This window comes from Gadus macrocephalus, chromosome 2 (genome assembly GCF_031168955.1).
Source record: "Gadus macrocephalus chromosome 2, ASM3116895v1".
NCBI lineage: Eukaryota > Metazoa > Chordata > Actinopteri > Gadiformes > Gadidae > Gadus > Gadus macrocephalus.
In genome coordinates, this window is record NC_082383.1 from 8,068,994 (window position 1) to 8,126,493 (window position 57,500).

General features: G+C 42.6%; 5 protein-coding genes across 9 annotated transcripts; 3 read left to right on the plus strand and 2 right to left on the minus strand.

Moving 5' to 3' along the window:
- The first annotated feature begins 8,455 nt into the window (after positions 1 to 8,455).
- Positions 8,456 to 10,766, plus strand: ccdc43 (coiled-coil domain containing 43). Its single transcript, XM_060039021.1, has 5 exons — positions 8,456 to 8,670; positions 9,148 to 9,238; positions 9,403 to 9,538; positions 9,784 to 9,839; positions 9,958 to 10,766. Exons 1-5 carry the CDS (start codon positions 8,497 to 8,499, stop codon positions 10,143 to 10,145), a joined length of 645 nt encoding a protein of 214 aa, XP_059895004.1. The 5' UTR covers positions 8,456 to 8,496; the 3' UTR covers positions 10,146 to 10,766.
- On the minus strand, positions 9,958 to 17,650 carry moto (minamoto). Of its 2 annotated transcripts, none has more exons than XM_060038911.1 (8): positions 17,479 to 17,650; positions 17,256 to 17,372; positions 14,950 to 15,101; positions 14,566 to 14,673; positions 12,801 to 14,406; positions 12,586 to 12,717; positions 12,111 to 12,276; positions 9,958 to 12,006 (listed from the first exon to the last, which is right to left on the minus strand). In XM_060038911.1, the coding sequence occupies exons 2-8, from the start codon at positions 17,319 to 17,321 to the stop codon at positions 11,828 to 11,830; spliced, it is 2,409 nt and encodes an 802-aa protein (XP_059894894.1). In that variant the 5' UTR covers positions 17,322 to 17,372; positions 17,479 to 17,650; the 3' UTR covers positions 9,958 to 11,827. The 2 variants fall into 2 exon arrangements, with proteins under 2 accessions (XP_059894894.1, XP_059894886.1); XM_060038903.1 differs by having other exon boundaries at positions 17,466 to 17,650.
- Positions 17,651 to 19,449: 1,799 nt separating this feature from the next.
- On the plus strand, positions 19,450 to 22,006 carry fzd2 (frizzled class receptor 2). Its single transcript, XM_060038973.1, has one exon. The coding sequence runs from the start codon at positions 19,682 to 19,684 to the stop codon at positions 21,308 to 21,310; it is 1,629 nt and encodes a 542-aa protein (XP_059894956.1). The 5' UTR covers positions 19,450 to 19,681; the 3' UTR covers positions 21,311 to 22,006.
- An 8,895-nt stretch (positions 22,007 to 30,901) lies between these two features.
- On the plus strand, positions 30,902 to 44,126 carry mylk5 (myosin, light chain kinase 5). Of its 2 annotated transcripts, XM_060038845.1 has the most exons (17): positions 30,905 to 31,511; positions 33,573 to 33,749; positions 34,143 to 34,295; positions 34,464 to 34,640; positions 35,615 to 35,650; positions 37,823 to 37,950; positions 38,268 to 38,424; positions 38,995 to 39,315; positions 39,440 to 39,545; positions 40,207 to 40,410; positions 40,868 to 41,085; positions 41,204 to 41,327; positions 41,573 to 41,725; positions 42,173 to 42,302; positions 42,420 to 42,507; positions 42,893 to 43,033; positions 43,451 to 44,126. In XM_060038845.1, exons 1-17 carry the CDS (start codon positions 31,343 to 31,345, stop codon positions 43,654 to 43,656), a joined length of 2,688 nt encoding a protein of 895 aa, XP_059894828.1. In that variant the 5' UTR covers positions 30,905 to 31,342; the 3' UTR covers positions 43,657 to 44,126. The 2 variants fall into 2 exon arrangements, with proteins under 2 accessions (XP_059894831.1, XP_059894828.1); XM_060038848.1 differs by lacking the exon at positions 35,615 to 35,650 and having other exon boundaries at positions 30,902 to 31,511.
- LOC132447942 (complement C1q-like protein 2) lies at positions 44,103 to 49,238 on the minus strand. 3 transcript variants are annotated; one of them, XM_060038992.1, is made up of 3 exons: positions 48,862 to 49,111; positions 44,871 to 45,011; positions 44,103 to 44,481 (listed from the first exon to the last, which is right to left on the minus strand). In XM_060038992.1, the coding sequence occupies exons 1-3, from the start codon at positions 49,049 to 49,051 to the stop codon at positions 44,201 to 44,203; spliced, it is 612 nt and encodes a 203-aa protein (XP_059894975.1). In that variant the 5' UTR covers positions 49,052 to 49,111; the 3' UTR covers positions 44,103 to 44,200. The 3 variants fall into 3 exon arrangements, with proteins under 3 accessions (XP_059894975.1, XP_059894992.1, XP_059894983.1); XM_060039009.1 differs by lacking the exon at positions 48,862 to 49,111 and adding an exon at positions 45,089 to 45,361; XM_060039000.1 differs by lacking the exons at positions 44,103 to 44,481; positions 44,871 to 45,011 and adding exons at positions 48,143 to 48,521; positions 48,648 to 48,788 and having other exon boundaries at positions 48,862 to 49,238.
- Positions 49,239 to 57,500: the final 8,262 nt, after the last annotated feature.

Below are 57,500 nucleotides of genomic sequence, written 5' to 3' on the forward strand. Positions count from 1 at the left end.
CACCAACACCAGGGACACTATAAATACTCATTATGTCACTTTACTCAAATCACAAGAACCGATCAGATCGGACGTATCTCTCCGATCTCTCCGCTCACTGTGGTCGGAGTGCGATGCACTAATGGCTGGCTGGACGTCGATACTGGTCGGTATTTCAAATTCCGCCTGGAGGGTATTGTGGCGCGGGGGGGGGGGGGGGGGGGGGGGGGTTGGGCATTTATTGGGAGCACAAGTATGTATTCCTTGAGAAGCGTCGTCGTGGCTGCCTAACTCGATGTCACTAATAAGCGAGCATGAGATGGTGGCTGTGGTCATCGACGTCCATAGTGTCAAACTCCCCACCTCGTGCGAGAACACGAGGGCTGCATGTCCCAAAGGTAATAAAGTCAGCGTTTCGCAAATTGCGTTGACAGGAAAATACGCAGCACAATAACTCTCGAAGTCAAGAGACGGAGAAGGGTTTGGTTTGGGATCTGTTTGCCCCAAAGAGTCAGGAGTCATTGAAGAGCGAAGAGTAAACAGGAAGAAGACGTTGGTGGATGGCCATGGAGATAGACAGAGAGGATCAAGGATCGGAATAGCACACAACCACAGTGGCGCTTAAGCGGGCTGCCTTCTTTAAAAGAAGTAGATTTCTCTTTTTAGAACCGACAAACTTGCTTTATACCCGCTGCGGTTTTGGTTCGGTCCCTGAACGTTTCATTGGTGGAGATCAGTGGGGTCTCCATGGAGATGGCGAAACCCAGGCGGGGAATAAAAAAAAAGGACATAATAAGATACAATTAAAAAATGTAAAGAAAGACAGAAGGAATGGAAGAAAAGCAAGAAAGAAGAAATATGCATTTATCGCTTTATGGATCAAACGCCCACCCCCATAATCCCCATAAATTAACTAAACTCCACACACACTCCATACAGTGTGGCACCATAGTGAACTCCGATGACTTCCCTCCCACACTACTTTAGATCACTTTACCAAGACCTTTTCAAACAAGTATCAATTTCCTCCCCTCCCATCCTTTACCGGGGAACTGCCTGCCCGCATTCATCTTTGATGCCCCGTGCCACGCCGGGTCTTCAATTTAATTCCCCATCTGTAGCGGAGCTTGAAATATTATCCAAGAAATGAGATCCGTGACCCTGAATACAAAGTGGTGGGGAGCACCAGAGGGGTGCAGGGGGGGGGGGGGGGGACAGGGGTCTGCTCCAGTCAGGCAGAGGCATGGCCAGGCATAGGGAGCAGGGTCTGCAACCCGCGTTGGCCTAGCAAAATATTTGCCCTCCTCCACTCTGCTGTCTAGACGTGTCCACTCAGGGCTCCCTCTCTTCCTTCATTCCTCACCCCCCCCCCCCCCCCCCCTCCACCCCACCTCTTCATCACTCCTCCACCCCCCATCTTCATCACTCCTCCACCTCAATCGTTTGGTGGCAGAGCGGGCAAAGAATTTGGGACGGTTGGCGGTGCGCCGAGAGGACGACGACTGAAATTATAAATAAATAAATGCTTCTTTCACTGCCAGAGGTCGTGAAGGATCGCCAACTTTGAAGGGAAAAGGGTTTTGCGGTTTTACCACCTAGGTCTGGGCGGCTGTTGTTGTTGTCAGGAGAGACACAGAGAGAGAGAGAGAGAGAGAGAGAGAGAGAGAGAGAGAGAGAGAGAGAGAGAGAGAGAGAGAGAGAGAGAGAGAGAGAGTATGGAAACACAATCCTGTCAATAGATCTCTGTGCCTGGCGATGATTTTGAGATGATTTGCCTACCGGAGCAGCCTACAGAGACTGTGCTCTCTCTCGAACTGTTCCATATTCATTACCGCGTTTCACTTATCTAATTACTTATCATGCCAGCAGAAAAAAGTGGATTTGGTAATTGGAAATTGTATGTGTGTTTGCGTGCAACATTGTGTGCCACTTCATAGATTTGACACTTTGTACTCTTGGGTTTTATTGTCCAGAGGTTCTTTAGATCCATATCATATTGGTATTGGTAACACATATTTTGCCAATGTTTTAAGTATGAAAAGTTTGACGACAGTTTCAATATTGGTTGGGGATTATTATTGCTCATAATGAATGAGCAAGTGAATCAGGAATGGCTGAAAGAAGTAATTATATCAAGTATAACAAAGGTTAGTGTAGGCCTATATGGAGCATTGTAGTAGTTGTATAGTGTTTGTAGCATAGAAGGAGTTATTGTTACTTAGCATAGCAGGCATCATTGTACTTAGAATAGCATGATTTATTGTTCTTAGCAAAGCAGGTATTATTTAAAAAAAAAAAACTTCAACTTAAATAGAGCACATTTTACATCTTAATAATGCATATGATGGTAGATTTAAGTGTTTAGGAATAATACACCCAACTGCTTGATTTTGACATAACCGGATTGCCGTTGCTGGGCTTCCTTCTTAAACACAGAGTCATGTAATGAGGAAAAGAAGCATACAGTGTGCTCCACACAGGGTTCTTCATGGCTGCTTCACTAACTAGTAGTAGTTCTGTGGGCGCTGGTTACATTCTGTCACATTGACGTTGGCGCGTATGGGACATGTTGACAGCGAGAGGACATTGCACATTGCGGCTGTGGGCCTTTTTCTCTTGCTGGTGGCATTAGGACATGGAGTGTGTGTATGTGTGTGTGTTGCTTGCTCGAGTTGCATGACAATGTTTGCGAGGAAATACTGTGTGTGTTAGAGTGTGTGTGTGTCTGTGTCTGTGTCTGTGTCTGTGTGTGTGTGTGTGTGTGTGTGTGTGTGTGTGTGTGTGTGTGTGTGTGTGTGTGTGTGTGTGTGTGTGTGTGTGTGTGTGCAGGGAGTGTAGCCCGTGGAGCTGAGCATGTGGATCCCCAACCCACTCACCAGCCTCCAGGCCCCTCGTCATTTCGCATCAATCCACAGCCCCTCAATGGAAACAGGACAGCCATCCTCAAGCTACGTAGCGGCACAAGTATCCATCGACCCTGTGTGCTTTAGCTCGGCAATAAGACCATGTAATGCTATTGTCATAGCATCCGTCACTGTAAGACCGATTTCGTATTATGTATCATTCTCTCCGGGGAAAAACCCAAACCCTCGTATGACTCCCCCCTTGCCGCACCATATTTTGCTTGAGACACACTAACAAAGTGTGTTCAGCAAAAAAATTATAATAAGAATCCCAAGATTAAATGTGAGTGGCAGCCACAACTTGGTGTCACTCTGGATTGACAATAGTTGAATGGTGTTTGACAACAGTTGGCTTGGGCCTGCAGAATCTATAAAGCATGGCAAACAGAGGCAGCTACAGTACGCTGAAATAGAGAGTGCAGTTCCACATGGCAGCTTCCCCATGGCAGCAAGAAAAGCTTTTCACTTCATTACCAGCAGGAAAGAGACGTGAGAGACCATTATGCAAGGGGCAGGGAAGAGACGCTCAAAAGGGAAGGCGGATAGAAGAGAAGAGGGGCGGGGGCAACAAGTGATTAGCCTGGCATCGCCAGACGAATTGCCGTTTGCAATTCGTCTGGGACCTCTCCATTCTTATTCGATATCCAAAGGGCATCATCCACGGGCGTGGACCAAAGTGCCTCTGGACGCAAGGTGTTCATGGCAAATGCACCAGAAACAACATAACAATGAAGTACTGTCATCCCTGTTGACAGTAGTCAGCATCGCAAATTCAGCCAAAATCAACTCGGCTTGAAATAAACATAGCAGAGCACGTTGTCGTCGCATACAAGCGTCAACTAATTCCATTTCATTGTTACTAGGGACAGAGAACATAAGGTCCGGATTAGAAACACAATAATTGTTACCGGTAGTTAGTTAGTTAGTTTGACATATATGCTGTATAGAACAAAAAAAAATAAAAAATTTAGAACTTCAAATTATAACATTTAAGAGCATTTATGTTACAGCACTTACAAAAGGACCGGACTGGCATGGGCTTTTGAGCGATCAGACTGACGTGGTTTTTCGAGCGATCAGAATGCTGTGGGTTTTCGAGGCAATCACCTCAGGTGGAGTTTTCGGCCCTTGTCCCATATTGGGTTTTCGATCACTGGGGTTCTCAAGCCAATCAGATTGCCTGTGGTTTTCCAGCCAATCAGATTGGCCGGGGTTTTCGGATCATCACATATCATTGTGCATTTTGGTGTATTCTAGCAAAGTGATTGGAAGGTGCTCTTCAATGGTCACTCATTTGGGGGTCATTTCTAGTTGTCGTTTTTTTTTTTTTTATCCCTGCTTAATTTTAGTTATTAAGTTATTTTATCAATGCTTTAAGTTGTTAGTCTGTCAATGCTCTTTCAAAGCAAATTGTTTTGTCCATGTTCCAGGTGAAGGAGTTTAACTCCATCTTCCGCCTGGACCAGTGGCACACCACCCTGTGGCGGCACATCAGGAAGAACATCTAGGATGACGAGGGATGCTCAAGTAGGAGGGGGGAAAAGGTGCGAAAGTGAGTGAGAGGAAGAGATGGAAAGCAGGAGAGAAGATTGAAACAGTGTAGAAAAATGCATTATGGAAGAATCGTCCATCAAGGCACGATATCCCCCCCCCCCCCTAGCCCATACCCCTGCCCCCCCCCCCTCTATCACTCCTTATTCTAAAGAACTTCTCACACTCACACATACAAACCCTACTCAAAATGTCACCCAGGTTAACCCCATAAAAACAATGTCCCGTACTGCTGTCATCCATCAGGCATTACTGAAGGATCGTATTCTGTTGAAGATATTTAAAGGCTTTGCTTCTCATTATTCAGGGGGTTCATCCTTCTGTCCCACCACACCCGGTAGCCATGTCTGTTTTTAGAGGAGAGGTTGCACGGCCTCTTTCAGACCCAGGGGATATCTGTATTTAGGGAAAACGGCTTGAAGGTGCATCGGAAGTTGGTATTGGGAGAAGCCAAAAGTCAAGTATTATTTGTTGGTATTTTCTTTTTCTTATTTTGTATTTTAAAGGGAAACAATCTTGTCATTTATTTATACTATGTGTTGTATAAATGAATGTTTAGAATCTTGGTAATTACAGAATGTAGTGAAGTGGTCAAGGGAAATCCTGCTATTATTATTGCAACTCAAGTCATTCCTTCCATGCTCACATTACATTTTTATTTTATATAATTCACAAATGGGATGATGAAGTGCAACGATAATTATGTGCGGACTGTTAAAAGTACCAGATGGATGCTTTGTTTTTCCATATATCCTGCTTATTTCAACTTTGTTTTGTTTTGTATACATTGTGGAATTGTAACGATGACAACAAAGAGTTTGGGTGGAATAAAAATGGTATCGTTAGAGGCTTCTTCTTGTGTGGTAGATTAAGCGAAGGCCTCTGTCATGCACCTTCCAAGCGAACCATGTGATTATCGAATGACATTGTGTATTTTGGTGTGGAGGACTGCTAATGTTAAACCATTCTAACTTCAAATTAAAAAATATATATTGAAAATATGAATAATAGATTGTGGAACTTTTCAATGTTCAGCAACCGACTCGAACCATTAAGATCAAAACGAGAACACAAATTAGGTCTAATCAGGTCTTAAACTCTTTTGTTAAACATGCCCTCAGACCGTTCGCAGACCGCCCCTCCTCTTCACTATCATCATATTTATCCCACCTCATATTAGATAAACGGTTGTGATTGGTCAGTCTATCTCGTACCGGGAAATATTTTATTTTTGTATGGGAGGGGAGACAGACCTTATCTGCAGAGCAAATGAAACATGAGCTTGCAAGATTAGGCTGCTTGACAGGCAAATAAGTGATACCAATAACAAAACAAACGTGCACTAGCAAGTCATCTGCCAGATAGAGATTTTTTTTCAGATTTCTACAGATGGAAGGCCTGTTGGCTGTGGCTTTTGCTTTATTTATTGTTCTCGTCAACATGCTTTTGACACACTGGTACTGATAACCCAAGACATTCGCAAAGCGACCAACCAGCTTAAGGCCCTGCCGACCAAAACTACGTCAAAGTACTAGCCGTGACGAAAGCCGTCTGTTGCGTTGCCTCGCATTACCCGTGTCTTGGTAAAAAGGTTGCACTTGATCACGCCACAAAGGCTACAGTCAACGGGCAACCAGCATCTCTGCACCTGCATGAGAGGAAATAACTCTCTGTACAGGCAGGCAGCGGCAGTCTGTATTCCTATTTCAAACAGGGACACCGGAAGACCTAGGACTGCAGATATATCCAGACATGAAACAAAGCAGTGTTTGCCTGCCACCGATTCAACATGCTGAATTGGCCGAAAAAGCGCAGACAAGGTGAGACTAGTGCCAATGTGGCAGGACTCACCTTAGAAACTAGGGCCACAGAAGCTCAACGACGGCCCAACGTTGTCCGACAGCCAACCGTAGGCCAGGTGTTTTAGGGCCATTATGATGTGAAGCTTGGATGCAACCTATTTTCCATTCCAAAAAACAAATTCCTTAATTTCATCGGGAAAAATAGTTGTTTCTTATATAGGTAAAGTGGAGATGAGTGAAGATATTGAAATCAGGAAGGATATAGGGTCAGGGTGTGTCTTAAGGATGGCTTTCTCTACAAGACGAAGGTGTTCGATCCCCAATGACCACAGTCTACGTGTAAGTATTTTTTGAGCAAGATGGCTGACCCGTCCCATACCTGCTTCTAAAAATAGACATGTATCTGTTGCTTTCGATAAAGGTACTGTACCTGCTAAATGACCTAATAATAATACCAATACTAAACCTATCATAGTTGAATGCTCGCCGTATGTGCCCATGAAGGGCTATGGTGGAGGGCTGATAGAGTGGTGGGGGGGGTGGGGGGTGGTCTTTACTAGATTGGTTTGGGCAGGTTGATTTATCTTACTCTGGCCATAGTCTCATGAGATAATTGAATTGGTCAGAAGAGACTGATCCTACGAAGTGAGCGGACAGGAGGTAATTTGATACAGAAATAAGCCTAATGGAGTCTTCGTGAACTATTTTTCTTCTGTTGTATTCATATACATATTTGAGGTTGGATATAACATATTTCTTTCCTTTTAGTATATTTTTTGGGGGATAAGGGGTGAGTAGCCACAAGCACACTGACCACAAAGTTTTGGCAGAATGGGCCCTTGAATTTATTCACCACTGTCTTTGAGACCAACATAATCATTTATTTGGTTTGTTTACAATTTCTGCTTTGGTGTGTTGTTTTTTTCACGTTTTCAGATGCTGAGTCTTAGTTTTAATCGGAACAATGGAAACAATAGCTATTTGAATACCTGTCAAAAGACAGAAAGTGTCCAACTTTAAAGGGAGTAATTGCCAAAAAATATATTACAATGATCCTGGCCAGCTTACAATTGCTTCTTGAAATGTGAGCAAAAAATTTCAAGAAAAAACAATTATCGTTCAGAAATCTACATTTTAATTATACTATCAAGGACGGTGACGGCATAATCAAGCTGTCTTTTTTTAATCAGGATCTATTGGAGTCATGCCACTGATGCCGATCCCTATTAATGCTAATGTGACTCAGCAGATGTGGACGTTAGCAGCAACTGGCTGTAGCATATCGTTTCCAAAATTAGGATTCAATGATTTCAGATGAATAACACAAAGAATTGGAACTAAAAATCTACTTAAAAAAGAAAAAATACATATCTACAAAATAACAAATCTTTTTTTGAAGCATTCATTGTAGTTGCTGACCTTCTACAGTCCTGCCATCTTTATTTTAAGTAATTGTTCAAAAAGAAATTCCATGCCAAGACCCTGGGCCCAGACCCCACTTCCCAACATTCTCGAGAGGTAGGCCTAGCCTATTCATGTGCTTGGGAATCGAACCCATGGTCCCAGCAAACAACCACTGTTTTGTCAGCCAAAAGCTGTTGTTCCAAGAAGTTGATTACCATCAGCATCACCCCCCAGTGCCAGGCAACGCTTATGAAACCAGGCGGGGCTTTGGCGCTGATGTTGATCCCTGCCCTCCTGCTCTTTTGGCAATGTGACTTGAATGTCTACCAGGCCCACAGAACAAACGTAATAAAGTATCCCTATATCAAAATGTTAGGGTTTATCAATAACCTTCCTTTCTTGATAACGAACCATAATAATTCCTTTTCAGGATCTGGCTTGCAACAGTTTCAAGCATAGCCTGGCAATGTTGAAGCGCCAAGGACAAATTAAGACTTAGACAGGCATATGCTATATCCTACAAAAACCTAGGGACTTACAACTCCTAATATGTTCAAAACAGTTATCATTACCATTAGAAGCATACCGGTGTCTGGGTATGTTCGCGTGAAGAACTTTGTCGCCCTCTAGTGGGCATTCAACACCGTAAACATTCCGGAATCTGGTCAACTTACTGTTAATTTCCGAAAGTAAAATATATTGGTCATCTTTTTATTTTGAATACACATATTAGTGTCAGAGTAAATAATCGAACAACTGTTTACGACAACATAGCATGCTGCATACCACGTTTGATTGAAACTCACAGGCAATCAACAGGCCAACAGCGTCGTGTCCAAGGACCCCAATCGGCCAACATGGCTGCGCCCGTGGCAGACGCCGGCGAGTTTGAAAAATGGTTAAATGATCGCCTAGATTCGTTGGAAATTGATCGTGAGGTGTACGGAGCATATCTATTAGGAGTCTTGCAAGAAGTGGAATGCGAAGAAGAGAAATTAGAAACGCTTCAAGGAATACTCTCTGCATTCTTGGTAAACCCTTACAGCAGCATGTCAACTACCGCTACGTCTTAAGTTGCAATATAGTTACTTTCTACTCGGATTTATTGTCAGTACTAGTTATATATTATCTCTTAAATTGACCGTCACGGAATAAAGTGTTATAATAGCGGATTAATGAACTCCGTTCATTGGGTCAATGGTGTTTGGTATATTAAGGAAGGTGTGGCAGACAGCCCACCAAGTCTATAAATAGCGTTTAATTAAGTCTTACCATTTAAGGATTGCGCATAAATAATAAATGTTAGTTTGTTGAGCAGTCCTAACATTCCAAAATCTAATTTGAGTTTAATGCAGACTCCAGATTGACTCGCCAATCATGGTGTTGTAATCAATATATATAGGTATATGGTTGTAATAGTTGCCAATACTGTGCTCCATACCAAATACTTGTAGGTTACAATTGCAAAGAACTTAATTTTTTTAATTGTTTTTGCTGTTTGTTGGTAGGAGGGTGACACGCTCGAAGACGTCTGCGAACAGATTATCAATCAGTGGACGGAACACTGTAATCGATCAACTAAGTGCGACGATGATGATGGCAAGTATCTTACTATACAGTAAACCCATGATACAAACCGATGACGATTGTGAGAAAATGCGTTTATGCCAAATGAATATTGACAGCAATCTGGAATCTTGTAAAATCAAAATTTATTTACATAAATTGCACATTAAAACATAATTTTCTTGTTTACCATGTAGCTGATGTTCAAGCCATTGCCAGTCTGATGGAGAAGCAGGCCCAGATCGTGGTGAAACCGAAAGAGGTTTCCGGAGACTCCAAGACAAATAAAGAGGCTGTCCTGGCTCAATATGCCAATATCACAGACGAAGAAGAATATCCTTGATTTTACAGCGCAGTCCAAATCGCAGTTCATCCATTGCTTATGTTGACTTGATGGTTGTGTGGTGATAGATTGGGTGATATATTATACACAATTACAATGACACTTTTGGCTTTGCTCTATGAATATTGATTCACGCTAACCATGTATTTTCCCAACAAAATAGCAAAATAATTTGGACTGAGCCATTGATCCTATGTCAATTTATATTGTTATGTAAATTCCTTAATGCAAGCACTGAAGGTATAGAAGAGGAGGCCACAAGTAATGCCCATTTTTCAGGAGGCGAGAAGTGTATCCTTTTCATGCGTCATATTGTCGTGGAGTCTGATCTTATGTGTACCTGAACTTAATTTATAGTCAACTGGCACAGCAGAGCTTTCTCCTCAGTTTCCTTCACTGATAACCGCAGCCTTGTTCAAGAACACTAATGTGGAGCAGGTATTGAACAGGCAGAAGGAGAAGCGGGATCAGGCCCGGGAGGACTCTCAGAAGAAAAAGGAAACGGACAAGATGCAACGGGAGAAGGATAAACTGGCCAAGGTGGACAGGAAAGACAAGGAGAAAAAGCGCACACAGAAAGGTGAACGGAAAAGATAAAAAAATACAAAAGAGCACTTCAAGGATGTTACTAAGTAAAATCTAAAATAATTCCAGCACTGTTGATGTCTATCCTATTCGTGGTCTGGTTAATGCCTACATTTAATTTGACCCAATTTGCTATCTTTTGGTGTAGATACGTTTACCAACTGCCTATTTCTGTGCTGATCCTTGAAGATCTACCAGTAAACAAATTATCAGTTCAGATGATCACATCTGTCAGTATTATTTGTGTCATTAAGATTTAGATTTTCCCGATGTTAGGATCCAGCTCATACTAAATGTGTAGTACACTCACTGTGCATCGAATGAAATAAATACGATTCAAGGAGAAGTGGGTTTGTAAATGATGTACCAAACCTTAAACATTGGTTGCTTAGTGCCGATAGCTTGTGAAGATCCAATGCGAATATCAGAGTTTGCATGAAGCCAACTGGTGACATGTTGAGTATTCATAACCACTTGCATTAGAGTTTCAGTCTATGCACATCTGTATGAGAATAAGAACACGACTACTACTCAATTACCTCAAACATTCTGTAATATGGTTAAATGTTTTAACTTTATTTTAACAATGAGTTATTTCACCAACATTTTAAATAAAATAACATTTTCAACAGATTAACAGCTTCAGTTTTGTTGAGTTGATGATGGATCTAGTTAAATGGTAAATGTAACGACAACAAAAACTTAGAAATGAGAGAACTATGGAAATTAAAAGTATAACGGAGCAGTGATAACATCGTGCTAGGTGTATGACCTAGACAATCAACCTTAAAATGTACTAGCAAAGGACAGGTTCAAACACCTATCCAAACAAATATTTGTCAATGATAGTCTATAGGCAAACATCATCATTTGTTACTAATTCTAAAAAGCTTTATAACTTTTCACAACATGCAAGGTATATTTTGGTCCATGTTCTGAACTTCTGATCAAATTGGTTTGACTAATGTTATTTGTTGCGTTAATTTCAAATGATTATCGTTCCGGGCTATCGGGTTTCGGTAACACTTTATAATAAAGGTGCCGTAATAAATAGCAAACTAGTCATTACCTAACCCTTTATAAATATTTGTTAACTATTACTGAAAATATCTATTTGGCACAAGTTAATCGTATTTTTTCCCTGACCAGTGTCGCGGTTAGGGTTGTGGGTTAGGGCCGTGTGTTAGGGTTAGGGTCGGGTTAGGGTTATGCAAACTAATTAATTGATGAAAAAACTTAACTTGTGCCAAATAGATATTTTAGTAACAATTAACAAATATTAACAAAGGGTTAGGTAATGACTAGTTAGCTATTTATTGTGGCACCTTATAAAGGGTTAACCGGGTTTCTTTTAAATAAATAACAAATTAAAACTAAATAAATAGTGCACATACTTATTATATTGATTACAGGATATGGGTTGACAAATAACATTTTACGAACAAAAGCTATCCAACCAGAAGATCCTGAATGCTTTGGGATAGTCTAGTGCCTCAGGCACCAGACTATCTCAAGTTCTCATTTCATGGTAGTCTTGTTGACCTTGATTTCATTACCACGCCACTTAAATCCTAGGAATGATTTGGGATACAATTGTAGCAGGTTTTTTTTAACACAAACGAGGCTTGACATGTCTTTGGCAAACCTCTCAAACCAAATGTTTCAAGCCGTTGCTGATGAATCCCTGTTAAGAACTACAACCTTCTTGCTGGGATGCTTTCCTCTGTGACCGCGGGGGTCTCAACATCACCATGGATATCCAGTACGCCGGCAGACATGGGGACGGTGGCCTGGAGGGTGCACCACAGGGCTGTGCGTGTTTTCCTGGTTGCGCTGCATAAGTCTTTCAACGCCATGGCCAACGGCATGATGTCTGTCAAAAAATAAAGGGCATATCTGGTTAAAAGAAAATCCATGATTTTAGTCAATAGTCCCAACGCTGCGGCGTTGCTGCTGGTCTACCTGTGTGGTCCCTACCTTGAGTGCTTCCCTGCTTCTGCTGGCTGGTTAAGTTGATACACTCCTCCCTGCGTCTGGTTTGGGTAGAAATGATGGCCTTATAATGACGGTCAAGAGTTGAGTGGATGTAGCCCTGGAAGGGTAAGCTGCTCAGGGGGTCCAATTGATCCAGAAGGCTCAACACCTGTAGCACATAGAAACCAGAGATTGATCACCTACACTTTTCTGATAGAATTACTGAAAATTAAGCAGATTATTTTATGGGAAGCAACCCACATGAATTCAGATTAATGTTGGGTACAGATAAATGTTGTGCATCTTGCTCAAGGGTTCCTATAAGTAAACTGTGGACCTTGGGGATGGAACCCAAGTACCTCTTGCTGGGTTGGTTGGGGTTGAAAAACCTGGTCCGTAAACTTAACTTTTATATCTTTTAATGTTTTGTAAAAGAAAAGAATGGAAGAAAACACTACTTGGGATTCTGGGATCTCACCCTGCTATGTTCACGGATCTGGTCAACAATGAGACGGTCCACTCTGGAGGGGTTGGGTGGCATTTTCGGCAGAAGACTGCTGGTTGCGACGTTAGCCCGTCTCCCAGCAAATGTTTTGTTAAGGATCACAAACTAAAAATACAAATCGCATGAGGTTATAAGCTTGAGATTATCGTGCATAACTAAGTTAGTTATTTAGGATCATTAGTCTGTACCTTCTTCCTCTCTTTCTCCAAGCATGCTAACTGATCACAGCATTCCTCCAGATAATAGTGGAGCTGACTCATAGGTCCTCCTCGGTTCTTGGTCATCGGTTGAGGTGACTTAGTTGAAGCCATATCAGGATACATACCCCCCCCTGCACTCTGGGCCATCTGGAAAGCGATGTCGGGTTTTAGGGCTGCAAATTCTCCTTCTGGCCTTCTGTCACATAAGTCCCGGCAGGGCGGCCCACTTCCATAGGGCTGAGAGGGTCTGGAGCTCAGGTTAGAGTTGGAGTTAACACCCATTTTGAAGGAGCTCGGCCTTGGATCACTCACAGGGTATGTAAGGGGCACAAACTGTGGCAGCTTCCCAGTATCTGCTGTGCTGTTGCCAACACCAAATCTCTGAGAGCCATATGTGTTTCCTGATTGGGGGAAGTAGAAGTTGTTTCTTTGTGGGAGACCATGTCGGGGGACTCTTGTGTTGCACTCTGTGCGCTGAGTGGAGAGGAAGCCATCTTGAACAAAAGCACCAGCAGTACTATGCAGCCTGCTCTTCTCTCCCCGGAGCCCCGCGTCAACATCTGCCTTTCTTAAGGGTTCTGTACTCATGCCCATCTGGCTCTGTCCCGGTACATGGTGGACATTTCTTCCATCCCCTCTGCTTAAGTCCTGCTTGTAAAATGGGCTTCTCTGATTTGGGGGAAATGTGCCAGGTCCAAACTCTGAGACTGGTTGATGTTGGTTGAAGGGCAGATAACCTCTGTCCCTAGAAGCCATGTTTGTCAGCTGGCTTTGCTGCATCTGATCCTGGGAGTACTGGTTAAGAACCTGGTTCACATTAGGCGTTGCGGTTAGGCTTTGGGTTATTATGTTACTTTGGTATGACTTTATGGGGTTACATGGAGCAGAATTGGAAGTTGATTGCTGAATGTGCTTTGTGTCATGACCTTGGAAACGATAATTGTCTTGGAATGCATGTAGCATGAAGCCCTCATTTGGATTTCTCTGCACTGGACCTATATCTCCCCCCAGACCCCTTTTTACTGGCGTTCTCAATGCACTGTCTGGAGACATTGCAGAATTGGTCAATTTAAAATGGTTATTCTCTTCAACCATTCTTTTCTTAGTGGCCATTAGATCTATAAAAGGACTGACCAATTTGTTGACATCCTGCGGTGAACTTTGCTGGTATTGTTCGGGGCTGCTTTGGATATATTTGTCATTATAATCATTAACTAAACGGCTGTCCATTTCGCCTTGGTGACCAAAGGCATTTTTCTGGATTGGGAAATTTTTCCCAATAAGTTGACTTCCCCTCATTGCAGACAGGAAACCGTTCTCCATGCTGGGCATTGGTAGACATTGGGGCTTAGTTGGTTTCAGAGAGTGGGGCTTGTAGCCATCCATGTCGCCATTGGATGACTTAGAAAGCCTTTGGTTGCTGGTGTTGAAGCCATAGAACTGCTGAAAACTGTTATTAATTTCTTTAGAAATGACCGGCCCTTGAACTTGGTCGAAGTCTGGGTTTGCTTCTGTTGATGCGGACTGAGAGTAATGTGGCAAATCATTGCCTATCGTCTGGGGAGACCAGATTGATGTGAATTTAGATGAATTCCTGAAAGAAGTGAGATTTTATTCAATAAATCCATCATCAACTAACATAAAATACTACACAGGCTACACCTTTTGAAAATGTTTTTCCCTAGTTAATTAGTGTGATGCATAATTAACTTGTTTTTTTCTTGAGTAACCATTATTAGAGCAAAAGACACACCTTTCGGTGTGGCTGAGGGGGTCAGATGAATCGCCATCTTCCAAAATGTTTGAAACAAGGCCATCTAAATCAGCAACACTATCACAATCAGTTGCATCGGACAGGTTTCTTGAAAAGGAAGACATGAGAACATCATTCAGCATCCTTCATAAAAGTCATCACAACACATTGGTTGGAGCATTGGTTCAAATCTACTTAAGACTCATCATCTCCTCATTCTATGTTGTGTCACAGAAGGTTTGTGAAGGGCTCTCACCTCTCACTCTCGTGTTTTAGCTACTTTATTACTTAATCATTCTTAACATTTATAAACTTGCGAATCATATACATTGTCCTTAAACTTATTCTACATAATTTAATATTTTGACGTGTTATTATTAATACCTGGTACTGTTTTGGGAACACCGCAGAAGTTGAAAGGGATCTTCAGCATTGTTTGGCCACGGTTTGTGGTTTTCTGGCAGGTTGAAGCTAGGACTAGGGATGGGAGGCTGTCCCAGACTCCCATATCCCCCATCATCTTGTGTTTGGGATGCCTTTAAAGCAAAAAGGAGGAGCTGTAAGACAATATTAGCTAGACCTAGCTTGATGAAAGTGATTATTTCAAGAATCTGCATATATAAAGTTAATTATCATAAGAAATCCTTGCAAGTCAAATGGTATTTGTAATGATACATGAGCATTGTCAGAGAGCTACAAACATACCTCAATATAATTAAAGATTATCTGAGTTAACCTATTGATGCATGTTACACAAGTAGACATCTCTAAGTGCAAAATCCTGGGTAAATTGTATATCAGAAATCCATGTCCCATATAAGCACACACTGCACATGTGGATCTCATTTTCATTTAATAACTCATACCTCACTATAAAGAGGGGTGGAAATATGAATGAAAGGCTGAGTTTATGTCAGAATTTGTCCCTTTGGTTTACTGGAATGTGTTTATTTGAGAAATAGTAAGATGCCGTGGGCTGGTAAGCAACAGGTTGGAAACACATGGGCATCAAGTTACGTATACAGTAGGTGGATGTGTAACTTTAGCCTAACCCTAATCCTAACCCGCCCACACATTTCACTTGGACAACAGCCCCCACTATGCTCTTCTACAGTGCCAAATATTCCTTTAAGCTCAATTTCCACAGCATTGCCACTGCACAAAGCTAGAATATACAATTCTCACTTATAGTAAAGTAAGTGAAGTTAGGTGCAATTTTAAAGAACCTTTTAAGTTTCAATAAAGTTATTGGTTTACTATCAGATTTCACTGAGCAGAATGATGAATAGCAAGTTTTGGCATACGCCCATTGGCATTAATAAATGTAATAATATAATCATTAGTGTGGTTGCAAAGCAAGCCACACTATTATAGTTTTTTCTTCTTCCACCTGATTTTGGTAATTATCTGCTACCACAATGTTGCAAGTATTAAAACCAAGCCCATTGCAAAGAATTGCACACATACATTTTATTTATAACACACTTTACGTCAACTCAATGACCTCAAAGTGCTACAATGCACCTTAAAATATAACATAGAAGACTAGCTAAATTAAAAAGAAAAACAGAAAAAATAATAATTTACAATAGCAGTTAAGCAGTGCACTGCTCCATTCCTGCGACTTTTCGAAACGTGTACATTTATTTTGTATTTACAAAAATAATTATTGAATATTGAAAGTGAATGAGGAAAAAAACAAATATTAAAAAATAACGTCAACAAAAATAACGTCAACAACTGATACGTCAACACCCGAGTTTAGAAACAGCGCATTGGCAGGTCTCCAAAAAAGTACCGCTAAAACGCAATCGGACAAAATCAGCCAGTTTGAAGCCCGCTTCCAAGCGGACCAGAGCCTTGAATCCAAGCCCCGAGGAGCAGTGCATACTCCCGCAATCCACCAGTGCTCAGCGGCATAGCCTCGTATTGCAGCAAGGGGCCCAGAAGTAGATATCTCCGTTCATTCCAATACAAGTGGGGAACAGGAATTTGACTCCGCAAAAAATATCTTGATAACAATCAAAGGCTCATAATTATCTTTATACCATGTACTAATAAAATGCAAGTCCTCTCTTTCCAAAACGCCACCTCAAGCGTTTTAGGGCAAATGAAAGGAGTCGTAGTGAAGTAAATGTTTCGGCCCGGCATCCGAGAGGGCTCAGTCGTCAGTGTACGGCTCAGTTAACATCGTGTCCGAGGTTTTTCCTTTTACTTAATATGAATGACGTTGATGTATTTAGGCACTGTGTTTACTTTTGATCAGTTAAAGTCGCCGAGGGATGTGTAGATAGACCTCTTGCTTATGATGCTACAGTAACAATGCTAGAACACGAGAATATTTCTGCATCCAGCACGTCCTGGACAAGGGCGTGGCTGGCTCCCGTGATCCGGAAGCAAATCTCCCCCTGATGTTGCCCCGCGCAGTTTTCATAGGAATGAATGGGCGCCATTTTTTAATCCGCTGTCCGATCTTTAATATGTTCATGATAGAAACTTGGCCTGCTTACTTATGAGCCTTTCTGGTATAACAATGTTAGCATGCTCACGGAATATGGAGCACACGATGAGGTGGCTCACCCAACCACACGCAAAATGCACATGCTGCGACACGTCTAGTTGTCGATGATTTCCATCGCATCATCTGATATCTCCTAAATCACGTAGGCCTTTGTCGTACTTTGGCTTACCTTGTACTTGTTCGTAGAAACGTTCGGAATTGACTCATATGTATTCCGAAAGCCTTGATATGCCATATTAATTTTCAGTAACTTACTGATTTCAGTCTTCTTCAACACATTATTGACCTAGAGAAAGCCATACAAATACGTCATTAGAATATCGGGCATTTTTAACCTAACGTTTGTAATAGATAAAAAATAATAAGTTAGGCAACTTACCTTAGTACATAACGTAAGTACATAACGTAAGTTAATGTTTTGGGTAATTAATGAGGTTTTCACGATTTCATTATCATAGATTTTTAAAGAGATAAGAGTACAACAGGCAAACTGCTTGAGAAAGTCGTTTTAACATGATCCGCGCGCACAACCGACGAACTTCTCATTCTCAACTGTGCCGTGCGCTCGTGGCTGTATCGACATATTAAGATCAGTCATCCAATCAACGTAAGTGGGGGAAGGACAAAGACGAACTGCATGGCAACCATCCAGTCACGCCTCTTCCAGTAGAGCCCATGGGACCGAGATCGAAAAATATGAATATGTTTCAATGGAGAAAGTAATTGTCTTCTGGTCCCAGTCTTTATATGCCCCGGATTACACACATATGTTGTTTGTGGATTTAAATGATAACTTTTCATGTCAAGAGCGGTCAAACATGCTTTTCATGTTTGACCGTTTATTGTGCAATTGTTCAGTTAAAGGCTGTAGAGAAAACACAATCGCTGGTTTCGAAATCGTTCCCTATTCACTCACTCACTATTCCCTATATAGTGTTTATGATATAGTGCACTATATAGAGTACGAACAAACGAGAATTCGGACACTACGTTGAACATTTCTAAATGTCATTTGTGTCAGTAAATGGCCGGGTATTCGTGTGAAGCAGACAAATGCGCCCACATCAAGTAAACAAACCGGCCCCTCACGTTTTTTAAAAAAAAATCATTTCGAATGTTACATTTTCTATGTTAAATCCCAAATAAATGTTGGACATTTCTAAACGAAAGCCGGAGACTCCATTATTAAATGTATTCATTTTCGCGGTTATTCAGCTTCTTCTCCGGAAAAACACGACCGCATTGCATTGTGGTATACGGGAGTAACATGTAAGGAGCATCGTCATTCAAATTTTGTGTAATTTAAGTCCACTATATAGTGCATGAAACTAACCACTGAGAATGCACCAGTCTTTATATGGCCTGGTTTACACATATGTTTTTTGTGGGTTTAAATAAAAAAAATCATGCAAAGAAAACAAAAAAAAATTGCGAGGAATTATGATAATGTTAAGTTTTGCTTTGTGAACTACAGCCCCTCGCTGCTCTCGACGCGAATGATAGACGTCACCACCACTTTTGTACGGACAGCGATCTCTGCTCCACTTCAGAGCTTTTTCCCAAGGGGAGGATAACAGCATTGAAAGAGGTGAAAACCATTATCGGGGCATGTGTAGATTTTCAGAAACGTGACGTCACATACGAGACGTGTCTTTCGCATTGTGTTTTCTCTACAGCCTTTCACTGAACAATTGCACAATAAACGATCAAACTCTTGACATGAAAAATTATAATTAAAATCCACAAACAACATATGTGTAATCCAGGGCAGATAAAGACTGGGACCAGAAAATAATCACTTTATCTCCATTTAACAATCTCATAGGTCCCGTGGGGGTCTACCGGAAGGTGCGGATTTACGAGCTCTATGGCAACTCTCGATAGATGTATAAAAAAGTTTTCTATACGTTTGTTTATATACAGACATAGCCAGACAGATATAGACATATATCAGATATCTGTCTGTCTGTCTGTCTGTCTGTCTGTCTGTCTGTCTGTCTGTCTGTCTGTCTGTCTGTCTGTCTGTCTGTCTGTATATATACAGACAAAGTCAGACAGAGACATATCTATATCTATCTATCTATCTGTCTGTCTGTCTGTCTGTCTGTCTGTCTGTCTGTCTGTCTGTCTGTCTGTCTGTCTGTCTGTCTGTCTGTCTGTCTACGGACAGACAGACAGACAGACAGACAAAACTCTCTATATTGTTGATATTGATTTATATATATATATATTGATCGATACATATATATTGATCGATATATATATATATTGATAGATATACATATATAATGTGTTGTCGGTCGCTGTAGAGGAGGTGGTGATGTTGGGCGGGGGCAAGACCATTGCCTGCCTTTACTTTGAGTTCAAGGGGAACTTAAAACAGTCTCAGTGCTTCGGCTGTGTCGCGTCAACCAATGAAGTCAAAGAGCAACGCGGAGCAGGGTAGCGTTGAGGAAAAGATAGTGGCGGTCCACGAGTTCTTCTAAAAATAAGAGTTTGTCTTCAAATGCTATTCGCACAGGGCGACGAATGTTCCCTCTCCGGGATTTACTCTAATTTGAACTAACTGAACAACCGTAAGTACGCGGCACGAAAATGTTGTTTCATATTAGTTGGGTTATTCTGCTCACGACAGCTACATATTCCGCCGCGGACAACGGAATAGCTCCACCAGAGCATGGATTTTGCCAGCCTATTTCAATACCATTGTGCACGGACATTGCATATAACCAAACGATTATGCCCAATTTGGTGGGTCATTATAATCAAGAAGACGCCGGACTAGAGGTTCACCAATTCTATCCTCTGGTAAAGGTACAGTGTTCACCAGAGTTGAAATTCTTTTTATGCTCTATGTATGCGCCTGTGTGTACTGTTCTGGAAAAAGCCATCCCACCATGTCGCTCTATATGTGAAAGGGCAAAGCTGGGCTGCGAGGCGCTCATGAACAAGTTTGGCTTTCAATGGCCAGAACGTCTCCGTTGCGAAAACTTTCCTGTTTTGGGAAACGGGAACATTTGCGTTGGGCAAAACGACTCCACGACTCCAGTGCCCCCGGTTTTCGTGCCAGTGGCAGGAACAACAAATGTTAACGTCCATCCAGATACGTTAACGAAAAAGTTTCGTTGTCCTTCCGTTCTCCAAGTCCCCACATATCTAAATTATAAATTTCTAGGCGAAGTGGATTGCGCCGCTCCATGTGAAAACACACGGAGTGCAGGATATATGTTTTTCGGTGAACAGGAGATCAAATTCGCACGCATATGGATTTTATTCTGGTCAGTGCTTTGCTGTGTATCCACATTATTCACAGTCACCACATACTTGGTCGACATGCAGCGTTTCAAATACCCAGAGAGACCTATTATCTTCCTATCTGGTTGCTACTCGATGCTGTCCATAGCCTACATAGTGGGCTATTTCCTGGGGGACAAGGTGGTGTGCAATGACAGTTTCACGCCAGAGGGCTACAAAACCATTGTCCAAGGCACAAAAAAGGAGGGATGTACGATACTCTTCATGATGGTCTATTTCTTCAGCATGGCCAGCTCCATCTGGTGGGTCATCCTGTCTCTCACCTGGTTCCTGGCCGCGGGCATGAAGTGGGGTCACGAGGCCATCGAGTCCCACTCCCAGTACTTCCACCTGGCCGCCTGGGCCTTGCCGGCTGTCAAGACCATCAGCATCCTGGCTATGGGACAGATCCAGGGGGACGTCCTCAGTGGTGTGTGTTTCGTCAGCATGAACAACCTGGACTCCATACGTGGCTTCGTGCTGGCACCCCTCTTTGTCTACCTCCTCACGGGCACCTCCTTCCTACTGGCCGGGTTCGTGTCCCTGTTCCGCATCCGCACCATCATGAAGCACGACGGCACCAAGACGGAGAAGCTGGAGCGGCTGATGGTACGCATCGGCGTCTTCAGCGTGCTGTACACGGTGCCCGCCACCATTGTCATCGCCTGCTTCTTCTACGAGCAGGCCTTCCGCCCCCACTGGGAGCGTAGCTGGGTGCGCCACAGCTGCAAGGGCCTGGCCATCCCGTGCCCGGCGCAGGTTGGACCCCACATGAGCCCGGACTTCACGGTGTACATGATCAAGTACCTGATGACCCTCATCGTGGGCATTACTTCTGGGTTCTGGATCTGGTCCGGCAAGACACTGCACTCCTGGCGCAAGTTCTACACCAGGCTGGTAAACAGCCAGCAAGGAGAGACAACAGTGTAGGAGTGTTTTTGCTATGTGCCAGCACACCAAATAGGAGAACCAACATGGGTTTTATACAAAAACGTGTGTAACCCACAGCCACTGTTGTCAAAAGGTAGAATGGAGGTTCACCAAGAAAGTGAATGAGCCTTTATTGAGTTACTGGTTTTGATGGTTCCTCGCTGTTAACATGAAATTGTAAATAATGGTTGTGTGAACCTTATTATTTTCTAAGTTCATTGTTTCTTTGTCTGTCGATGTTTGCGTTACCTTGAATAGTGATGCAAAAAATACCAATGGTTCCGTTTTGTTTACACTTTTTAGTGAAATAAATTAGAGTAGCACTCAGATTGAGGATATACTTAACATTTAGAACTCAAAATTGGAATAGACTGTACGACAATGGTATTATCGCTACCTTATCACTTGAATTATGCATGAACTCTTTTCCCCACACACAAACTGTTGTACTATACGGGATCCTTCTTACATTGATTATTTTCTTTTTTATATCTATTTTTTGTATTGTTTTGAGTTACAGTCAGTCTCTTTAATCATGTAAAGTCGATGTAAGTTGTGTATCGCAACATTCATGTACGGCCTATAATTATTTTTATTAATTACTACAGTGAAGTTTTTTGTATTTGCTGTTTTGACAGTTGAGTACCTCTGTGCCTATTGGTAGGCAGCTGCCAATAAAATGCTGCTTATTACACAGCTTCTGGTGTTCTGTTTTGGAGAGTACTAACGTTCAATGCATTTATAGAATGCTGGAGAAAAGATTAAGCATGACTATTTTAAGGTATAAGTAAGGTATTAGGTAACAGTCTCATCAGCGTGTTGGTTCCTGGAGTGATACAAGCGGGCTTATTTTTATATGGTTTAAATTATTCTCCTATTCAGTGTTGACTCCAGCCATTTAGATTGCTATGTTGGTGTATAGAATTCTTAAGTTTTTGTTATTCGTTGTACCCTGTGATATTGTCTGTGCTCTCAGTTTAGCTCAGGGATCATTCATACATTGCATATCCAAACAACAGTGAAAGCCAAAAGTAAGTTGCAGATTCAAACCCACAATATCTATGTTTATAAACGGACCAAAACAAATAGTTAAATCCCTAGCTGGAAAGCTCCAAGGTATACAAGTCCAACCTTTATAAAGTCTACTAAACAGTATGCAATTTCTTATATTAAGCTGCCATAAGGTTTTTACAACATGTATTTAGAGTAGAATATTCGACCACCTAGTGAGTATTTTTTTATTGTGACGTGAGAGCTTAAGCCATTATATAAGATACAATATAATGAACACGTATGCCATGTATTCCACTGATGGGGGGGGGGGGGGGGGGGTGTAGTAACAGACGGGTCAAAACAGGTGATGATCAGTGATCAAAGTTAACTGAAGACCCATGTTTAGAAAGAATATAAATCTAGCCAACCCCCTTCTTCTCCACTCACTCCTCTCCTTCATCTGCCTCACCCTCTCTGCTCAGTGGATCACTGTGGGGAGAATGTGAGAGGGGTAAATAGGAACAGCACTCGGGCCCCTGCCTCAGTGACAGACAGTCTCCTGTGCGCTTATCACTTCAAAGTGCCGCTGAAACCCGACTAGCTCTGTAAACAGCGCTGCCGTGCCTGAAGGCCCGCTTCCTGTGTTTAACTCTACTTAATGGCCAGCCTTCTTGGCTTAACGCTGAACCAGAGAAGGGAAGATAAAGTAAGGGAGAGAGAGAGAGTGAAGGGATTGCAGGAGTCGATTTGTGGGGGTGCAATGGAAAAAAAATAGGGTTTTATGGGAAGTTGTTGCATTGTTTAAGTGTACAGAAACCTTGATTGCATTGGGATAAACTTAATCGACAGGTGAACACAAACAAAGCATCTGTCTTGACAACTACATGATGTCATACGTCATGATTTAGTCTTTCGTGTTGGACTTCTGCCAAAACTCTCTCTTATGGGGTGTGCTATCAAGAGAAATGTGGTGCATGTCTGCAATTATTTGTTCAACGTGATGGGCTGGAGGTTTATTGCATGCAAAGGAATGTTGACCGTCCTCTTGGAAACACTGAGACATATATATAATCACATCACGCGCTGCTGGTTGTGCCAGCCCACTGGAGATATATAAACATTGGAGTTGGTATATGATCCTTCCCTAATTTTATTTTCAGATAGGACATGGAATGACTATAGATAAGAGCATGTTGTCTAATGATTGGCAATGTTGTTGATGGAATGAAGCAATACAAACAAGAACAATAACAAGGCATTCACAAAAAATAGAAATCAGGAAAGGGGAAAAGAAAAGATTGGAGGGAGGTGGAGTTTCATCTACATTTTTAATGCAATGTTTCGTCTGAGACTCCTATGGCAATGGCTTCACTCATTGTTGATGTCAGAACTTCGACTGAGTATGCGGGTTGCCTGCCATAACATTTAGCTTGGGGGCTAGAATGGACAGGCCAATGGAATGGGGATGAGTCAGGAGGAATTCTGATACGGATGATACGGCGTGGCTCTGGAGGAGGTCAGGCCTCGTGTCAAATGCAAAGGCACAGGATTACATGGAGGCACTATTACCAAAAATAATAGGAAGCTAAATGTGTTAGACATGTAGCAGAGTTGGCAGGGGATAGTGTGTTTTTTTTAAGCGCTTTTTCAGACTAATGCTGTTAACTGGTCTCTAGCCAAAGGGGATCTGGAGGCTTTTTTTTTTTTTTTTCTGTTAGAGCTGCTTCATGTTTTTATAGCACCAGCATTTCTCTTTATCTAGGCTCCTTCACCCTCTTTCTCAAGTATTTTCAAACCATTTGTCGTGACTTTTATTACTCAAAAGTACACAGACACAGTTAATGGCTGGCATTTGCCGGGTAACATAAACAAAGAGGGCCACCCACTCGCAAACAAACAAACACCCACAGACAAACAAACATACACCTTAAATTTGCACTACAGCTTCTATAATGGTAGTGGTTGTCATTTTCAACTGGGATCCCACCAGCTCGTTGATATCTTCTTAACAGTCTGCAGCATGATGGGATGCAAGAGGATTGGGGGGAGAGTTAAAGTAATGATACAAGTTAAAACACTTTGGCATCGGTATAAAACGTTTACTGGTGATGTACTTTGCACCTAAGGTCCTATTTTACCATTTTGTGTAATATTACATTTTTCCCACGGCTTTACTCAATTTATGTAGCTGCTACAACGTCACACGGAGACAGTGCTGCAGCTGTAGTAGTTAGAATGGAGTTTAATAGGAGAGTAGGTTATGACTTCAAATCGCTGTAGCACCAACCACATTTATTTCACATGGGGCTCTGTCTCAGAATCACTGTATGTTTTATTTTGTAACGGGTTTGGGCATGGCCATGATGTCCGGGCAGCTGAGGCATGGCCTTATTTAAAGTGGAAACGCCTGGTTGTCACTGTAAACCCAGTCAATTTGGTCTGTTCTGACAGCAGGGAGCCAAGATATGGCGATTCATTGAAAATCTATTTTTTTCTTTGAGCTTAAACTTGCTAGCCTCAGTATTGGCTACAACTTTATTTTACTTTCAATTTGGGACGGATTCTTTCCCCAAAAGCTCTAGTTTGTATTCAAAAATATTATTAAAGCCTGTTAAACATTTTTATAAACGTCTGATTTATTTATTCATAGGTTTAAAGAATATTGGTTCCTCCGAGAAATTCCGGGTAACGTGAAATGTTGTAGTAGATAGCGGAAAAATGACAGCCAGTGAAAAATAGAAAAATAAAGAAATAAAGAATATTTCACAAAAAATAAAAAGTCTTTGGACTTACAACAATAAACTTTTTACAAAAAGTGTTTAAGGCTATATTAAGTTCACAATTTGACACGTATACTGTACTCAATAAATGCAAGGGCTATTTCCATAGAACACGTATTTTCATAGCATTTTAGCTGGGCCTGTTCCACATCATCATCATCATCACCATGCATCCAATCCGGGAATGTTGTGATTATTGTTGGTCACAGTTTTGTCTGGTGTTGGTCTTGTTTTGACTGGTTTTAGAGCCAGCACACTGTGTGGCAGATGGGAGGAATTAACATATGTTTGACAGCTGCAATAACACAACCAAATGCTGCATTGGCTTTAGATGTGTTGTACATTTCATGTTATGTTCTAACTACTGCTGCCTATAATTTTCACTCACTTCCAACCTTTATTTACACTGACGTGCCTTGCAAACGGAGCTTCAGCACATACAATAAAGGTTCTTGTTATGTGCACGTCCAAGGTCAAGCACTGGATTTCCCACTGATACAGCTTATGGGAAGGAGATGGGGGAGGTTAACTGAAAGGCAAAACGTTGAACAAGGTAAATTATGTTTCCACTGTAGCCACCGTGGGGTAGTCAGCGCAGGAAACAAAACTGTGCTTGTAGCCGCAGGGGGGCCCTATAACGCACGGACTCTGTTAGGCCCCTCGGGCTCAGAGTGATGACTTACTGACTGGGCTCCTCTACGATGCGTTGCAGCCACCCACCTCACAGTTTCAAGGAATTTACAAGCTTGGCCGTCTAGTCTGTCAGTACTCCCGTCCAGCACACTGCAGCATTGTCCCCGCACAGACATTAGGGGAAATGTTCTGCTTCAGGCAAGGGAGTGTGTGCATGTGTGTGCGTCCGTTTGTGTGTGTATGTGTGCGCGTGTGTTTTTGTGCGTATGTGTACATGGGTGTGTACTTGCTCTTACACATGCGTGTGAGTGTAGTGGTGTATGAGTACATATGCAAGTGAATGGGAAGCGGTTATAGCACAGGCAAGAGTTCCCGTGGTTTCACTCTCTGTAATTTCCCTTCCCTGTTTGGGGTAATTACTTCCACATGGGCCCAGCCCAATCGAGATAGACAGGGCGGGAGGCCTCATAATGGCTCAATATTGGAGTTTAACAAACACATGGATGAACTTTTACTAGTGGATTGGTCATTCTTCTATCAAGAGTCATCGTAATGCATAGCAATTAATCCAAAAGTGCACCAACCGGGACCTTTGGTCTTAAAAAAACAGCTTTAGTCATTTATTAGAGGCCCCTTTTGGATTATCTTTTGTTGAAGACATGAGGGCACAGTGTTGACAAAATGTCCAACATAAAGCAGTTGATATTCACAACAGGAGAAATCTGGAGTCTAATATTACATGAATACTAATGTCACTTGTTGATCTTTATATTTTCAATTTGAAGAACCATAGTTAAGAAATATGCTTCAATGCTGTGCATGTGTACAAAATCAACAAAGCTAATTCATTTAGTTGAAATATACTATCCTTCATTTTCTTGATGGAACTCAAATTAATCTTATTTATGCTGCAAGAAAGAGTGACATTTATCTGTGTCCATTTGTTCAACCTGGTCTCAATCGTATAGTGGTGTAATGGAGAGGGAATGAATATAGAAAAAATAATATGAAATGCATGTTACATATTTAACCTCTAGGTGGTGCCATTGATATCAAATTTAATTTCACTAACACTGAAAAAAAAGCGAATTTACGGAAGAGGATTCGGGCCACATGAGATTTCAGACTTCTGAGATTAATGTCAGAATAGAGTGGCGAAGTCACGCCCCTTCCGGTAGGGCTCATGGGACCTATGAGATCGAAAAATATGAATGGGTGTCAATGGAGAGAAAATAATTATTTTCTGGTCCCAGTCTTTATATGCCCTGGATTACACATATGTTGTTTGTGGATTTAAATGATAATTTTTCATGCAAAGAAAACTAAAAATGTTCGTGAAGAAGTTTGATAATTTTAGGTTTTATGTGAGGCCGCTTTGTCGCCACTCTATAGAGTGGTAGGTCCCATGAGCCCTACCGGAAGGGGCGTGACTTCGCCACTCTATAGAGTGGCGAAGTCACGCCCCTTCCGGGGCTCATGGGACCTATGAGATCGAAAAATATGAATGGGTGTCAATGGAGAGAAAATAATTATTTTCTGGTCCCGGTCTTTATATGCCCTGGATTACACATATGTTGTTTGTGGATTTAAAGGATAATTTTTCATGCAAAGAATTCAACCGTTTATTGTGCAATTGTTCAGATAAAGGCTGTAGAGAAAACACAACGAGAAAGACTACACGGCTCGTATGTGACGTCACGCTCCCTGCGACTGGCGTGGAGAAGACCGACAATCTTCCCATCGGCATAACTGAAACTCTGCACGTGCCCCGACTTATAATGGTTTTCACCTCTTTCGATGCTTTTATCCTCCCCTTGGAAAAAGCGGTGAAGTGGGGCAGAGAGATCGCCATCTCTGTGCCGAGTTCCAAGGGCGGGTGTGGTGACGTATATCATATGCGTCGAGAGCAGCGAAGAGCTGTAGTTCACAAAGCGGCCTCACATAAAACCTAAAATTATCAAACTTCTTCACTTCTTCATTTTTAGTTTTCTTTGGATGAAAAAATTATTTTCTCTCCATTGACACCCATTCATATTTTTCGATCTCATAGGTCCCATGAGCCCTACCGGAAGGGGCGTGACTTCGCCACTCTATACTGAGAATAATGTCAGAATTCCGAGAATAAAGTCAGATATCTGAGAATAAAGAATTCTGAATTTCAGGTTTGTAGTGGTTGATCTTGCCCCATTCCCTTTTAATATTAAACACATGTAGCTGCTCAGAATGAGATGACGATAAGACCTTTTGAATATTATATATAGACTTTAAAACAAATAAGTACAAATATAGGCACAGTCTGTACCTGTATAATAGCTATACTTGCATTTACAATGCTTGAGTGGTGCATTTCAGAGATATTTTTAACATTAGGCCAGACTTGGCAGTTGCTGATGGTGCTCATTGTCTCTTTGGCCCATTTGTATATCAATTGGTTCATATCTGTCTGTTGTAGCTGTCGCAGTATGGGCTGAAAGGAAGTGAAATGATCTGTGCCTGAAATCATCTAATAAATTTGAAGACACCATAGAGAATTGCCTTTCTTCACAACAATAAAAGGAGCGGAACTGGCACACCATGTAGCCCATGCAACAATTTTTTTTTTAATTGCGTAAAAGTGTAAAAAGCTACCCAAAGGGCATTCAAAACGTTCCAATCAGACCATCCTCAGTGCAAAAACATACAAAGGTAAAATACTTCCTCATATAGACTACCCCTAGTTGGTGGCAGACATGTCAATCAAAAGGTCAGGTAGGTTGACGTGTTGACTAGACATTTTAAAAGGCACCGCTCACCTATTTTCACTTTTCTTGACAACATACATGGCCGAGCTGAAGCCTGAACTCTATCAGGCCTGTAGCAAGTGTGACAAAGCAGGAAGTGAATGAGATTGGGGCCCACTTCCTTAATACACAGCATTGTTTTTATTTAGCCGATAAACATTTAACCTTAACCTTAACCTTAACCTTGGTGACAAGGGGCAGACGTAATATGATTTTTCTAATCGCCGTCTCCCCTACCCACCCATCCATTGTACATCCTCAGTGTTCCCTTCGACTTTAATGACAACTTTAGGTTGTGTGCACTGGTTGCAATGGTTTAATAGTTTCAATGAGCCCTCAATTATCCAGTTTTTCTTAATTATAATGCATTTGGATAGCAAAACATGTTGCTATTGTTCACGGCATGCCGTCAAACTAGATCTTCCTTCTGTGTTGCTTTGCACTGTGTCAGTGACAGTGTATTGTTGAGCGTAATGATTTAGCATAACTTCCATTTACTCATGGAACTATTAGACGAACAAGCTTAAAGGCACCCAGTGCAACTTTATGTAAACATTCAATGAAAAATAAACATTCAATTTCTAGTCTTTTTTACACGTAGTAAGTTTCAATAACTCCATACCATTACATATCGACATTCAAGGAGCAAAGATGAGACGTCGTTGTGTGGTGAGAACTGATAGAAAATCGTAAACAACAACAATCGCCGGTGGGGAGAAGCCATTTTTCCATTGACTGGAAGCCTGCTTTATTTATTGTAGGTTACAAAAAATAAAGAAAATGGCGGCATTGTTGTTGTTATCGATTTTGTATCAGTTCTCACCACACAACGACGTCTCATCTTTGCTGCTTAAATGTCGGTATGTAATGGTATGGAGTTATTGAAACTTACTACGTGTAAAAAAGACTAGAAATTGAATGTTTATTTTTAAGCCTCGAAAGTTGCACTGGGTGCCTTTAATGGCCTTGATTAACCCATTCCTGGAGGATTTGGTCATCAAGTAATGAATAACCAGCAACTAACCAACTATAGCCAATTACTCCTAATAGAGTCAAATTGAAAAACACATGATAACACAATTCATTTTTATTATGATTATTAAATGTGTGAGTAGGTTTGTGTTTGCACACTTTGTATTTAAAAAAATGCCGTTATCTTGTGAATGTTTAGCATAACTCTGTTACGTCAGGATACTGGCTGAGTACTGTCTATCTCAAAATCTAATTTGTGATGATGATGGAATTCAAAGTGAAAAGCAGAATTGAGAAGAAGTCTTGAGATAGCAATCACAAATAGGCCTGCCTCTACATGTCCAAATATGAACCACCATCCAATAGATGACACAGTCTTCAAATTAAAAAATATTCTATTGTCATGAACTGTAAAGATCTAAACGGTCAAGTAGTAGTAGTAGTAGTAGTGGTGATAGAAGCTTGCATGAATAGTAGTATAGCCTACCTAAAGAATCACTGAGGGATTGTTAAGTGATCAAACATTGTCTGTCAGCAGCATGTGAAGCCTTGCAGTAAACTTGTTTAAAGTAGGAATTTCTCTTATCTTCCACTGAACTAAAAGAGGGTTCTCTCCACTTTGTTTTGTCTGTGACCGGTGATGCATTATAGAGATCGCCGGCTGGCATGAGGAAGCAGAGGACGGACAGGCAAGGAATGTGTGCAGGCAAAGGGCTGAATAACTTAATTAACGCTGTTTGGAATGGTTGTTTAACCGTACTCTGATGCACCGATATGCAACAACCATTAGAGCTCATGATGGTGTTCATTTCTCGCCCCAATACGACCTTTGTATTGTTGTATACGTTTCTCACACTTTTCACAGGGAATACCCATTATACTGTAGTGAGCAGTCACAGGACTACTGATTACACCCCATTTGCTAAACGTTCTGTGTAAGAAAGTTGATTGGCCTAGTACCTCCGTTACCATGGACACAGCTTAAGGGATGTGTGGGGCGAAACTGCTTTCTCTCTCTTGAGGTGAATTAATGGGCTTGTTGGCCTACCAAAAGCTCATACTATTCTGTGCCACGAGGATGTTGCAGCTGTTACAAAGTTCAGTTTCGACAGTGTGACAGGCAGACAGAGATATGTGCTACAACACATTAGACAAACGCTACGACATTACGACCTTTGGCTGCCCAAAGAGTAGATAAGCCTCTTGTCCCGCACTGTATTGTTGGGTATTTATGCTTGTGTGTGTGAGTGCGTAATTGTGTGTGTGCGTAATTGTGTGTGTGTGTGTGTGTGTGTGTGTGTGTGTGTGTGTGTGTGTGTGTGTGTGTGTGTGTGTGTGTGTGTGTGTGTGTGTGTGTGTGTGTGTGTGTGTGTGTGTGTGTGTGTGAGAGAGAATGAGGGTGACAATGTTTGAGCGTGATTGCGGATGTGTTGTTGATTTAAATATTTGTGTGCAATCTGTCACCTGTTTCTACACCACTCTGTGCGTCCTTAAGTGTATGTTTGAGCGATGCATCTGTTTGTCACTCAGCCCCCACAGCGGTGCCAGCAACCAGCTGTAGCCAGGTGCAGTAGTTTGGGGGGGACATGCAGCAGAGATTTGTCAGTTAGTGGAGGTGGAGTCATAGCTCAAAGGACACATGTACGCACAAGGAACAGGGTGAGGACTCTAGGAGAGAAACCCATGGGTGATAACACACAGAGAGGAGGAGTGCAGTGAAAGGGGAAACAAGAGGAAGGGCTGCCTGGACAAAGAAGCCCTGAAACCGGCCATGCAGCTGTGAGCGAAAAAGGGGAAAGAGAGTGGAAGTTTGATAAGTGTGTGTGTTGAGGAAGTGACAGTGTAAATATTTACTTCTGAGGAGACAGCCTGTCATGAACGGAGTCGACGGAAAGCAGAAGCCGCAGCCGCAGCACTATGTGTCCAGCTTCAGCATGGTCATCAAGCCCCCCGCAAGCACCCACAAAGAGGGGGCCAAAGGAGCCAGCACAACCAGGATCCCTGGTTTAAACGGTGTGGACAGTAAAGAGATGGCTGGAGGAGGTAAGGGGCTAGCTCTGTGTTGATGTATACGGGCTGCAGAGCTTACCGTGCATGGGTTTTTACACCACAAATTATGTTGTAGTGGGCAAGTTGGGACGTGAAAATTAATTGGGCTATGTTTGTTTTAATGGGGTAAGCCTGAGTCTACCGTTGTGTTGATTTTTCAAGCTGCAAAAAAATAACTAAAGTTCCTGATAACAAGCTATCTTGTTCTAATTTATTGTAGGGTTAGGTTTGTATTGTAATGATGATGATCTATTGCTTTAGTATTATGCATGAAAAAATAAACGACACTAAATATACATTTCCCACTTGCTACATATTTTGTGACCTTTTGGGTCTACCTTCAACTGAAAGTCTGTGTTAAGTCACAGTGACGGAGGGGGTTGGTCGCGAGGGGATAGTGAAAGGGAGAGGTGAAGGGGCCAGGGTGAGACATGAGGTCTAAAGATCCACAGATAAGTCTATTTGCTGCAGGCAGTTTGTGTACTGTGATCAACAATGCCATGGCATGATACTGTGATACCAGCAGGCCTGTTCTTAAAGTACTTTCACAATATGTGTATCCCATCTAGTACAACTCACGCTTTAAGGGTCTGAGAAAGGAGGAAATTATGGAATCTATGTTCACTGTAACTTCTCATTCTTACAATCCCAGTTTGACGAGTATTTTCACTTCCAATTATCAGCCGTTTTTTTATTGCGTGTGTGGTCTTGATTTGAGGTTTAATATTACAACAACATGTGTTTCACTAGTGCCTCAGGTAAGATAAGATCAGGGCATGCTTTAGTGTAAACTGATAAAGATCCAAGCTCTGATAAGCAGTTCCATAGAATAGCACTTTAGGACACTTCCACTGAAGTACTTGATCAAACTTCTAACCGTACATGTTGGGGATGACAGAGGAAACTAGCATTGTGTCGTTTCCTTATAACACATAGCACCCAGAAGAGGTGCCATAAAACAATACAGAAATGTGACATGATTGGCTGGTTGTCCCTTAAAGGCACCCAGTGCAACTTTATGTAAACATTCAATGAAAAATAAACATTCAATTTCTAGTCTTTTTTACACGTAGTAAGTTTCAATAACTCCATACCATTACATATCGACATTCAAGGAGCAAAGATGAGACGTCGTTGTGTGGTGAGAACTGATAGAAAATCGTAAACAACAATCGCCGGTGGGGAGAAGCCATTTTTCCATTGACTGGAAGCCTGCTTTATTTATTGTAGGTTACAAAAAATAAAGAAAATGGCGGCATTGTTGTTGTTATCGATTTTGTATCAGTTCTCACCACACAACGACGTCTCATCTTTGCTGCTTAAATGTCGGTATGTAATGGTATGGAGTTATTGAAACTTACTACGTGTAAAAAAGACTAGAAATTGAATGTTTATTTTTAAGCCTCGAAAGTTGCACTGGGTGCCTTTAATTTAAGTTTACGTTCATTTTGTATGCCACATATTCCCGTAGGTCTCGTGGAAGCTAGCGTGCCTGGAAATGTAGAAATTATAGAAAAAAGAGTCTTAATGGGCTGGTGTCATGGAAATAATGGTGAAGGAGTCACTGGAGCCGTGACTTAGTTTGGCGCCTGCGTTTATTAAGGACTTTCCCAGGTCCTCTGATACCCCCCCCCCCATTACTCTATTACGACTGAATAGGGCTTTCCCTATCAATAATTTCAAACAATAAGAAGTTGGTGGAGCACACGGATGTAGAGAAAGCAAAAAGACAAACAATTATAATAGCAAAATGAAGTAAATGCAACGGTTAGCGAAGTCGGCTTACATTGTCTGAAATTCTGTCCAGTTAATAGTCTATAATGGAAAGTTATAAATCTCTAATCATAATGTTGAGGCGTCGACGAAAGTTGCAGTCAGACCCTTTCTTAATAGTTTCTTTTTCCATTTGAACCATGTTTCAAATGTATGTTTATATAACATTTGAATATACATTTAAAGTTATATTTATCAAGGGCCAGTTGGTGTGTACAGCTTGGCAATACTTGGGGACAAAACAGAACGAGATTATGCCCTGTATCTCTGACCTTTTATCAGTTGGCCCGAATGGTTCCCACTGTCCTGGGTCCAGACACCTCGGCTCTCCCAGGAGTCCTGAGCCGCCCATTTTCCTGGGGCCGCTGCGAGACCTCTCTGTCGACGAAGGAACCGACATCACACTGAGGGGAATCATCTCTGGAACTCAGCCTATCAACATATCGTGGTTGCACAATGGTGAGCTATATAGGGTATATCCGCATCCACAAACGTTTCCCTTATGGATAAACATAAAAAACAAGCATTTCCTCTGAGCTCAGTACAGATTGTAGAACACTGTCACAGAACCAAGAGTTTGTTATTTACATGTCAAACCCAATACCAAATGGGAATTTGTAGAAAGGATTGCATACATCCAACAGGTTTTTAAAAATGATCCGAGCAAAGTATCAGCTAAATAGATTAATGAAGTAAAGTTTGTCAAACTAAATGGTTGCTGGCCAGCCTCTAGATACTGTTAAGAATGTGTAGATACAATACCATCACATTAGTGCAACCTGTACTGGTTAAAAAATACAGAAATAGTTTGGGGAAATGATAGACAATTGGTGTTTGTCTTTGTCTGGGCAGGGGAAGTGGCCTATTTCGGAAAGTCTTTCAGTGATGGCCGAGTGGTGAGGTTTCTGGTGAAGGAATGTCTACCCGAAGATGCTGGAACCTACACATGCTTGGCAAAGAACAGTGCAGGCCTATCTTCTAGCTGTGCATCTGTTTCCGTCCAAGGTAAGAGGAGTCAGTTTGATGACAGTGAACACAGTGAGTCAATATGTGTAAACACACAAACCTGTTTCGTGTTGCCCGTTTTATTGCAACACTTTTTTTCTTTCGCTGAATTGTTACGCTATGTTGATTTTTGAATGACAGCTTTCAGGGTTTGCTCTTTCCTCCCAGACTTTGAAACTCTCTGCGGGGTGCGTGCCTCTGCGCCAGCCAAACTCTGCTCTCTCCCAGAGAGCGTTTCAGAAAACGGAGACGCGACAACATCTCCAAAGGGCATTGCACAGGACCTCAAAGGATCTTCTCTCGCTTCTAATGACCAGAGTCCAGGAGAAGATCCAAGAACTAATGGTACCAACATGAATGGGTTATTCTTTTCATATATTAATATTTAATGATCATAAGATGCTTTTATCCAAAGAGTCAGTTCAGCTCTAAACCGCAGACCGGTTAGGACTAGGATTTAACTCGAAACCTTTAGGCTGGGAGTCAATCGCCCTTGCAACTACATCAAGCTATCTCCTATACCCCTATCCAATATATCCCTCCTATACTATGTGCTGTATAAACAGTAGACATATCTATCTATCCTGCAGCTTCATCCTATTGGTAAGGAGTTTAATGGCAAAGGGCTCAAGATAGCACAACGTGAAGTTAATTCTGGCAAAACCAGAAATGTCATCATATAAACGGCCAATTCAGTCATCCAAAACTAATTTGGCTCAGAAATGTGTTACTTCCTGCCTACTGCCGTGTTTTTAAAGAAAAAACAGCTGATTAGTTAATTGGCAACACATGCCACTTAACTATCTTATAATGAGGTCAAGAGAGCCATGCCCCCTCGTGTCTCTCCCTAACACTACAGTATAGTCCTTGCCAACTACACAGCCTTAAAGAGTACAGTGAGGTTACACAAATCTAGGGAAGAAGTATTGTGCTATGGACTAATATTCCTGCACAGGAAAAAACACAAAAAGCCAGGAAAGCAGCCCCCGATTTGTCTTGTTATCTTGATACAGGTAATCACACCACTTCCTCCATTCCCGTGTTTGGTGGTGCTTTGCTAGCCAGTGAATTATGTAAACAGGGTGCATGCTTCCCAAACAATGACCCATTGATGTGCCTTCTGAAAAACAAGCGTCCCGACACCATGTAAGGAAAGAGTCAAGTGTGTACAGAGATACAGTTTAGCAGAATGTTAGCCGTTATCTGCTAGCATGACAAGACAGGGAAGGCATTCTACCCCTCTAAATGCAAAGAGCACATATACCCATGGATTGGCATTTGGCTTTCAGTTCAACACTGTGTGCATTCTCTTCCCACAGCGGTCATTCCAAAGAAGAGGTCAACATCGGGTAAAGGTGAGAACCACACATTTACAGGGAGTGGGAAGTACTTTTTTGAGTATAGTACAATCGTAAAATGTTGAACTACTTTACCTTGTACCTTGGCCTTCTTTTATTGGTGTTTTTCAGTACGTTTCTTTGGTGGTTTCAGTACTTTTTTTTCAGTATCGTAGCTTTTTTTTTTGACACTGCTAAACTGACCAGATTTCTGAAATGAAAACAGGGACGATTGATGTTTGGCAGTCCATAATGTTATTATTAGTTATTATTTAATACATTGCAAAGACCAACTCCCTTTTTGGAAGTAGGCCTAATGGAATATTCTTGGTAGTTATGGTGTTTTGGTTTAGTAATTGATTGTGACATAAATAATTAATCATTATATTATTGTTGTATGAAACTGCCACAGCGCTTCACATGCAAAACATGGCAAACATTTATTTTCATAAGCCTAGGGTAAAGTATATTTAGTTTTTAAATTCTGTCTCTTGAGGAAGCACAAAATGTAAGTATCTCCTTCAAAAAATTGTAGTGCATTCTGAAGTACGAGACCTATGGTGTACTCGAACCATTCTTTACGATCAGTCATGCCTACTTATGGTATAAAGTCGATTAGCCCCAGTTTAGGGAGCTCGCGTCACAGCCAATCAGATTGACACAACTAAAATGACCAACTGTCTCGAAATGTAGTATTCATTAGCAAGCAAGATCCTTTAGCCATTTCAAAATCAAATTTTATATATTTTAAGAAGCAGAAAAGGGGTCATTTCCTGGGTCTGCTCCAGACATGGAAAGAAGCACCCTTCGATAATGATACTTACTAGTAAATTATTAGGCTAACCACAACAGCAACAACCCCTTTTCTTTCCACCATTTAACGTTTAACCAAATGTTCTCGTCTTATCTCTTAAGGGTGGAATGTGTCTTTCACATGAAAGTATGAGGTCATGTGGATGAGTACTTGACCTTCAGTAATTAAACTTATAAAGCTGTGGTATTATGTATCAAGTACTTTGATCCACAGATACTTAACTACCAATACTTAATATTAGTATGTTTAACAGAGGAGCAAACATTGTTTAAGCCTGATAGCCTCTGGTGATGGAGGTGTTTCAGATTCTTAAACTTAAGAATAGGATGATGGGTACGGCTACAAGAGCCACACCTGTCTTTCTCTCATCCACCTGTTGTTTCGACTAGGGGTGGCGCTGCTAGTTCCTTTGTTCACATTGTGTTGTCCATTTTGTTGGCATGGTTTCTGTCCGTATTGAATTCACAACCTGGCTCTCATGCATTGTGTCTTTGACTTCACATGATCACATGTCATGTCAGCCATCAAACAACGTATTGTGTTCAGTAAAGTATGGGCCTAGCATAGGGCTCAGTCAGAGGAAATTGTACAACTGGGTCATTGGTTGTAGGTTTTTATATGATCAGGTTGATGAGGGCTAGGTAATTGCAAATTGCATGTCCGATTCAATATAAATGTGCCACATTTTATATTATAGTGGTAGGCATGTGATACTCATGGCCCAAAGTATGTGCCATATGTGCCACCTGCTGTCCCAATGAGCAGCAGGTGTATGGGGAAAACACTGATCTTTTCAACCACTTTCAAATCTGGACTCGGTTAATCTAAAGTACCCACTGTACCAACCCTCAAGTAAACAGTGCGGCTACGCTCAAACCATAGGCGTAAACAAACAAGAGGTTTATTCACGCTGTTTGTTTCGCAGCATGTCAACAAAGTATGTGTTTTTTTTCTTGTAAAAAACACATTTCAGGAAACGTACGCGAGTGCCGTGGGTACTTTCAAGAAACAAGATTCAACGTTGGAAAGTGGTGGTAACGGTGTGACTCCATAGTGACATGGAGTTTGACCCCATAGTGACGTATGGTCATACGTAGAGCAGGAGCTGCATGTGAAATAAAGTGGGGGTGGCTCAAATTAATAGTTAACAAACCTGGTCTGTTTTCCCTATGTCGATAACTACTGAAGCAATTGAAATAATGTATGGTTAGATCAGTTTAATACAATTTATGATCCTATTTGAATATTGAATTCCATAAAGGTTTACTGTTGATTATCTGTGTCGGCCTGTATATAGGTCTGTCCTGTTTAATATTGTGCTATATATTATAGTGGCACGGCACTTATAGTAACTAGTTATCTTGTGCGTCTTACAGCTCCTGTTCTTCGGTTTGAAAAGCCACCCCAGCACGTCGAGGTAAAGACGGGAGAGTGTGCACGGCTGACGTGCGCATTCTCTGGCAGCCCACCCATAGTGGCCTGTTGGATCAGAAACAAACTACAGGTGTGTGTGTGGGTGTGGGTGGGTCTACAAATTACACACGTCTCCCTTTCTGTTTAAGTACCGTATATACTTCTCAATCTTTCACTCTATATATTTTGTTTACATAACTCTACATCTCTTTGCTCGCACTTTTGCTCAATCGCTCTTTCCACATTTCTTTCTCTTTTCCATTTTTTCTCTCTTTACTGTATACATCCTGTTATTTCTCTCACACTCTTTATGCACACAAATGTCACTCTGACTCACTCTCTTTCACTGAATCTCCCCATTTCACCCACCTTCTTTCCTTCATCTCTATACGTGCCACCCGTCTGTAGCTAGAGGACACCGGGGCAGAGTTGTGGACTGAGAACAGTGCCCGGAGTAGCACGCTCGTCATAGCCGCGGCTGAACCTCAGCACACGGGACGCTACACTGTCCTGGTCCGCGACCGGAGAAGCTCCGCGCAGCATACAGTCACCCTCTCCGTTATAGGTAAGGGGCTGCTCCCCCGATGCCCGTATGCTGTTTGACAGCATATGGCTGCCCTTGGTTATATCTGATACGCATGCAATGCAAAGCGCTGTATCAGCCATGCCACTGTGTTTTATATATTGAATGACGCATGGAAGACTCTTAGTTGCCAATTCAGTAATATGGCATAAGTCAGTCAGTGATCTGGTGGTCTTTCGCTCATTTGGGTTTGATTTCAGGGAGAGTCATATCCGATTGGTAGTTGGGGTATAGTAGTGGTGCTAAATTGGTAGTTGTGGGCAGGTAGTGGTTTTGATTCTTAGCTGTTATCGTGATGGACAAAAATGCGGTTGTGCAGGATTTCTAGTTCAGTGCAGGGATAAGCTGACGCCTACATGTCCTCACCAGTAGAACCAACGCCCGGGTTGCCCGAGATGTTGTACTTGATATAAACTATGGAGGTTTCATGAAAAATAAATGATGATGACGTTGTTGGGCATCACTAATGTTGATCAGCTACATGGATTTAGTTTCAGTTCAAGTTTACATCTATATTTATGCGTGTCCCCCCCCCCCCCCCCCCCCCCCCAGACACACTAGAGAAGCCCCAGCCGCCTGCCTCCGGCCCCGTGGTCTCCCTGGTCTCCCTGGGGGGAGCGGTGCTCTCTTGGTCGGGCCCCTGCTACGACGGCGGCAGCGCGGTGCTGGGCTACGTGGTGGAGGCGAGCAGCCGAGGCCCCGAGCCGGGGGACTGGAGTGAACTGAGTGACCGGTGTAAGAGCACCTCGTACAGGGTGAGCGCCGGCCAGCTGCCTCCCCAGACGGCCTGCCGCTTCCGAGTGAGGGCCTACAACGCGGTGGGGCTCAGCGAACCCAGCCCGGAGTCGCCGGCTGTCAACATGGAGCCCGCAGGTGAGCTCATGAGGAGGATGATGATGATGAGGAAGAAGAAGTTCGGCTAACTCCTCACAATGACCTAAAACACGTGTATGTTGGAGCATAACGTTTAAAACATGGCGGCTCTGTTCATGTTCAGCCTCCGGCGGCCAAGTGGAGGAGCCGACCCCGGCGTACGCCCACGTGACTGTCGACTGTGTCCACAAAGTGGCGGATCACTACACCGTGCTGGAAAAACTGGGAGTGTGAGTGGTTTCGAGACGGCGAGATCTCAACCATATTCCTTACATGTCCCATCTGCCTTTTTTGTTTGAGTCCAAAGTCTTTACCGCCACCTTAGCAAAACGAAAGAATCGCAAAGTTCAACAGTCAAGTGTGTCTAGCAGCACAAAGTGTTGTTTTTCCTCCGGGACTGAAACTCTGGGAACATGCCAGTACTGGATCAGTTCACTTTTGAGCCAAACTCCGTTTTGGAAAGGAAGCAGAAAGTCCTCCCACTCAATAAATGAGGTGCGGATAATACCCGCACCTCTCCCTGTGGCCCTGTTAGAAACATGTGCGTAACACATAATACGTCTTGCAGACAAGCCAAATTAAACAAAGCAAGAACGTTTAACAAGTTCAAGCACATTTGCTGCCAGACTGGCCGCATTGATCAGATTAAAGGAAACATTTTGTTTTTTTTCAATATTAAACGTTTCACAGAATATTTACATACATATATACAATACATGCATGCATGCATGCATGCATGCATGCATGCATACACACACGCACGCACGCACACACGCACGCACGCACGCACGCACGCACGCACGCACGCACGCACGCACGCACGCGCGCGCGCGCGCATAGAATATGCATGAAATGAGCAACAAAATGACTAATTGGCATCTTCTGTCTCAGTGGTAAATTTGGGCAAGTGTTCAAGCTGATGCACAAGGAAAGTGCACGCGAGTGTGCGGGAAAGTTCTACAAAGGCCGCCGGGCCAAGGAGAGGGAGGCCGCTCGCAAGGAGATTGAGTTGATGAACTTCCTGCACCACCCCAAGCTGGTGCAGTGCCTGGGCGCGTACGACCACAGGTCGGAGATGGTCATGGTGATGGAGCTGTGAGTACTTAGTTTAAAAGCATCCCGTAAGCTAGTGCTAGTGCTAGCACTAGCTGGTACCACCGAGGCAATGTGCCTTGCAGAGATCACCGGTTTAATTCTTAATTCACATAGCAGTCGTTCCCTCTCTCGCTTTCAAACCCCTTTCCTGTGTTTCTTCACTGTCCTGTCCATTACGGCACGGAATCTTTTAAGGAAAATACATTTTGATCATCATGACACACTTTTCATTTAGCAGATGCTTGTAGTATTACTTCAGATAGAAGTCTTTTATGTAGCAGACAGGCGGCTAGGCATCTGGCACAAGGTTACCGACAGGGTAGACATGAATTATAAAACCCAGCACCTTTCAGCCAGGAGGCTGACATCCTTATCACCAATGCAGTATATCATATGCACAATACAAATCATCATGCAGGACAGAAGCTAATCTCTGTGATAACCCGTACACCTGCAGCATTGCAGGGGGCGAGCTGTTTGAGCGCATCGTGGACGACAGCTTTGAGCATACGGAGGTGGCTAGTGTACGCTACATGCAGCAGATCCTGGAGGGAACGGCCTACATGCATCGGCAAGACATCATCCACCTGGACCTGAAACCCGAAAACATTGTGTGTGTCGACCATACGGGCACCGCCATTAAAATAATTGACTTTGGGCTAGCCAGCAAGCTAGGTAAATAAATAAAATATGCATGAACCAAAATTCAATGCTAAATGGACTCCCACCACTTGATAATTGTGGTTCTCGTGTATATGTCTTAGTAGTGGATTCATGCGTCTTTTGATTCCAGATCCTAAGGTACCTCTCAAGGTAATGCATGGGACCCCTGAGTTTGTGGCCCCAGAAGTGATTAACTATGAACCCGTGGGTATGGCCACAGACATGTGGAGCATTGGAGTCATCTGTTACATCCTGTAAGTAATTGATAGCACATTAGTTGTCTTTACTAATTGTACTTAGTATTACTTTCTCTGGCTGGTGTCTCCAAATGGCCTACCATAGCTTTAAGTAGCCACCTCCTGTATTGAACTTGGTTTTCACATGAATCGTCATATCTATATCACCACCTAGTGGAGGAAAGTTGCTTTCTGGAGGTGAGTCAAAGTAACAGCAAGCTGTTTTATGTGCCCATATATGGTGTGTGCATGTGTGTGTGCAGACTGAGCGGCGAGTCTCCGTTCCAGGGGGGCAGCGACGCGGAGACCCTAGCATTGGTCACCTCGGCCCAGTGGGAGTTTGATGAGGAGAGCTTCGAGGAGATCAGTGACGATGCCCAGGGATTCATCAGCGCCCTGCTCAACAAGGCTCCCAGGTGGGTGACCGTCAGCCTAAAGCCGTCTGACCCCCTGCCCGCGCATCGAAACTCTGTCTCTCGATTTGTAGAACGCGGCCATCGCCATGAGAAAGGGTCAGAGGTTTGACCACCCATGCCAGGATGTCTTTGAAGGTATTTTGGATAAAGGCATCCACCGACTGTATTTAGAAAGAACACCGGTCACTTGGTGACATTTTAATCAATTATTATTATTATCCAGCACCCAACACTCGCATGGGAAGTTGGCATCTGCGATTTAATGGACACTATTAGGCCCCCCTGCTCAGCTGCAGTTTGCCGGCACCACCACCACCACCACCACCAGTCCACCACCATCACAAACCGGATCGAGCCAACCTTCCCGCTCTGTGTAAATGCTAATCGTGCCATTAGGACCACCACTCTCTGCCATGGACACTAAATGCATATCACTGCCCATGCCAGGCGGCGCCTCTCTGCCCAGGAGGCTCTGGCCCACCCCTGGATTGCGGCGTCTAACTGCACCGACCCCAGCAACGCCAAGAGCCTGCCCAAGAACAAGATGAAGAAGTTCCTGGCCCGCCAGAAGTGGAAGGTGTCCCACATTTTCATATCCCACATGTCCCACAGATGTATATATTTATTTATTTATCATCTTCATTGTGTGTTGGAAGAGGTTGTTGAAATTTGAATTATTTTGTTTTACTTGTAGAAAGCAGGCAAGGCCATGCTGGCTCTGAAGAGAATGGCGCTGTTATCCAAGCCAGACAGCTCTTCGTCTCTGGTCAGTCCCGGAGAGGGTAAGGCTGTCCCCTCGCTGTCTACATCCCCCCTTCTACAAGTCTAATTTCTCTTCTCAAAGTCTCGCCTTTCTCCTAAAAGTGTCATCTCTCTTCTCACTACTCAAAGTCTCTAATCTCTCTTCTCACTGCTCAAAGTCGAATCTTTCTTCTCCCTACTGTCTCTCATCAGTTATTGCTTCTCGAAAGTCATCTTTCGTCTCCGTTCTGTGTCGATCATCTGTCCTTCTCTTCTCAAAGACTCTTCTTGAACTCTCACCTCTCCACTGCAAGACTCATCTCGGCCCCTCATCTAGAAGTCTCCCATCTCAAAGTTGAGCACATCCCAAATGTGTCCTGAAAACCGATTTTGTTCCTCTTCCTGTGCTTCAATCTCCTCTCCCAGAATCACCTATGACCCCCGAGGCAGAGCACGCCTTCCTGTCCCTGGAGCACAAGATGCAGGGCCCCCCCCGGTTCTCACAGGGCCTGGAGGACCAGGCGGTGTCTGATGGGGCCACCGGCCGTCTCTCCTGCCACCTGACAGGTACTGCACACGGGGACAGTGACGACGTAGTCTTTCTATTTATGTGAAGTCTCGCTCAATAATGGCGCATGATTCACTTGAACTTTTGTTCCTCAATCTGCTGTAGGTACGTTTTCAGAGTTGGAAAGAGTGCAAGGTTGAGATTGTTTTAATTTCCCTGCTCCCTCCCTATGTTTCTCCTCCTTCCCTGTGTTTGTGGTACATGTCACACACCTGTGATTTACAGGACGGAGAGATACCTGAACCAATCAGGGTGGAGATACCCCGATTGGCCACAATTAGAATTTTTAAAAACGATATTGGCTTATAAAGAGGCAGGATTGCAAAAAAGGGTATGACCAAATGAAAAAGGCCATGCACTGCGATTACCACAGATCATGGGTGACTAGCTTCCAATGCGATTTGATACCACTACAGGCTACCCCGACCCGGAAGTGGTGTGGCTGTGCGGGTCGGTGCCGGTGGCGGAGACGGCCCGGGTTCAGATCGAGTACGAGGAGGACGGACGCTGCACCCTGGTGATTGCCCCGGTGGGCCCTCAGGACACCAACGTTTACACATGCAGGGCCACCAATGACCACGGGGAGGCACTGTGCTCCGCCAAACTCATTGTGAGCGAGTAGCTGACTGAGTAGCTTGAACACAAGGGCACATATTGCGCTTGGTCATAGTCGAAGTCCGTAGATCTTTGCTGGTGGGATATTCTGCTGCTTTTGCTGATATTTTGATTCCTTCAAACATTCCAGATGATGTCCTTTGGCGTGTCTTGACACAAATGTGAACCCCAATATTTCGTGAAGTGGTATTTACTATAGATAGATGTTGATGTCATGCTGTATATAATGGAGCCGGCAATGCTAAAGAATTGTCTGTATTTTTTTTTTTATAGAGAATGTATAGAATCTTGTAACCTAGCTCACAGTAAAGTAGTCTTAAATCTATCCATCTTTGTGTGTTGGTCTAATAATGTAGCCAACTTGCACCAACTCATGCGGCCTTCGTTTTAGCTCTTTGGCTCGCTGACAACTGCCCCAACGTCTTCTCCACAAAAACAAATAATGCAATAATAAAGAGTTCTTATAGATTTATTAAATGTGGTTCGGATTATTAGAAAAAAATAAAATGAAATGTTTTTACAGATGAACAAAATCCAGTCAACAATTTGATTCACATGGGAGAAAGCAGGAAACCGCTAAAAGTGTTCAGGTGCGATTGACCGTCGTTTAATGTCCTGTTCGGTTCAAGCATTACGCTAACGCTCTCTCCCACCCCCATCGGTAAGACCACTGCGTTGCTGCCCGTGTCATACCCAAAGTACCCCTTGACGTCCCACAGGCACACCACAAACGTATTGTTCTTCCAGATGCATGCTACAGAGTTGGGGGTGCCGCTGGTGAACATGGTGAAGCGAAAGAAATACAGCCCCCTGACTTGAGCGGTGAACGTGCCTGCCAAATGAATACAAATTATTAATTTAGAAAACGATTTGTTTTCAATTATTATTTACAAACACACACGCATATACACTTCATTTTACTTGCACATACGCACTACTCCATTTTACTTACACACACGTACACACTATTTTACTTGCACACATTTTACTTGCACACCGATTATTGTACTTGCACACAAGCACACACACTATCTTACTTAAACACACTGATTATTGTATTTACACACATTCAGATCATTGTATTTACACACACACACACACTTTATTATACATACACACATACACAGATTATTTTACTAACACACACACACTCTCACGCCATTTGACTCACACACTCACTCCATTTAACCTTCTCCCTCACTCACGAATGAGCACACCTACCTGTTGTAGGGTTGTAGCCATTGCCAACGTTTGCAAAGACCTTCCTGTATGGCAGTATCGTACGGTAAGCAAAAGGCCCGTAGTCTCCGGGTGTAGTAGCCTCATCCATCAGGGCAACAGAAAAGGCTATTACAGGCGGGGCTGGGGGCAGGAATAGCAATGGGAAATCAGTCTCTAAATCAAAGGCAATTGACCAATTCATAGTTGTCACACGTTACCTCCAATCAGGCTCTTGAGATGCGACACCTCCTTCTCACTGGATTCCAATCTTCTCTCCAGGGCTGCCAGTCTCTCCTCCTGTGACGTTGAAGTCAGTCGGTTGGTTCCGTTATCTTCAAAGGAAACCTGTGCCTCCAAAAGGCCCAAGCACATGGCCAGAAGCAGCACTGAAAGCCTTTTCATGCTCATGCTTCTGTTCTGTGTTCTCTGCTCCTTTGCTCCTCTCCCCTCTACTTTTATAGACCTGCGTCAGACACACTGTCAAATACGGTCTTTGGGAAAGGACTGATATCTGCGGTAGACTTTGTACTACTCAGTCGGCTGATTGGGGCCAGTTCCAACATACCCCCACCCATTTATACAGTGACCCCGCAAAGTATGAGTGGTAAGGAACTTCATCTTGTGTTTCTCCCAATGTCTGTCATTGCCTACAATTGCTTTTTAGTTTGCTAAAGATAAATGGGCTATAGCAACGTGTACTGTGAACCTTTCACATGTTCATTTTTCCGATGTCCTTTGGTGTTTGTCTTCACCAAAATGTGAACCCCAACATAGTGCAAAGTGGTATTTACCATAGATAGATGGCAATGACATGCTGTATATATTGAGCCACCAATGCTAAAGCATTTTCTGTATTTATTTCTGTAGTGTTTGTATAGAATCTTGTTACCTTGCTCGCAGTAAATTAGTCTTGAATCTATCTGTCTGTGTGGCGGCAGTGTTGTTTTCGTCAGGCAAGACGAAAACGAAAATGACGTCGTCAGACCCCTTTTTTCCATGACGAAAATGAGACTAAGACGAACGTCACCAAAGCCATATAAAGACTAAAATGTGACGAAAAATGTAGACATTTTCGTCAGACGAGAACTAGACGAGACTAAATTGTTAGTGAGTGGACGAACAAAGTTTCAAAACATGCTTTTTTCCCGCCAACTATAATATGCGGAAAAGAAATGGAGAAATGGAGCCAGCTGCTTGTCCTAACAGTCACGCCCCCATCACACACTAAAAGCCTCGCTCGCGCGCAGCTGCGCCTGCACGCACACGGCACACACGAGTGTGCCGTGTGCGACGAGTGCGACAGTCCGACGAGTTTTCGTCGGACTAAAACTAGACTAAAACCTTTTGAGTTTTCGTCAGACTAAAACTAGACTAAAACTTTCAAAGATAGAAATGACTAAAATGGGACTAAAACTAAGAAGCATTTCGTCAAAAAGACTAAGACTAAAACTAAATCTAAAATGCCTGCCAAAAACAACACTGTGTGGCGGTCTAATGTAGCCAACTTACACCTACATTATGTGGAAGTTGGCTACCTCCTGTAGCCAACTTCCACATAATGTAGCCAACTTCCAACTACCTTCATGCAGCCTTTGTTTTAGCTCTTTGGCTCCCTGACAACATGTGCCCCAACGTCTGCTCCACAAAAATAAATCATTCATGATAATGAGTATTTCTCTTTATTATTATTATAATGTTATGGGAGCAAAGTCCAGCTAACATTTGATTCACATGGGAAACAGCAGGAAACCGCTAAAAGTGTTTAAGTGCGGACTGATTGTCATTGACTGTCCTCTTCGCCTCAATCGTTACGGTGACGCGGTCTCCCGGCCCCTTCTGTAAGACCGCGCGTTGCTGCCGGAGTCGAACCCAGCATGCTCCTTCACGTCCCACAGGCACACCTAGAACACATTGTTCTTCCAGACGCATGCTACAGAGTTTGGGGGTGCCACTGGTGAACATGGGGAAGTGAAAGAATGACATGCCCCTGACCAGAGCGGTGTACACGCCTGCCAAAAGAATACAAATTGTTATTGAGAGAACGGTTTATATTGTTTGGTTGAATTTTTTATTATTTTTTACAAGCACGGATCACATGCATACACACCTGTTCTCACTCCATTTGACTCACTCACTCACTCACTCACTTGCACACACATGAGCACACCTACCTGTTGCAGGGTTGTAGCCATTGCCAACGTTTGCAAAGACCTTCCTGTATGGCATTATCGTAAGGTCTGGGAAAGGCCCGTAGTTTCCAGGTTAAGAACCCCCATCCATCAGGGCAACAGTAAAGGCTGCTCGAGGCCGGGCTGGGGGCAGGAATAGGAAATCAGGAAATCAACAATACATAGTTTTTACCCTCACAAAGGCTCTGGAGACGCGCCAGCTCCTTCTCACTGGACTCCAACCTTCCCTCCAGGGCTGCCAGGGTTAGGTCTCTCCTCCTGTGACATTGAAGTCAGACGGCTAGTTCCATCATCGTTATGAAACCTGTGCTTCCAAAAGGCCCAGTATATGGCCAGCAGCAGGACTGAAAACCTTTTCATGCTCATGCTTCTGTTCTGTGTTCTCTCTGCTCCTTTGCTCCTTTTCCCCTCTGCTTTTATAAACAAACGTCGAGACTGTCTATGATGGAATTTTGGAATGATCTAATATTTGCAGGAGACTTTGTACTTCTCAGTCAGCTGATTGTGGCCAACTCCAACATACCCCCATCCATTTATACAGTGACCTCTAAAAGTAAGGAACTTCATCTTGTGTTTTCTCTCAATGTCTGTCATTGCCTACAATTGCTTTTTAGTTTGCTAAAGATAAATGGGCTATAGTAAAATGTACTGTGAACCTTTATCACATGTACAAATATTTCCAATGTCCTCTGATATTTGTCTTCACCAAAATGTGAACCCCAACATAGTGCAAAGTGGTATTTATCATAGATAGATGGCAATGACATGCTGTATATATTGAGCCACCAATGCTAAAGCATTTTCTGTATTTATTTCTAAAGTGTTTGTTTAGAATGTTGTTACCTCGCTCACAGTAAAGTAGTCTCTATCTCTGTGTGTGGTGGTCTAATAATGTAGCCAACTTACACCTAATAATGAAGCCAACTTACACCTACATTATGTGGATGTTGGCTACTTCCTGTAGCCAACTTCCACATAATGTAGCCAACTTACACCTAACTTACAGCCTTTGTTTTAGCTCTTTGGCTCGCTGACCTCATATGCCCCAATGTCCGCTCCACAAAAAAAAACACATTTAATAAAGACTTTTTATAGATTTATTATATGTGGTTCGGATTATTGAATTTTTTTTTTTCATGAAATGTTTTTACAGATTAACAAAAGCCAGTCAACAATTTGATTCACATGGGAAAAAGCAGGAAACCGCTAAAAGTGTTTAGGTGCGATTGATTGTCATTTACTGTCATGTTCGGCTCAAGCATTACGCTAACGCTGTCTCCCACCCCCATCGGTAAGACCACTGCGTTGCTGCCCGTGTCTGCCCCAATGTACCCCTTGACGTCCCACAGGCAAGCCACAAACACATTGTTCTTCCAGATGCATGCTGCAGAGTTAGGGGTGGCACTGGTGAACATGGTGAAGCGAAAGAAGTACATCCCCCTTACGTAAGCGGTGAACGTGCCTGCCAAATGAATACAAATGATTAATTTAGAAAACGATTTGGTTTCAATTGTTATTTACAAACACACGCACATACACTTCCTTTTACTTGCACATTTGCTTCTCACTCGCGAATGAGCACACCTACCTGTTGCAGGGTTGTAGCCATTGCCAACGTTTGCAAAGACCTTCCTGTATGGCAGTATCGTACGGTAGGCAAAAGGCCCGTAGTCTCCGGGTTTAGTAGCCTCATCCATCAGGGCAACAGAAAAAGCCATTGCAGGCGGGGCTGGGGGCAGGAATAGCAATGGGAAATCAGTCTCAAAATCAAAGGCAAATGACCAATTCATGTCACACGTTACCTCCAATCAGGCTCTTGAGATGCGACACCTCCTTCTCACTGGATTCCAACCTTCTCTCCAGGGCTGCCAGTCTCTCCTCCTGTGACATTGAAGTTAGACGATTGGTTCCATTATCTTTAAAGGAAACCTGTGCCTCCAAAAGGCCCAAGCACATGGCCAGAAGCAGCACTGAAAGCCTTTTCATGCTCATGCTTCTGTTCTGTGTTCTCTCTGTTCCTCTGCTCCTCTCCCCTCTACTTTTATAGACCTGCGTCAGAAACACTGTCCAATACATTCTTTGAGAAAGGACTGATATTTGCGGATATGATATTTGGGTGTGGTAGTGTAATAATGTAGCAGTTGACTACTTCCTGTGCCAACTTCTGCTTAAAATAGCCAACTTCCAACTACCTTCATGCAGGCTTTGTTTTAGCTCTGTGGGTCGCCTGCACCATCATTCAATGATAATGAGTATACAACAGGTAGTGTCGTGGATTAATCGAGATTTAAAACACTTAGACTAATTCAAGAGAGAGAGAGAGAAATGAAATCGAGGGGTCCGGAGCAAGAATTGACAAAAGACTTTATCGTGCAGAAAAACAACATCGACAACAGCCTGAGTAAGTTTGCAAAGTCACTGTTGTTCACAAACTGCGGCGTCTTTTTATACACACAAACAGAGCAGCTTCTCCTTGAGGTGTCTGCCTCCACTCAGTCATAAATCCATCTTAACCTGAATGGTCAGCAAATAGACAACAAATGGTCAACAAAGATAGCCCAAAACACAAGGCTGAGGTCAGCATGCCTTATCCCCGTAGCGTCCTGCTCCTTTTTAGGGGCACCATCTGTTCTGAACCCAGACACCCAGGCCCCGTGTGTTTCTCCACTATTAGACACACAGATCTCATCACAATCATGGTTTACCATAGAATATACTCCTTAATTTCTACCACACATCCCCCCTTTTTTGTAAGATAAGATCACAACAAAAACATAACAGTCGTTTAGGCCATATTTTGCACTACATTTGATCATCATTAAAAACCTTTAAGCATGTTCAGGAATCTCAACCTGTATAATTCTCAGGATTTTAAACCTGTTTAAGGCAAAAAGATCTATCAAATGTTTAACTAGAATTCACACATAACATAGTATTTTCAGCATGCATTGAAAATTAGCATTTCAGAATATATGACAAAAAATATGAAACTCAGAAAAATGACATTTCAAAAAATGAGTAAATAATAGAAATTAAAAAACTAAGATTGTCAACAAGCTTGCATAGACTTGGATAGCTCTGATTATCGTCATGTACCGGTATACTATATAAACGTGGGGGGTTTGGGCATCGTGGTTGTTGCTTCTGTTTGCAGCCACCAGCCCTGAAACCCATTAGTCCAATGTCCATTTGTTCAAACTGTCCGAAATGGTTGTGGTTCACATGGAGAGGTCACCAGTTAAGAAAATAGGACCTCCTTCTGATGTCAGATTCTCACAGTTCGGTCTCCTCTCTAGATTCACTCCAATCTATCTCCCCATAGAGCATCCTCTCCCAGTCACCCGACTCCCTAGGTTGTTCATCGCAAGTGTGAATGATCCATCTGGGGCAGTGTTATTTGGAATGAAGGTACAACCCATTTCACCTATAAGAGCACAAACTCCCCCCTTTTCTGCTAGAAGCCAATCTAAAGCCTGTCTGTTCTGCCAAGCCACAGCTTTAAGAAGTATATATTCTCTCATATTTAATTTATACTTTCTGTTATAGCCCCATGCATCCCTGACGTTACTGTTAAACACCATTTCATTGGATTAAATTGGATATTTACTTCACACCGATTCTTCCTGTGCACATGTTCACGATTCTGGTGGAAGGTTAATGCACATAACGGTTGGTTATCCGACATAACAGTAAACACAAATTCATTAATTTGGTCTCGCGGTGGTATCTGAGCATATAAGACTATTTTCCCTTTCTTGTTGACTATTCCTGAGTGAGTTGGGGCCGGATTGTCCTGTGTTTCTCTTAGGCTTCCTTCAGTACCAGCCCCTGATTCCTGGCTCTTCCAGGTCTGTGTTGTCTCCGTGGTTTCATCCTTCCTCGGGGTCTGTGCTTGTGCCAGCGGAATCTGGCACAACCCGTAAAGGATCAGAAACAGGCTCCCCATTTTCAGCAACACCATGCTGCTGTATCTTGGCTCGACTGGATCTGGTCCTGGGGCAGCTGGTCAGCCCCACGTGTGTCTGCGTCTGGCTCCTCCTCCTCACTCCTCACGTGCAGTGGTTGAGATGATACCACGTGGCACTTCCTTCCACTTGGATGGCTGTTGGTGTTGCGTTGGTGACTTTGTATGGTCCTTCTCTCCTGGGTTTGTTTGTTCCACTTTCTCCTGAAGATTCTGATGTACAAGTGGTCACCCGGCTCCACCCCCCTTGGTGGCTCCTTCTCCAACTCTGGAACTCTGTCTTTCTCCTGTTAGTAAATAAGCCTGTGTATGCCAGTTAGTTGTCCCATATAGCGTCTTAATTCAGTTTCCAATTGTTCCAATGGAGGTCCTTTGTGAGGCCCTCGAATGACAGATGAAGGCATGGGTCGACCCGTAAACATTTCATGCGGGGTTAGATGCGTCGTTCTGTTAGTTTTTCATACGATAACTCATTAGTGTCAGTCGTAGTGCATTAGTCCTTTAATTTAGTACACAAATTTAATTTTGTTAATCTTTGTCTTAAGCGTCCGATTCCTCTCTCCACCATACCTTGTGGTTTGAGGAATGTAGACACAGCCTAATCTTTGTTTGACATGCAGATGTTAAATCACTTGTTTGAGTGTTTTCTGAATAAACGCTGCCCTATTGCCTGAGCTAATTTGTGACGGAATTCCAAACCTTGGCATGACTTCTCTAGTCAGAACCTTGATTACCGTAACCGCACTTTGGTCTTCTGATGGGACTGCTTCTACCCATCTGTTGAACACTGTTTTTTCAAATATTTCACACTCATTTAGCTGGATGTTAATCATTGTTTGCAAGTATGGTGAAGAAAAACCTTGTTTTCAAATTTTTTCTAATTCTCCTCAATACCTCCCCCCTTGCGCAATGGTCAAAGCCATGCGCAGTAAATGATAAGCAAATCTAATAACGCCGTTGGTGCAACCAACGTCGAAACGTGTAACCTTAAGCATCAGCAAACTGAAACCAATCTTTTGGGAAGGGAAATCGAAACCTGTATGTTCAAATCCAAAGCCCAATATGGGTGGGTTTACCATCAGCCGCCTGAAACCACGCTGTTCCAAAGTCATGCACTAAACCGAAAAAACGTACATGCATTAGTGGCCTTCTATACCACAAAGGAAAAATTAAATAAAATAAAAACGCGACATGCCCCGTTCCAAGACCACTTCTGCTGCCATAGCTGACATATCTGACTCCTGTTCCCCCTCCACCTTTCATCAGCCGGCTTTTCCTATGATGGTTGCAGTCCGTCACTCCATGATCAAGTGAGCCAGTGCTCACAGTGACTCTGCCAAGTAATCGTGACTGTGCCTGAATTAGGTTGTCCCGGGCTTCAAGGTGGGATCTTACCCGTCGTTGGCTAACCAGCCTTCCATACTGGCTTATTGCAGGATGCCGTACCTGGGATACGATCAATCCCCACCTATATGGTGGTATAGATCGCAAAGTGGAGGGATGGAGACAGAGTCATCAGCCGCATCTGCCTTATGCAACCATATGTGTGCGTAATGAATACAAATCAGGGCGACTATAAAACAAAAGATAATTTATCAGAGTTAAAATTATTAAAGTGTTGCAGCAGTATTAGTGGCATTTGAAGGTAAACCCACTACTTCCGAATCCAATTTGACAACATAGCACGTATGACTCCTTCCCAGCAGATGTGGCGTCAACCCACCTACTGTCCTTTACTAGGGAGATGTGAAAGAAAACAAAAATCACAATATTAAAACTTGCATCTTCAATATTGGGCGACTCATTTTTGTCTTAACCATTGCTCAAAATCACAATTCTCTTCATAATACTACCCGATTGCCCTTCACTATCTATTTGAATTGGACGACCTAATTATACCTTTTATTCTACCTATTGCTTGCATTTAGTGTTTTCCATATTTTGATTCACTACTATACCAAACCCAAATCCTCTATGTTGATCTTAACTAGTTTATTCAACACTGAATTGATACATTGTTTCTATTTAGTAATTAACCATATTGTTTTATCTGAAGTATGCTTGTGTATCCCCTTGTGTACTCAGTCACTTGGAGTAGGAGAGGATTCTCCCCTACCTCGGCAGCCCTGACACACACATGAGAAAAGGCTCACACACACCCTTTCTTATTTTATTTTACTTATTTATTTTAAATTACATTTGTCATTGTGTATAACCTAAATTAGAAATTTGGATAACGTTCTATCATACTTATTTGATCTAATTTTTAAGTATTGCCGATTGTTTTTCTAAGTTATAAGATTGCTTTTAATAAATTGTCTATTACTTATCATAATCTCGAAGGAAATATTTTATTTGTGTTGTTATCTTGGCACCCAGACCTCGTCAGGCCCAAGCACCAAAATAACATTCACCTATCCACGCAGAGTCCATGGGTTGGGTCTGCTCCTCGTTTGATGAGTCACTTTACCCTGGCGCCATTGAACCCATTGACTCCTGTGGAGTGTGGTGTGCAGACAATTTTTAACGCTAATTGCTCATGTTTTGGAGTCTAGATAATTATTCCTAAATCCTGTGATCACCATGTAACTTACTCAGGGACACATCAACACTCAGCTAGGAGAGATGGGGATCGAAACAGCAACCCTTTGGTTACTAGACAACTGCTCTACCTCCTGAGCTAAACGACCCCAGCCACCTCTCCGCTGATTTATTACCTCCGGGTCGGTCCGCATCCGCCCTTTTTGCTTTCTATACATTCCTCTCCCTTCTCCAAACACCTTCTCTCTCTGATCCAACCCGTTGTCTCACCAGTGCTCTGTGTACCAAGATGTAATGATATATACCACATGATATTCCGACGCGATGGAGAGTCTCCAAGAGCCACAGAATCACCAATCCCAGCGGTGGTTCTAGGTTTTTTCTAAAACAGTGGACATGGGTTACATACAGGAACCAATTACAGAGTACATCCAAACGCATAAATCATGTATTAGGCACAATGCAAATTCAATCTCTTTCTCTCTGTTGTCTCTCTGTCCAGCCCCCACCTGCAGGTTTTTTCATTACTTACGTTCCTTCTCTCTAACTTTCTTTACTTCTCTTTATCTACTTCCTTTGCTTTCACAAATCTCCATAACCATTTTCACTTTCAGTAATCCTTTCCTTTCCTTTCTGGTTTATTCGTTTTTTGGACACTCTCCAAAACTAGATTTATTAATCTTAAAAAGGCCATCGAAAGATATGAATCTCCCCAAAGAAAATTCTAACCGGAAAGCCTTCTCCAATCTCATCGTCACTTCTCGTTGCCAATCTACACACTCTTCCTCTTCTCTGTCTCACTCTTCACAAATCACTTCATCTGTCCCCTCTAACTCAACTCAATGCTAACTCTTACTCACTCACTCACTCACTCACTCACTCACTCACTCACTCACTCACTCACTCACTCACTCACTCACTCACTCACTCACTCACTCACTCACTCACTCACTCACTCACATATACAACTTAAAATAGGAATTCACCGATTCTCATCCTTGGAGCTGTCATAGGCATTAACTGCGTGTGTTCCGAGAATCCTAAAGTTTTGGTGAATTTACCTGCCAGGGTGAGGTGAGAGGCATAATTTGGACCTACGCAAGTGTAAGTGGCTCCAGTGTGGGCCATCATTGGCGTGCCTCTATAATTTATCAGAACCTGCAGTACTGGTTCCTCATCAGCTTGTTTTGTGATTGCTACAAGCTGACCCTCCCTTGTGTGTTACATTTATTATCTCCTTCATCTAGTGTGACTTCCCCTTTCGATTCTACGTTGCCTTTTAGCAATGGGTGCAATGATACTAATTTGTGCAGCGGTGGCTCAACCTTCAGAGGCAATGGTTGAGCCTTGTTGTTATTAGCTATTATTTCTCCCGCCACTCTCTGTAATGTTCGCCATCTCTCTCCTTCCTCTAAGAACAAAGCTAGCACTAACCTTTCCCTGTCTTTCTTCGCTAAGGCCGTTTTTCCACTTCTGTTATCTATGTAATTCCTTATTACTACCTCCATGTCTCGATACATTATTGGATCAAAAGTCCCTCCCGCGGGCCAAATTGTACCTGATTTAACTGTCCGCTTCTCCCACTTCTCAGAAATTCGTTTGATCTCATTTCTGAGGAGTGGATTATCTCTGCTCAAAACTTCTACCGCTGTTGGTGCCATTTTTAATTATTACTTTATTACCTTATTTATTTTTTCTGAATTACACTATTTATTAATACAATTTATTTGAGTTTGTTCTACTAGTTAGTTTAAATACTTTACTATCTCTAAGCTACAAACGTGAACTCCCCCCAAGCGCTCGTCTCTCTCCCAAAGATTGGAATGTAGCCCCCACCCTTTACTGCTACCAATTACCAACTCTGCCTTGCAGGCTCCTGCTCGACCCCTGTGTGTTTGCTCGTGCACGTGCAGTTAGTCAGCGCGGTGATGTCAAAGAGGATTTACACATTTATTCAGTACTTCAACAAATTAACTATTCTCTATCCGTCTAATTTATTTATGATTATCAACTAATTTAAACAAATTAACTATTCTCTGTCCACCTAATTTATTTATGACAGAATCAACAACAACAAAAAATGAACCGGGTCGTAAAAACCTCCGAGGACTTAATCCTAACACGACTTAAATACAGACAATAAGCCGGTTCATACAATTTCTTTATCTTATATTGAAAAATGTCCGAATTGTTTGTAATCAATTACAAATACAAGGTTGACCGAGCGTAGAAACTGGCCTTTTGATTAAAACATGAACAGTCAAGTACTCCAAATCTGAGCTACTCAACCTGAACTTAAAATAAAATCCCTTTTCCCTCATAATGCCAACATCAGAATTAAAATTCACTCAATCGATCCGAGATCAGAAAGCTGTTCAATCGGCCCAAAATAAGAGAAAATTCACTCAGTTGATCCAAGATCAGGAAACTGTTCAATCGGCCCAAAATAAAAGAGAGAGAGTTCACTAAATCGATCCAAGATCAGAAGACTGTTCAATTGGCCCAAAATAAAAGAAACTCACTCAATCGATGTTTCGCACAACCAGTCTATTCCTTCAAAATAATGGCTAATCACATACACACTCGACCAGATTACGAACAAACAAGAGACTCTTCAAAATACCAACTCAAACGGTACTCCAATCAAGAACCTTATCTATTCAAAAGTGCGAGAATCTGCTTTCTCAAAAATGCCAACACCGGAACTAGTCGACATCCCAAGCAGACCTCTAAAATAAAAATGAATTCATCAACGGCAATGAATTCCAACAGACAAGAAACTTATCTATTCAAAAGTGCGAGAATCTGCTTTCTCAAAAATGCCAACACCGGAACTAGTCGACATCCCAAACAGACCTCTAAAATAAAAATGAATTCATCAACGGCAATGAATTCCAATAGACAAGAAACTTATCTATTCAAAAGTGCGAGAATCTGCTTTCTCAAAAATGCCAACACCGGAACTAGTCGACATCCCAAACAGACCTCTAAAATAAAAATGAATTCATCAACGGCAATGAATTCCAACTCAGCTCTCTGAGATTCTCTCAAACATCCAACAGGCACTTCAATCGACCTGCGGACCTGTTACTGTCCTATTGGAACTTTCCCACTAATTCGATCCTCTAGAAAACAGCCACAGGACTTTATAAAAAGTCAATTTAAACAAAACACTGCACTGTCCTTCCTTCCTCCAGAAGACAGCCACAGGATTTGACAGAAGACCTATTTAAACAAAACACCAAATAACAACAACTCGTTTACTCGTTTCAAAATAGGGAATCACAATGCGTCTTGGTCATTTAAAACCACAGCGCCTAGGGCATATGTGCGCGCACACGTCAATCTCTTCCGGAGCTCCCGTCTCTCTCACTCGCTCGTTTATCTATAATTTTAGTTCGTTTGATCAAAGAGACACTTTACCTGCTGCTCGGCGTTCAGACGGGGCAAGAACAGATCAAACGACTCTATCCTATATATGGCAAGACAACTTACCCTTGAGCTCTGGTCGTATGATCCGTTCGCGTCCCGTCCTCTGGCCCGGCAGCTGACGAGTCCCTATTTCATCCTGTTCGTGACGCCAAATTATGTCGTGGATTAATCGAGATTTAAAACACTTAGACTAATTCAAGAGAGAGAGAGAGAAATGAAATCGAGGGGTCCGGAGCAAGAATTGACAAAAGACTTTATCGTGCAGAAAAACAACATCGACAACAGCCTGAGTAAGTTTGCAAAGTCACTGTTGTTCACAAACTGCGGCGTCTTTTTATACACACAAACAGAGCAGCTTCTCCTTGAGGTGTCTGCCTCCACTCAGTCATAAATCCATCTTAACCTGAATGGTCAGCAAATAGACAACAAATGGTCAACAAAGATAGCCCAAAACACAAGGCTGAGGTCAGCATGCCTTATCCCCGTAGCGTCCTGCTCCTTTTT

Excerpts from the sequence above, each read along its gene's own strand:
- LOC132447942 (XM_060039000.1), bottom strand. The coding sequence starts at position 49,135 with ATGTATTGGACAGTGTTTCTGACGCAGGTCTATAAAAGTAGAGGGGAG. Across the intron at positions 48,789-48,861 it reads TCTCAAGAGCCTGATTGGAG|CCCCGCCTGCAATGGCTTTT; the intron begins GTAACGTGTGAC and ends TCCTGCCCCCAG. Across the intron at positions 48,522-48,647 it reads TGGCTACAACCCTGCAACAG|GCACGTTCACCGCTTACGTA; the intron begins GTAGGTGTGCTC and ends TTCATTTGGCAG.
- ccdc43 (XM_060039021.1), top strand. The coding sequence starts at position 8,497 with ATGGCTGCGCCCGTGGCAGACGCCGGCGAGTTTGAAAAATGGTTAAAT. Across the intron at positions 9,539-9,783 it reads AATATCACAGACGAAGAAGA|TGAAGGTATAGAAGAGGAGG; the intron begins ATATCCTTGATT and ends TAATGCAAGCAC. Across the intron at positions 9,840-9,957 it reads TTTTTCAGGAGGCGAGAAGT|CCTTGTTCAAGAACACTAAT; the intron begins GTATCCTTTTCA and ends TGATAACCGCAG.
- fzd2 (XM_060038973.1), top strand. The coding sequence starts at position 19,682 with ATGTTGTTTCATATTAGTTGGGTTATTCTGCTCACGACAGCTACATAT.
- moto (XM_060038911.1), bottom strand. The coding sequence starts at position 17,321 with ATGGCATATCAAGGCTTTCGGAATACATATGAGTCAATTCCGAACGTT. Across the intron at positions 14,674-14,949 it reads TGTTCCCAAAACAGTACCAG|AAACCTGTCCGATGCAACTG; the intron begins GTATTAATAATA and ends TTCCTTTTCAAG. Across the intron at positions 12,007-12,110 it reads GAAGCAGGGAAGCACTCAAG|ACATCATGCCGTTGGCCATG; the intron begins GTAGGGACCACA and ends ATTTTTTGACAG.
- mylk5 (XM_060038845.1), top strand. The coding sequence starts at position 31,343 with ATGAACGGAGTCGACGGAAAGCAGAAGCCGCAGCCGCAGCACTATGTG. Across the intron at positions 34,641-35,614 it reads AGAAGATCCAAGAACTAATG|CGGTCATTCCAAAGAAGAGG; the intron begins GTACCAACATGA and ends CTCTTCCCACAG. Across the intron at positions 40,411-40,867 it reads ATGGTCATGGTGATGGAGCT|CATTGCAGGGGGCGAGCTGT; the intron begins GTGAGTACTTAG and ends GTACACCTGCAG.